At 40.6% G+C, this 72,089-nt stretch overlaps 3 protein-coding genes and 1 long non-coding RNA gene across 4 annotated transcripts in view; 3 read left to right on the top strand and 1 right to left on the bottom strand.

The window, feature by feature from the left end:
* Nucleotides 1–3,811, top strand: part of LOC134205355 (protein obstructor-E-like) — a 10,663-nt gene extending 6,852 nt beyond the window's left edge. Inside the window, exons 3-5 of the mRNA XM_062680536.1 lie at nt 2,938–3,144; nt 3,218–3,434; nt 3,601–3,811. Of these exons, the coding sequence (XP_062536520.1) occupies nt 2,938–3,144; nt 3,218–3,434; nt 3,601–3,646 (470 nt within the window). The 3' untranslated portion in view covers nt 3,647–3,811. The remainder of the gene's footprint in view (nt 1–2,937; nt 3,145–3,217; nt 3,435–3,600) is intronic.
* A 24,680-nt stretch (nt 3,812–28,491) lies between these two features.
* LOC134207724 (uncharacterized) lies at nt 28,492–35,664 on the bottom strand. The gene is made up of 2 exons (XM_062683571.1): nt 35,293–35,664; nt 28,492–29,319 (listed from the first exon to the last, which is right to left on the bottom strand). The coding sequence occupies exons 1-2, from the start codon at nt 35,630–35,632 to the stop codon at nt 29,267–29,269; spliced, it is 393 nt and encodes a 130-aa protein (XP_062539555.1). The 5' UTR covers nt 35,633–35,664; the 3' UTR covers nt 28,492–29,266.
* A 4,044-nt stretch (nt 35,665–39,708) lies between these two features.
* On the top strand, nt 39,709–67,258 carry LOC134207721 (protein obstructor-E). The gene is made up of 2 exons (XM_062683556.1): nt 39,709–40,043; nt 66,398–67,258. The coding sequence occupies exons 1-2, from the start codon at nt 39,995–39,997 to the stop codon at nt 67,027–67,029; spliced, it is 681 nt and encodes a 226-aa protein (XP_062539540.1). The 5' UTR covers nt 39,709–39,994; the 3' UTR covers nt 67,030–67,258.
* Nucleotides 67,259–70,205: 2,947 nt separating this feature from the next.
* On the top strand, nt 70,206–71,137 carry LOC134207716 (uncharacterized). The gene is made up of 3 exons (XR_009978413.1): nt 70,206–70,359; nt 70,465–70,583; nt 70,677–71,137. It is a non-coding gene; the product is annotated as an uncharacterized LOC134207716 (long non-coding RNA).
* Nucleotides 71,138–72,089: the final 952 nt, after the last annotated feature.

Below are 72,089 nucleotides of genomic sequence, written 5' to 3'. Positions count from 1 at the left end.
CTTGCTATTATCCAGTAACATTTTACCATTAGCCCTATCCTTTCACAGTGTGCGGATTAGGTTTACCTAAAATCACTTGTCATAAGTCGAGTTTGTACAATCCCATTTAATTCCACCACTTAGTTGTACCTTGACAGATACGTATTTCGACCTCAACAGTAAGGTCGTCTTCAGTGTCTCGTACTTGACTCGACAAGTCGAGACAAGTTTCTTCTTCCTTCTTCTATCTTCCTCTTTCCTTTTTTCTTCTTTCTTCTCCCTTTTTCTTTCTTGCCTTTTTTTCTTCTTCAATTTTCATTCTTCCTTTTTTCACCTTCCTCCTTTCTGCTTCCTTCTCCATTTTTCCTTCTTCCTCTTCCTTCTTCTGCTTCCTTCTTCCTTCTTTCTTCCTTCTTTCTTCTTCCTTCTTCCTAATTTCTTCTTCCGTCTTCCCTCTTCCTTATTCCTTATTCCTATTTCCTTATTCCTTCTTTCTTCTTCCTTCATCCTTATTCCTTATAGCTTCTTCCTTCTTTCTTCTTCCGTCTTCCTTCTTTCGCCTTCCTTCTTTCTTTTCTTATTCCTCATTCCTTCTTCCATATTCTTTCTTTCTTCCTAATTCATTCTTATTCCTTATTCCTTATTACTTCTTCCTTCTCCCTTCTTACTTCTTCTTTCTTCCTCTTTCTTCCTTCTTCCATCTTCCATCTTCCTTCTTCCTCCTTCCTTCTTCCTTCTTCCTCTTCCATCTTTCTTCTTCCTTCTTCTTTCTTCTTCTCCCTTCTTCCTTCTCCCTTCTTCCGTCTTCCTTCTTTGTTATTTCATCTTCCATCTTTCTTCTTTCTTATTCCTTCTTCTTTCTTCATTCTTCCTTCTTCCTTGCACGCAGCTTTGAAAAGACCCTAGGTGGGCATCGAGCCTAATCGTTAGAAAGACAATACGATTCAGCGGTTAATCATCGAGTGGCAGTCGAAAGCACCAGCAAAGCTCAAGTGAAAATTTCACGCATCATCCAGACTAATGCTTCCCGAGCAGGAGCGACGACCTCCTAACAGAAGTTGTTATGAACTTGGCTTGTATAAGAGGTAAAATACCAAAAATCAATATGCAAAATACTTTGGGCAGAACATGCTTAGGTATTTTAATATTAGACGAATAATAATTTGTTATCGTTTGATATTGTAATAACTGAGTATGTTATGCTTGAAGTACTTTGCATATTATTTTCTAGAATTATTCTTTTGGTATTCTACCTTTTTGCAACGTAATTATCCTACGCCATCTTTACGTAGGAAAGGGAGGGGCACTATGTCCTAGCTAAGCATAGACTGCTTTTATTCCTTAGATATATCAGTTTACATAGGTGTTTTTATCTCAAGCAAAAGTTAAACAATATAGCTAGCTGATGCCATATTAAAATTAGAAAAAAAAATCTCAATCATATTGATAATATCCACTGGCGGAGGCAGAGGTGGGGCACCACGCGATGCAATCACACCATTGTTCTCGAAGGCTATTGTTCTTGCGCTTAGTGGTGCCCCACCAAAAAACAATAGCTGGCTCCGCCAGTGATAATATCCAATTTTTTAAAAAGTGGGGATATTTCTTTGCCGGAAAACTCATGAGGCAAAACGCCTTTTAGAGCTCTTAGAGAACAACGCACCACGCGTCGGTGAATCAGCATCCTGGTATGGACAGTAGGTGGAGACGCGTAGTACTTTGTAGGTTAGTTCCACTAGGGCGTTTTGCCTCGCCGAAATGTTAGATGTTTAATCAAAATGTAGAAAATTTCGGTTTATCATACATTCCTTTGTATTATTTTGATACTTTTTTCGCCTAACTTGCAACTTGCTTTCACGTCTAGTTTTGCTAAGGCTATCTCAAACATGGTAAACATAAGTGAAAACCCAAAAGTCGTTATGCCCCGGGGGGCGTTTTGGCGCCTCTTCCACTACAACCCCATTGGGCAGCAGTTTTGAGTTTTTCTCGTACATACACCTATGCGTTGGACATCAACCAGTGCTTTGACCGGCGCTTACGCTTTTGTCGTACACGCGAAAAAAAGCGTTCATGAATTCGTGAACTAACGAGTTCACGGTGTATTTTTTCGTGAACAACAGTCACGGATTCGGGAATACAATCACGTTTTCTGGAACGTTCTGGAAATCGTGAATAATGTTCCCGAATCCATGAATTAAATCACGATGTATTTTTGCTGGTTCACGAATTCGAGAACGCTTTTTTTTGCGTGTACATATCGGACGAGCGCGTCCTCTTAACGTCGTTCCCTGGAAGTCATCACCAATCTTGCTACCGATATTCGCTTTCTCTAAAATTCCTTCTCACCCTTCCGTTTTCCGGCCATTATCTTTGTCATAAACTGGCGATTTGAGAGATAACCTTGGTAGGCAACCCTTGGCTGAGGAATCAATGTAACGTGTTTTATTTGTAATTTGTATTTCAACAATCTTACTAGTACTTTTATTCGATGATCTAAAACAAGAGTCGACCTTACTATTACTCTTTCTGGTCGCCTGCGATGGATCTGGCTTACCCCAACAGGAAGTTTCTAAGTGGTGGTAACAAGGATCTCACGTGTCCATGAGCCATTCAACAATTATTTTAATTGTACTCTACTCAGGTAATAAATCTATCTTACTCCGGCGGTGGGTCTATCCTGCAAGTTATTCCAAAGTGAATTCAGAAAGTCATAAAAATTCACATAAAACACTTACTTCCCGTAAAGTCCTTTCTGATTTCCACAAATTATAGAAGTCATAAAATCTTACCAAGATCCAAAGAAATCCTATGAACCTCTTGATACATGTCAAGTTTTATTACAGTGATACATTACTCAACACTTATTTCTAAAATTTAACTTTCAAATTTTATATGCCATAACTCTTTATGATTTCTTTATTTAAATTTAAAAAAATATTTTATTCGAAACATTTCCAGAGGATCCAAGACCGGTAGGAGCTTGCCCACGACAAAACGGATTTTTCGCTCACCCAGACCCTTCGATCTGCAACGTATTTTACAATTGCGTCAGTGGACGAGAGCTTGAGATGACCTGCGTAGCCGGTCTTCACTTCCACACGGAAACCGGTACCTGCGTATGGCCGGACATGGCCAATCGCCAAGGCTGTGGAAGCAATGCCAACAGTAATATACCGCCCAGTTCGCGCAGCTAATTTAATTATAGTTTACAAAGCGTTACTTTTCCTTCCCCAATTAGAAAAACTAGCGGACGGCTTCCAGTGCCCGAAAAACTACCCAAAGGCGGACAAAAACGGTCAAAGTATCACTCATCCAAACTTCCCCCACCCGGAGGACTGCACCAGGTTCTACATCTGCCTGAACGGTATTGAGCCCAGACAGGGCAGCTGTGACGCCGGTTTGGTTTACAACGAGGACCTCCAGCGGTGCGATGAACCCGAAAACGTTCCGGGATGGTAAGCGAAACCCCCATGCTTCACTAACAGCAGTTCGTGGCAGCTCGTAGGCTGCTTTATAACACACTAATCGCATGGCTTTTATCAAAACACAAACCCAAACAAACCAAACCAGCTGCCGCGAACTGTTGGCCGCTTAACTCACAATGATGCTCTTCTATTGCAGCGAGGAATGGTATGCCGGTGAAGCCGAAAAACCGACGGAAAATTAGACATGGTGTCTTCAATTTTGCGAAGATTAGTCTACATAAGAGATAACACGCTAGGATCATAAGTGCTAAGAAGTTTTATAAACTAATTAAATCAGTCATTCGTACCTTTTGCTTTGAACAGAGACTTATTTACAAATATATGTATTAGGAAATTTATTATAATAAGGAGAGTTTTTGTCTATGAATATGAAGCTATGAGAAATTTCCAATAAAGAGCATCGTTCCCAATAGTTTCTTTCGTCATTTTAGGCAACTTAGAGATATTATGGGTCATTATTTCATTACGTCTTTACGTCCCCAACCTCTTCTACGCAATTATGCTTTTACTTTAGCTTATTAAATTGTTGACCGATTTGTTTGAGACTTCCAGAAATGATTATGATGATAATGATAGTAATACCTTTTTTTGGCAGCAGAGCATAAAATATTCACCTTCATGAAGCAACTTCACGTAACGCAAGCAACTCAATGTAAATATTCAAAACATAGAATGACTTACTCGGTTTCCTTCTTAATGGGATGACACATAGAGACTCATACCTTCGAAAAAAAAGATAGGCCATAATTAAGGCTACTTTACACCTCGGAAAAATCAGGCGAAAAATTTTCCTGATGTGTGAAGCTACCTTCATATAAATTTTTTTTCGCTAAAAGTGCACCTCAATTGAACGTCGGAATCTTATCTATGTGGATAATTGTTCAAATCATTAAAAATGTGAATTGAATGGACGGGGATTAGGATTCGGGAATCAGTGAATCATCATAATCAAGGAATTTCAGCAGCTCATCCGGTCATTTGGCGTCGGGGACGATGTGGTGTGTCGTCGTGCTCGAAGAATGGTTCGAATGGGAGCATCTTCCGTACGGCCAGAGCTACGGCGCTCTACGGGACAGACAGACAGAGACAAAACAAAAAAAACTTTGAAGAAAAGAAAAAAACAAAAGTATTAGACTTTTTTGTCAGAGGAACAAAGAGAACTATAAATGGCTTGCATATAGACCACATCACGATCCCCCAAAACACCTCTTATCTCCTGGAAGGGTTGTTTACCTCGGGCCACTAGGGTATCCAATAATTGCTCTCTGGAGACGTCGTTTTCCGAGCAGAACCAAACTACGTGATCGATGTCATCATAACCGGCTCCGCACCTACATAAGTTGCTATCGACAAGGTTTATTCTGTACAGATGTGCGTTTAGTGAATAGTGATTAGACATAAGTCTCGACATCACGCGAATGAAGCCTCGACTTAAGTCCTCACCTCTGAACCACGCTCGTCCAGAAACTTTTGGAACTATAGAAAATAGCCACCGTCCAAGTTCGTTGTGTGTCCAATTTCTTTGCCAACTTTGAAGAGTACTCTGACGGACTAATGGGAAAAACTCGTTGCTCGAAAATTGTCTATCATAAACCTCACCTTCCCGTGCGCCCACCTTTGCCAGCGAGTCTGCCTTCTCATTGCCGTAGATTGAGCAGTGAGAAGGGACCCAAACAAAGGTAATCTTGAATAATCTTTCGACCAAAACACGCATCTGCTCTCTTATGTTTGTCAGAAAGTAAGATGCATGCTTAACAGGTTTCATCGACCGGAGTGCCTCGATAGAACTAAGACTATCCGAGAAGATGAAATAATGGTCTACGGGCTGATTGGAAATTATCCCCAAAGCGAAGTTTTGCTGCCAGCTCAGCAACATAAACCGAACACGGTTCCTGAAGTTTTCGGAAGGTGGTTGAAGTTACATTGAAAACACCGAAGCCAGTGGATCCGTTAATGCGAGAACCATCAGTGAAATATCTGTTGTTGCAATTGACATGTTCATATTTTTCAGAAAAAATGGAGGGAATAGAAAGATTTCGAAGATGATCTGGTATTCCTTGAATAGCATGTTTCATGGACAGATCGTATTCAATTGAGAAACTGTCATTGGTGAAGTCAACTCGAGAGGGAGTATAACATGGAAGACAAAGATCTGACTATATGTAGTTGAGATAAACTCTTAAGAATCTTGACAGATGAACCAGTTCAAGCATATTATCGAAGTTGTGTAAGACAAGTGTGTTACTTGTTCCACATTTGATTAGTATTCTTAATGAGAGCTCCCAGTAACGGTGCTTCAAAGGAGTGACTCCAGCAAGCACCTCCAGGCTCATGTTATGCGTTGAATGCATACAGCCAAGGGCAATACGCAAACAACGATATTGAATTCGTTCCAATTTAATTAGGTGGCAATCAGCTGCTGAGAGGATGCAGAAGGAGCCGTACTCTAAAACAGAGAGAATAGTCGTTCTATATAGTTTGATGAGGTCTTCCGGGTGAGCACCCCACCATGTTCCGGAGATAGAACGTAGAAAATGGATCCTTTTCCGGCATTTATCTATCAAATACTCAATATGAAGTCTCCAGGTGCATTTAGAATCAAACACGACCCCAAGGTATTTAGAAAATAAAGATTGGTTGATGTCATCATTCAACAGCTTTAGTTTCAGTTGAGCAGGGTACCGCTTCTTAGTAAACACAACCAACTGAGTTATTTGCGGTGAAAACTCGATCCCCAAATGTCTGGCCCAAACAGTCAGATTATCTAGGGTACTTTGCAATGGTCCTTGCAAGTCAGCTGCACTTGGACCTCTTAGAGAGACCACGGCATCATCTGCAAGTTGTCTGAGCGTGCATTGCCCTTCCATACAATTGTCAATATCTTTAACATAGAAATTATAAAGCAAGGGACTTAAACATGAACCTTGGGGAAGACCCATGTGTAGTATTCAGAGTAAGCGGCTAATGATTTTAGTTTGTATAAGTGATTCTAGACTATGAATTGATTCTGCTATTGCGGATAGTACATTAAACATAAGCAATCAAATATACCAATCGTGAAATCACATATTTCGCGTGCCCCAATTTACCAATATGGCCAGTTTTACATTAGACTTGATTCGAACTCTCAATTTTGTATATGCACCAATATTGATCTCTATGGGTATGGCAATGCTAGCGCATTGCTGCCACCGCAGTGTGAGATGGTGTTGGTAGCGCCATCGGGTTGAGTAGCAACGACGAAGATTGCACCGTCAGTTTGTTGTCGAATTTTAAAACGAACAGTCGCACCGCTCTTCAACGGCGGATTCCATTCAGCCGTTTTCGGCTGGAATACGACATGTCGCAGTCGGTAGTGTTTGGTTTTATATTTGTAACTAGCGCATGAAAATGGTGCTTGCCACATCCATTAATGCGCTAGTTACTAAATGGTAAGTATGCTCTCATGTTGTGGATTTCGGAGCGAGCAGGTCTCCGAAATCATAGAAAAAATACCGAAGCGAGCAGGTCTTCGAGTGTTTAAAAAACATGATCCCGGAGCGAGCAGGTCTCCCGAGGATAGTATAAAAGATACCGGAGCGAGCAGGTCTCCGAGGCATTTTTTTTGTTTATTCCGGAACGAGCAGGTTTCCGAGGCATTTTTTTTTTGTTTATTCCGGAGCGAGCAGGTCTCCGAGGCATTTTTTTTTTGTTTATTCCGGAGCGAGCAGGTCTCCGAGGCATTTTTTGTTTATTCCGGAACGAGCAGGTTTCCGAGGCATTTTTTTGTTTATTCCGGAGCGAGCAGGTCTCCGAGGCATTTTATTGTGTGAATGCGATTAGAACTCCGATGCATGTTGACGTCGAACTACGTCTGTGACCACTTTGCAAATGCGAAGCAGGATTCCAAGACATTTTGTTTTCATTCCGTAGACGTAGGACTACGGCTGTGTATTCTATAGAGGAGTACACTTTTCGTGTTTATTCCGGAGCGTGTAGGACTCCGAGGCATGTTGGAGTAGGGGTTCGTCTGTGTATGCAAAAGAAGAGTACACTTTGAAAATGCAAAGCAGGACTCCAAAGCATTTTGTGTTCATTCCGGAGCGAGTAAACATCAGAGACATTTTGACGTAGGACTGCATCTGGGTATTCTATAGAGGAGTACACTTTGCGAATGCAGACTCCGAGGCATTTTTTGTTGATTCCGGAGCGAGTGGAAATCCGAGGCATGTTTACGTAGGACTACGTCTGGGTTTTCTATAGAGGACCACACTTTGCGAATACAGAGCAGGTGTCCGAGACAATTTTTGTTCATTCCGGAGCGAGTAGAACTCCGAGGCATGTTGACGTAGGATTACGTCTGTAGAGTACATTTTGTGAATGCGAAGCAGACCTTCGAGGAATTTTCGTGTTTATTCCCGAGCGAGTAAAACTTCGATGCGTGTTGAAGTAGGGCTACGTCTGTGTATTCAACAAAAAAAAGTTTACTTTGAAAATGCAAAGCAGGACTCCGAGGCATTTTGTGTTCATTCCGGAGCGAGTAAACATCAGATGTCTCTGATTTTGACGTATGACTGCATCTGGGTATTCTATAGAGAAGTACACTTTGCGAATGCATTGCAAGATCCCGAGACATTTTTTGTTTCTTTTCGGAGCGAGTAGAACTTCGAGACATGTTGACGCTGGACTACGTCTGTGTATCATGTGGAGTACACTTTGTGAATGCATCAGGCATTTTCGTGTTTATTCTGAAGCGAGTAGAACGCCGAAGCATACTGACGTAGGACTATGTCTGTGTAGTCTATACAAGAGTACACTTTGTGAATGTGAAGCACTCCGAGGCATTTTTGTTTATTCCGGAGCGAGCAGAACTCCGAGGCATGTTGACGTAGGACTACGTCTGGGTATGCTATAGAGGACCACACTGCGAATACAGAGCACGACTCCGAGAAAATTTGTGTTTATTCCATTTTGTGTTCATTCCGAAGCGAGTAAAAAATCCGAGGCATTTTGACGTAGGAATACATCTGTGTATTCTATGGAAGAGTAAACTTTGCGAATGTGAAGGACTCCAAAGCATTTTTGGTTATTCTGGAGCGAGTAGAACTCCAAAGCATTTTGAGGTAGGACATCGTTTGTGTATTCTATAGAAGAGTATACTTTGCGAATGCAGAGCAGGACTCCGATGCAACTCCAAGACATGTTCGTCTGGGTATTCTATAGAAGACCACACGAATGCAGAGCAGGACTCCGAGATAATTTTGTTGGTTCCGGAGCGAGCAGAACTCCGAGACATGTTGACGTAGGATTACGTCTGTGGCTTCTATGAAGGAATACATTTCGCAAATGGATTCCGAGGCGTTTTTTTTTATTTATTCCAGAGTGAGTAAAACTCCAAAGAATGTTGACGTAGGACTACGTTTGCAAGTTCTATAGAGGATTGCTCTTTGCGAGCACCGAGCAGGACTCCGAGGCATTTTTAATGTATTACGAATTGTGCAGGAGCAAGTAGAATTCCGAAAAAAAATTAAAATGTGACCCACAATCATTATTAGTTTTTAGCAAAAATATGACGGTACTTAAAATATCAAGTTTGTTCTTCTTTGCATTAGATATTGATGGTACTAGAATATTAAGAATTGTTTTAATTTATTTTGAAGCAATTAGGGTATGATTTTTCTTTATAATGAAATATTTATTGAATTGAAATCATATTCTTACAAAGTTGAAAGAGTAGGGAAGGAGAAAGATGTAGTATTCAGAGTAAGCGGCTAATGATTTTAGTTTGTATAAGTGATTCTAGACTATGAATTGATTCTGCTATTGCGGATAGTACATTAAACATAAGCAATCAAATATACCAATCGTGAAATCACATATTTCGCGTGCCCCAATTTACCAATATGGCCAGTTTTACATTAGACTTGATTCGAACTCTCAATTTTGTATATGCACCAATATTGATCTCTATGGGTATGGCAATGCTAGCGCATTGCTGCCACCGCAGTGTGAGATGGTGTTGGTAGCGCCATCGGGTTGAGTAGCAACGACGAAGATTGCACCGTGAGTTTGTTGTCGAATTTTAAAACGAACAGTCGCACCGCTCTTCAACGGCGGATTCCATTCAGCCGTTTTCGGCTGGAATACGAGCTATTTCTGGAAGTTGTCAGAGTGCCGAGTGTAAAATTCATATGTTTTTCTGACAACAAATTATACAAGAAATTATTCAAAATAACGGGCAATCCATTACTGTGCAGATTGTCTGACAGCACTTCTGTGGAAACTGAATCAAAAGCGCCCTTAATATCCAAGAATACTGAAGTCAATTGCTCCTTGTGCGCAAAGGCCATCTGTATATCTGAAGAGAGCAACGCTAGACAATCATTTGTTCCTTTACCTTTACGAAATCCAAACTGAGTATTTGAGAGTAATGCATTTTGTTTAACCCAATGGTCGATTCTTGAAAGGATCATTTTTTCCAATAATTTTCTCATGCATGAAAGCATGGCAATCGGTCGGTAGGAATTGTAATCAGACGCTGGTTTCCCAGGCTTTTGAATAGCTATTACTTTGACCTGTCGCCATTCTGGTGGTACGATGTTGTACTCCATGAAACAATTGTACAGGTCAAGTAACCGTCTTTTTGCGATATCTGGGAGATTTTTAAGAAGATTGAATTTGATGTTATCGCATCCCGGAGCAGAGCTATTCGATGAAAGAAGAGACATAGAAAGTTCCAGCATTGAGAATGGCCCATCTAAAGAACCGGGATCAGTGACTGATTCTCGAAATAGCGGTTCTGCTGGTACGGAATCTGGACAGTCATGAAACGGCCATGAAACAGTCAATTGCTTCAGATAACTTTCTACTGTTGGAATAAAGATGTCAATGATTGGCCTCTATGAATCCGGAATATTGAAAAGATTCAAAAAGCGGTCCACGAGGTCCTTAAAGGATATCAATCCTCGCTTGGGCGAGATTCTCTTTTCGGAAGTGCGAGTAGCATTTTCCTTTTCATTGATAATCCTAGCCGGATGTTTCATAGGAACATCGGTTTTAGGCAATGGCGGGAATGTCTTAGAGCAGCAGGGATCTGCAGTGAAGACTGGTTTCTTCGGGATTTTAAATAATCCCCCATTACCTTCAGATTTTGCCAAGCCTTCATGGATGACTTTTGTTTTCTTTCGGCGCGATCCCGGGGAAGACGGTTGCTTCCTCTTTTCGGGCGCGTGTACCTCCGAAGAATCATCCATGTCGGCTGCGTCAGAGTCCGATTCATCAATGGAGATGGAATCATAATAGTCACTTACTTGAACGGCAGCTGAAAAACAGTCTTTGCGGTGGCAGTGGCGGATGTGTCTTGCACTTTAACCATTTCCGCATAAGACTGCTTGGAGCGCTGTACCAACGAGCGCTTCACTTTTTGGGTGCGTCTTTTGTACACCGGGCAATCTTGCAACCCCATGGGCAGGATCCAAACCACAATAAGCACATTTTGTGGCTTGTTGCTGGCAGGTATCCTCCCGATGTCTTTGGAAACATTTACCACAAAGTGGTTTGTTGTCACAAAACTCGGCAGTGTGACCTAATTGTTTGCAGTTGGTACAATTAAATACCATTGGTACAAACAAACGCACCGGAAACAACATATTCTCGATATCTAAATATTTTGGGAGCATCGAACCGGCGAACGTCACCCGAAGCGAGCCTGACTTAGCATATACCTTTTTACCGTCTACTGTGGTTGCTGAATGCAATTCCTTGCAGTCCAGGATATCCACGGTAGATTGCAGGGCATTCTTTAAGCGACCTTTTCCTGCAAGTACATCCTTGCAAGTTAAGCTCGCTGCGTTGATCACACCTTCAATTTCGACCTCCCGCGAGGGGACATAAACTAAATATTCAATATTGTACGCCCTGTCGCCAGCAATTTCATTCGCCACCTGGTATGTAGGTGCGGTGATGCGTAGCTTGTTTCTGTTGATTTGATTGAATTCAAGCTTCGTAAAACGACGAGTCAAGTCTCGAGTCAAGAAAAAATCTAGACTTTTCGCTTTCTGCCGAAAGTAAACAACCCAAGAGCCAGGCGAAGATGCCTGGTAAAACCGTGTGCGAACCTCCTTTGGTGGCTCATCACCTCCCACAGTCTCTACTCCCATTCTCACCCCGAGAGGTGGAAGGACAATTTTGTCTTATACTAACTTAAAACTATCAGCAAATCATAAAAAAAACTAATTCAATAATTGATTTCAATCAGTCCCGCTCCAAAAGGGAGAACAATAAAACAAAATCTGCCACTTATCTGCGCTGCTGCTGTAGGTAGCAGCAGAAACAATAGCCTGCTTCACTGGCGTCGCCAGAAGCAGCCACCTCGCTCGCCGACAATGATCGCCTTGGATCCGTAGGTAGGCACCACACAATAGACTCGCACTACCGAACAACGCCCGCGATGAGACACAGCACACGCGTCTGGCTCGTTCGAACTATCGGCACGGAATGATATTGTAAGCCTCTCGGCTGCTCAGAAGCACGGTATACAGAAAACAAGGTAGGCTCGTTAGAAAAATGACACTTCGAATGTGACGCATGTTTTATCGCCACATGTTGGAGTACAAAAGTAAGCATGCTGCGACCGTAGAGCATCGTCTCGGTCCAGCTTGTGCGAAGATAGCAGTGACGTCACATGTTTATATTCAAACTGACTGTTTACATACGTGATGAGCCTGCCTTGTTTTTTGTATGCCGTGCTCAGAAGGAATTGAGTGTGGGAAATTGTCGAGCACTGGGTCGTTTAATTGTATAGCACTGTTTTACCCACTCTTCACTTACCTTAAGCAGGAGCGATAAAAGTTGAAAACCTTGCGGAGAAGTGTCAGCCAACCGGTTCTATCGACCTAGGTAGACCAAAATCGAGGTAACGGAGTCTTATCCAGGTGAACTACCAAGACCTAGGCTTGAATACCATTCAGGTACGGAACGGAACAATACCATGCATATGCAATGAGGGAGTGCTGCTTATAAATGACCTGACTCAATACTTTGTCTTCACATTATGATTTTATTCGCCCCTTGGACATATTATATGGAGAGAGAGAAATGGTGTACTTGCGCTTTTACGGGTGTTGTCAGGCAGCGATGGTCTCGTCGGCAAGCATTGGGCCGGTGGCGATGGATGACCTCCAGCAGTATGCGAGGATTTCGTGAGCCTGATTGCTTCGGATCGTCTTGGAAGTAGATGGCTGGGCGGTGGAGAGTATGCGACGTGGTGAGCACCGGCGGCGGGTGCTAGAGATGGCCAGACGGTTTACAGTTGGATATCCTGGTCCACTTCCACTTCACGTGCTGGGGGGGGGGCGTGTTCGCCACTCGTTCTGTGGGCCTGTATCCCAAATGGCGCGATGGCGATTGCTGTTTCAGATGACGGCGGCCAGTCGATGTCGGTCGGAAAATGATTGCTGGTGACCAGCCAAGCGCGATGGCGACTTGAACAGAATAGCGTTCCCAGGGGTCGCGATGGCGGCTCGGACGGTGATTGATTCCGTTCCCTGATGCACTTTGCCTCACCGAAAACTGACACAAGCCAACGCCGTAGCAATTAGCACACCATATTATCACTCTCTCTAGCGCATTTAACACCACTCTCCCATATCAATTAAGCACATTGTATAATATGATTTACCTTTTCTTCTATACAAATTAACACCTATTGAAGGTGAACTGGCTTATAAAGAGATGCTATTATCTTTTTCACTCGCTACAATAGATCTAATAATTGGTCGCAGTGGCACACCCGAACAGGAAATAAAATCTTTTTCACTACTAACAAAAGATACAATTTTTACAATTAGCTTTAGAATTACACCGTACTATCACTTGTAACTAACCGTACTATTAGCTTTTAAGTCTCTCACAGGAACTTTTTAGCCTCTGTTTTCTTGTTTAGCACTAATTCACTTCATATGCATGCGATTTTTATTGAGTTTTATCCTTTTACCAAAGTTTTAAATGATCACAGCGGCGCGCACTACAACTGTCTTCGTAGTTCGACAGAAAAGAAGCCCCGACTCCCTCTCGACGGTCTATTTACCTGAGTTTTTTTTTAATCTTTCTTTTGGTCTTATTTCGTTGGTACTCGGTACTTATAGGTTGGTACTCGTATTCTGATGGGTGACGTGACCTTCAAGTGGCCTTGTTGTGTAGGGGTTATCACGTCTATCTAGAGAGTAGGAGGGTTCCAGTCCCTCCAAGACACGTGGATTCTTTTTCGCAAATTTCATATCAAACGTGACCTTTAAGTGGTCTTGTTGTATAGGGGTTATCACACCTATCTAGAAAGTAGGAGGTTAAGGGTTCGCAAATTTCTTTCTTTTTCGCAAATTTCATATCAATTTGTCGATTTCGAAACATGTGCTGTGCATATGCACAGCCAAGATATTTAATTAAAAAATTAAGACTTTGTTTTTAAGGAATAATCGTTAATTCATTCGCTATTATCTCCTTTCCTATGCTTTACTGCAGTTAAGTAACACTTTTCCGAAATGCTTTTGATCGTACGCCAAGGAGTGGAATTTTGGTCAGATGGTACCCAATAGCTTCAGCACGGACCGTTTGGCAATGATTTAGGCTACATTTCCAATCTTTTTTACAAAGTTAGAATGGGGTCCGCTTCCTTAATATGCTTTCACAAATGTGCCTTTGTCAAAGCACAAAAAGGTTTAATAGGAATTTCCGTTTCTTCTACGAATCCATCCCCTTGATTCGACTCTTTTCGCTTTGTACCAGATAACCGTATCCATCGCGTAATACACTAATGATATCAAAACCGGCCAAAACAGTTCTGGGTTGTGATGCTTTCAGATAATGGACAGCTACTGCCGTGAACGTACAAATCAACTGTTATTGTATCGATCGCTGCAAATGGATTCGAACATGTTTAAAACTTGTTGGCATAAAAAGCAATTAATCTCCAAAAGTAATGAAATTACAAAGTTGATTTCTCTGACAAAGTTTTTCAGGAGAACTTTTGCTACAACTCTCGCGAAGACTGATACCTTGCATGTTGTAAAATTTATTTGCCTTTTCAGTGCAATAGGCAGCAAAGGAATTTGTTGAGAGCTGATCTGCCCATGATTGCATATTTGTAACATTTGTATTTTGATTGATTTTGTAAATCGTTTGTCAATCATCCCGACAAACTCAATCATTTCCAGCTTACCACAGATAAGCAAGATAGTAAAGCCTATTTTACTGTAGTGGGGTTAGATGCAATAAATTGAGCTTTCTGAACGATTCACAGGCTTTTTACAAAATGAAAAAAATCTAGTGTTACAAATATGCGATCATGGGCAGTGATCTTCAAATTCTAACTCGCAACAAATCCAAATTTTTCATAATTGGTGACTTCAATGCCAAACACCGTTCATGGAATAATGCTCAAAGCAATTCCATTGGTAAAATTTTATTTGAAGATTGTTCTGCGGGATATTTCACTATTCAATATTCCAATGGACCAACTTGTTTTTCTTCCAATCGAAATCCTTCTACAATTGATTTAGTTCTGACGGATTCATGTCAGCTGTGTGGCCAATTGGTAACTCATGCTGACTTTGACTCTGATCACCTTCCTGTGACGTTTGAAATCTCACAGGAAGCCATTAACAATCCAATCAGCTCTACTTTTAATTATCATAGAGCTGATTGGGATTTATATAAAACGTATATCGATAGGAATTTTGATGTGAATTGTACAATTGAGGATCAGGTTACACGGAGCTTCGAAGACATTCTCAATCAAGAGAATGTTTTTGACCCTTCGTTGGGAACTAATTCGGATGAAGTGAGATCTATTACTAGAAAATTCAAAAATATGACAACCCCGGGTGATGATGGTATTTTCTACATACTTTGGCTCAACAAATCTGAAGGATATTCGACTGGAGTTGCTCTTCTTGATATAGAGAAAGCATTTGACAGGGTTTGGCATGAAGGTTTGATGAATTTTAATTTTCCTCTGTACATTATTAAACTGATCCAAAATTATTTATCAAATCGCTCACTTCAGGTAAACTATCAGAATTCTACATCTGATAGATTACCTGTAAGAGCTGGACAGCTGGTGTTCCCCAAGGCAGCATACTGGGGCCCATATTGTATAACATTTTTACTTCTGACTTACCTAATTTACCACCAGGGTGTCAAAAATCTTTGTTTGCAGATGACACGGGCCTTTCAGCCAAAGGGCGAAGCCTTCGTGCCATTTGTAGTAGATTGCAAAAAAGTTTGAATATTGTCTCCACTTACTTGCGAGAATGGAAAATTTCCCCGAATGCTTCCAAAACTCAGCTTATAATTTTCTCACATAAGCCGAAAACTTCCTATTTGAAACCTTCTAGCAGACATGTTGTCACTATGAATGGGGTTCCAATTAATTGGTTTAGCGAAGCTAAATATTTAGGACTTCTGCTAGATCAAAAATTAACTTTTAAAAGTCTCTAGTCTCGAGTAAGTCGAGTCAAGTACGAGACACTGAAGACGACCACACAGTTGTGGTTGAAATACGTATCTGCAAAAGATAACAAAACATAGTGGAATTAAATGGAGAGTACAAAACTCGTCTTAGACGGATAATTATGAGTTTAAAATATGATTTTTGAGTGGAATGTTTTTCATCTAACAAATTAACATAATATCCCACAAGAAACGACTCCCAATGAAATAAACCCGAATGTATTAATAATAAACATAAATCAATTATCAAGTGACCATCTGCATGTGCACCTGCCAAAGTACATTTTCGATCTTTACTACCTCATACATAGTTTACCATTCGTCACTACTTTCAACTGTAATTGGATAAACGAGATTACACTTGCCCTAGTCGTCCTTGCTTCCTCAACTTCATTCGTATAACATGTTTCCGCATCAACCCTTTCGATCCAGTTTCCTCGGGAACCTTCGCGTGATCCCAACTGGCTTCATTTCTCAACCGCTCACATGATGCTTGGCAACTAGGTACGTTCCAATATTTTCCTCGCTGCCATTATATACATAGCGGCAGAACCTTTTACCACAAGCAATTCTGAACGAAAGGGAAACCAATAACGTGCACTTAGCCAATTAAGTGCAATTCGAAACGAATCGTTTTTTCCCATCCTTCGTTTCGTTCGGTCAATGCGTCCAGTTCTTTTCGCGTGTTTGTTCTTTTCATCATTGGTTGCTAAATGTTATGCAACTCAATACCGTTACTCGTTTATTTTTCGATTGCTCTCAGTTGACCTCCTAATTGCTGCCATGTTGGGGCCTATACTCCGATACTCTGTTGAACTTGTTTTATTACGGATTTTGTTTCTTCTCGCCAACTCTTTTTTAATTGCAATCCTTAACTGGGCATCAATCAAAGCACTTACGGGGAGGTAGCTTCATTTCGAATACCTACATCATCTTCAGATTAGTCGTTTTTTCATTGGACTTAACTAGCGTATCGATGATGTGCATCGTTTTCCATTGAAGAGGAATAACGAGCTTGGGTAAGACTGCGGAAGCTTATTTCAGTTACGGTGAAACTTCATAGGTATTGCTTTGTTTACTTTCTTGAGATAATGTGCTTATTATCATTGGTATTTTTGTTAAAAGTAATTCATTTTGGACTCGAGTTTCTAAAATTATAATAATAATCTGTTTTGCTCATGCAAATGATGCATCATAAGCATAGACAACTGTTATAACTTGCGCCAAATAATTTTACTTGTTTCAACTCATTGTAGAGCATAATAGTTTAATAGGTATTTATATAGCATAATAGAGCATAATAGGTTAATAGGTATTTATATTGTAGAGCATAATAGGTGAATAGGTATTTATATTGCAGATATCTTTTATCAGTTCGTCTCGGAAGCTCTCGAGAAACTTATTAGTCTAGTCTAGTCAACACATACACAGCCAGTTCGTGAAAGAATCCTGGAAAGTGACAGATTCGACTACATCTATCACTTTTCTTGTCATTATTTATCTTTAATGCACATCATAAATGTATTTAAAAAAGCGGCCAGGCATACTGTGCAGCGTTGATTTAATATAACTGTGATAATCAATTTTAAACTTGATTTCACATTCAAACCATAAAACGGGGACATCTCGTACCAACCGTTCCGTTTATAATCCTAAGTGATGTTTAATAAATCGTTGGGAGTGACTTAGCTATAAGAATTAATGTACACTCCTTAGGTCCTCGACGTTTTGGGATGGGACACAGTTTTTAGTCTAGTGCCCAGTGTATAGATGGACAAAAGTATTCATATGAATTCATGCAGATTTTTATGAAAACATGACGAATACTTATATTCTCGCTTAACTTTTCAAAAGGACCTAACTAACATTTTTTTCATGAATTAATTTGAATAGCGCAATCAACAGAAGAACATGAAAGCTATTGGTTGCAGTATTCAAATTAATTCATGAAAAAAATGTTACTTTGGTCCTTTTAAAAAGTTAAGCAAGTATTCATCAGTGTAGATATAAGCCTAGGTTCAAGCGCCATTACTCGCCCTCTGAAACGAGAGAAAGAACAAAAGCGAAAAACGAGCAGAACAATAAATGTAATGTCTTGTAATAGTTGTCTAAAATATTGCCATATTTGTCACAACAAGAGTGTAATTGTTTTATAAATCCGGTGAATGACTGTAAAGTTTATGCTACGGAGGTGCTTGATCAACCTTCAAGGTGTGTTGGAGACGATTATGGACCATTGTTCCACTATTAAACCTAAAAGAGATACATTTCTATCTCATTGGTTCATTAGAATTGAATACGAACACAGAACATTTTAATCACATACATTAAAAACAATGTATCACGAGTTATTGAAGCTGAGCAGTAACGGCCGAAGCAGTTTGCATTGTGTATCACCAAGGGCCAATTATTTAGCCGAATTTCTTATAATTGCCAATAAAAGAAAGGTTTGTTTGGAAAAATCTCACCAATCTCCGCTTCCACGATGTGAATGTGTGTTGTTCCGTTACTGTCCATCCAACGAAATCGGAGCCATACTACCTATTAGTATCTATATCTATTTTCAAGACTTGATTATCAGATTTCAAACTTCACGCTAAAGTGAACAAACTGGAAAGCACACGATGAGACTGCTGGGTGTTCAATTGGCTTGAGTAGAGCTCGCCACGAAGGTTATGACCTTCGCGGAAGCTCTCGAGAAACTTATTATTCAGAAATTTGATGAGCCGAGAATTTAAAAAAATCTTTCTACAACCATTCTTGTGCGTACAGCCCAAGTTTACGTGAAGCTATACTACCCATGATTTCATTTCATTACCCGAAATTTCAGCGAATTTGACATTAAGTGACCAGCCCAAATAAGTCTGTCGAATTTTATACAATTTAACACTCCTCCGACCGAGATAGGTTTTTAATTACACGAACGACATCCAAGATTTGTCTGATACGATGAGACCTCCGATAGGACCTTTGGGGACCTCTCGGAACCTTAAAATGTCGGAGCAATTCGTGATTTCCATACAAATTGGGTGGTTGGTGCTCACCAGCTCGATGTTCATGTTGATTATTATTATTTATTCAGACTAAGGCCGAAGTGGCCTGTGCGGTATATAAGAGTCTTCTCCATTCGGCTCAGTCCATGGCTACACGTCGCCAACCACGCAGTCTACGGAGGGTCCGCAAGTCATCTTCCACCTGATCGATCCACCTTGCCCGCTGCGCACCTCGCCTTCTTGTGCCCGTCGGATCGTTGTCGAGAACCATTTTCACCGGGTTACTGTCCGACATTCTGGCTACGTGCCCGGCCCATCGCAGTCGTCCGATTTTCGCGGTGTGAACGATGGATGGTTCTCCCAACAGCTGATGCAATTCGTGGTTCATTCGCCTCCTCCACGTACCGTCCGCCATCTGCACCCCACCATAGATGGTACGCAGCACTTTCCTTTCGAAAACTGCAAGTGCGCGTTGGTCCTCCACGAGCATCGTCCAGGTCTCGTGTCCGTAGAGGACTAACGGTCTAATAAGCGTTTTCTAGATTGTCAGTTTGATACGGCGGCGAACTCTATTCGATCTTGCGTCTTGCAGAGTCCAAAATACGTACGATTTCCAGCCACTATGCGTCTCCGAATTTCTCTGCTGGTATCATTTTCGGCAGTCACCTCGATTTCGTCACCACCGATGCAAACTCGCGGTGGGTAGCTCCATTGTCTTCTCTTGACTTCATGTACTCTATCATGTACTTCGTCTTCGACGTGTTGATGACTAGTCCGATCCGCTTAGCTTCCCTCTTCAGTCTGATGTAGGCTTCCTCCATCTTCTCAAAGTTACGTGCCATAATATCTATGTCGTCGGCGAAACCAAATAGCTGGACGGACTTATTGAAAATTGTACCACTCGTGTTAATCCCTGCTCTTCGTATTACCCCTTCCAAAGCATGTTGAATAGCAAACACGAAAGACCATCACCTTGCCGTAACCCTCTGCGGGTTTCGAAGGGACTCGAGAATGCCCCTGAAACTCGAACTACGCACATCACTCGATCCATCGTCGCTTTGATCAACCGTGTCAGTTTATCCAGAAAACCGTGTTCGTGCATTAGCTGCCATAGCTGGTCCCGATCGATTGTATCATATGCGGCTTTGAAGTCGATGAATAGATGATGTGTGGGCACGTTGTATTCGCGGCATTTCTGCAGTACTTGGCGAATGGCGTACACCTGGTCCGTGGTGGAGCGTTCGCCCATAAAACCCGCCTGGTACTGCCCCACGAACTCCCTTGCAGTTGGTGCTAGTCGACGGCATAAAATTTGGGAGAGTACCTTGTAGGCGGAGTCCAGCAATGTGAGTGCGCGGCAGTGGCGACCATCCAGCTCATCGCCCTTTTTGTAGATGGGACACACGACACCTTCGATCCACTCCTGCGGCAAAACTTCCTCCTCCCAAATCTTGGTAATGACCCAGTGCAGCGCTCTAGCCAGTGCCTCACCACCGTGTTTAAATAGCTCTCCTGGTAGTTGGTCAACCCCAGGGGCTTTGTTGTTCTCCAGCCGGCCAATCTCCTCCTGGATTTCCTGGAGATCCGGAGCCGGTAGAATTATGTCCTGCGCGCGTTCTCCCAGGTCCACCACCATACCGCCATCTTCGTCTGCCACATCGCCATTCAGGTGTTCTTCGTAGTGCTGCCGCCACCTTTGGATCACCTCACGCTCGTTCGTAAGAAGGTTCCCGTTTATGTCCTTACACATATCAGGCTGTGGCACGTGGCCCTTACGTGAGCGGTTTAACTTCTCATAGAACTTTCGTGTGTTATTAGCGCGGTACAGTTGCTCCGTTTCTTCACGGTCTCGATCTTCCTGCTGGCGCTTTTTCCTCCGGAAAATCGAGTTTTGTCTGTTCCGCGCCTGTTTATATCGTGCCTCGTTCGCCCTCGTGCGGTGTTGCAGCAATCTTGCCCATGCTGCATTCTTCTCTTCCACTAACTGCTCACATTCGCCGTCATACCAGTCGTTTCTCTGATCCGGGGGCACCGTGCCAAGTGCAGCGGTTGCGGTGCTACCAACGGCAGATCGAATATCTCTCCAGCCATCTTCAAGAGATGCTGCGCCTAGCTGCTCTTCCGTTGGAAGTGCCACTTCCAGCTGCTGCGCGTATTCTTGGGCTAGTCTACCGTCTTGTAGCCGCCCAGTGTTAAGCCGCGGCGTCCGACTTCGACGCGTGTTGTACACCGTCGAGAGTTTTGAGCGCAGGCATACTGCAACGAGGTAGTGGTCGGATTCAATATTCGCACTGCGGTAAGTGCGGACGTTCGTGATGTCGGAGAAGAATTTACCGTCGATTAGAACGTGGTCGATTTGGTTTTCCGTTTCTTGGTTAGGTGATCTCCATGTGGCCTTGTGGATATTTTTGCGGGGAAAGAAGGTGCTTCGGACTACCATTCCGCGGGAGGCTGCGAAGTTTATGCATCGTTGGCCGTTGTCATTCGATACGGTGTGCTATCCGGTCCGATGACCGGTCTATACATTTCCTCCCTTCCTACCTGTGCGTTCATGTCACCGATGACGATTTTGACGTCCCGCAGTGGGCATCCATCGTATGTCTGCTCCAGCTGTGCGTAGAACGCTTCTTTCTCGTCGTCGGGTCTCCCTTTGTGTGGGCAGTGCACGTTTATGATGCTATAGTTGAAGAAACGGCCTTTAATCCTCAGCTTGCACATCCTTGCGTTGATTGGCTGCCACCCAATCACGCGTTGGCGCATCTTACCCAGCACTATAAAGCCGGTTCCCAGCTCATTGGTGGTGCCACAGCTTTGGTAGAAGGTAGCCGCTCGATGCCCGCTTTTCCACACTTTCTGTCCTGTCCAGCAAATCTCCTGCAGCGCCACGACGTCGAAGTTGCGGGGATGTAATTCATCGTAGATCATCCTGTCGCAACCTGTGAAACCTAGCGACTTGCAATTCCATGTTCCAAGCTTCCAATCGTGATCCTGTATTCGTCGCCTAGGTCTTTGCGAAATTCGCAAGCCAAATGGCGACTACACTTCTTCTGATGAAGAATCGTTAGAGCACTTATTTGATAGCGGGTTTGTGCATTACTAGGCCTTATTCGACCTAATGCAAAATGCTCTTCAGGTAGTTGAAAGTTGGTGTCGCCAATATGGCCTTTCGGTCAATCCGAATAAAACATCTTTTGTTCTTTTTACGGAAAAACGTAATCGTAATGGTATTCGTACATTACATCTTTTTGGTTCTGAAATCAATGTAACTGATCAAGTAAAGTATGTGGGTCTAATTATGGATTCAAAGCTTTCCGGGACTCCTAACATTGAGTTCAGAATCAAAAAGGCGTGTATGGCTTTCGACCAATGCCGACGAACCTTTGGTAAAACTTGGGGTCTTAAACCCAAATATATCAAATGGATTTACACAACAGTTGTACGACCAATTTTGGCTTATGGATGTCTTGTGTAGTGGCAAAAGGGGGAAGTGAGGAAAATTCAGTCTAAATTAGGCCATCTTCAAAGGATGTGCCTAATGGCAATGACTGGTGCGTTCTCTTCAACTCCCACGGCTGCTCTCGAAGTTCTCTTCGATGTGGTACCACTACACATACATCTCAAACAAGAAGCATTTTCTTGTACTTACCGACTATGGGTTCTCGGTTTTATGGAAGAGAATCCTGTAAACCGCAGTTCTACACACACTTCGTTGTTACCGCTTATGGTTAATTGGGTCAAAATTTTCCTTGCTCCACAAGTTAGTAGTTTTCCTTATAGGACATTTTCGACACAATTCCCCTCGCGGGATGAGTGGACATCTGGCTATTTGGAGAGAAGTATGTCGGACAGCATTGTTTGTTACACTGACGGCTCCCTCCTTGAAGGTAGAGCAGGTGCAGGCGTCTATTCGCGTGAGCTAGGATTGGAACAGTCACACTCACTGGGTACACACTGCACTGTCTTTCAAGCGGAAATATTTGCCATCATGTGTGGAGTGCAATCTGCACTGCAGCAACGCATTATGGGCAAAGTAATATACTTTTGTTCAGATAGCCAAGCAGCTATTAAAGCTCTCGCCTCGGCCAACTCAAGGTCGAAGTTAGTAATCGCATGTCGAACTCAAATTGAGGAACTGAATTCAGTAAATACTTTACACCTTATATGGGTACCTGGCCATTCTTCCATAGCTAGAAACGAATTGGCTGATGAGTTAGCTCGTAATGGAGCATCGCATGACTTTATGGTCCTGAGCCAGCTATTCCTATATCCAAGTGTTGGGTGAAGCTTTTGATCAACTCTTGGGCTGTCACTCAGCACAAATGGCATTGGAGTAGTTTGGATTCATGTCAAAAAACAAAATTGTACATCCGGGAGCAATCTCCGGTATTAGCCAGATATTTAGCTAATCTGTCTAAACAGAATTGTAGTGTTTTAGTCAAGGTCGTGATTGCCGACTGAACTATCATATGGCAAATATTCGACGCGTAGAATCTATTTGTGATAGTTGTGAATCCGATTATGGAATTTCTTATCATCTGATATGTAACTGCCCAGTCTATGCACAATTGCGCTTCCAAATATTTGGTAAACACTTACTTAGTGAAATTGACTTCAGAAACCTGAACCTTCAGAGTATTTTGTTGTTCATAACCCGTTGTGGTAAGGAGCTATAAGCTCTTGTACACTTATGCGTTGTATGCCCTCTTCAAGGGCCCTTTTCCAAACATTCCCTTTGTTCTCCCATCCACATTCCTTTCCTTTTTGTTCACTTCCTTTTCCGTCAGGTGTGTGATGAAAAAGGCTGTGAAGGCGATGGCACAAATCTCCCAAATTGAGGTGAACGTGCCCCTGGAGCCGACGTTCTGATACCTGATACCTGATACCTGTCCAGCAAATCTCCTGCAGCGCCACGACGTCGAAGTTGCGGGGATGTAATTCATCGTAGATCATCCTGTCGCAACCTGCGAAACCTAGCGACTTGCAATTCCATGTTCCAAGCTTCCAATCGTGATCCTGTATTCGTCGCCTAGGTCTTTGTCGATTATATCGAGTCGCATTATCTCTTATATTGTTCGTAATGATTGGTTTTCTAGGCGGCTTATTGAGCCTGCGCAAACCTCCTGTCTCGTCGGAGGGCCGTCGTGTCAGGGCTGTTTAGCGTCCCACCTAACACCAGGACTTGGGCTTGTGCGCTTTGAGCGGCACACGGTCGCTTTGGTGGGGCCTACTTGCGGATACATGCAGCTTTTTATAGAGGTTTAACAGGGCCTACTGTCGAACCCCACCACATCCTAGGCAAGCCCCACAACTCGCAGATGGCCTGGGGAGGGATCGTCAAGCCCTTGGACATAGTCCCTGCTGCCCGCATGTTCATGTTGATATAAGTATGATATTTTGGAATCCGTAAGATTCAGAAAGTTGCGGTCTTCCACAAATTTGTTCAAGAGTTCAAAACGGAATTGTCACAGATCAAATTATTTTGGAACTCATCCGCTTGGCGGCGCTATAGTATATGGGAGTACTCGTTGGGTTAGATATTGTGGAATTCGTAAGATTTAGAAAATGCCGTCTTCTACTAATTTGTTCAAGAGGTCAACACGAAATCCGGAACTCATCCGATTGACAGCGCTTCCTTCGGGTATTCCTCCAGAAGTTCATTCTGGAATTCCTCCCTAAGTTCCTTCGGGAATTCGTCCCGAAGTTCCTTCGGGAATTTGTCCCGAAGTTCCTTCGGGATTCCTCCACAAGTTCCTTCGGAAATTCCTCCGGAACTTCCCTCAGAAATACATTCGGAAGTTTTGTCGTAAATACCTCCGGGATTTCCTTCGAGAAATCCTGCAGAAGTTCTTTCGGGAAATCCTCCCGAAGTTCTTCTGAGAATTCCATCGAAAGTTCATTCGGAAATTCATCCGGAAGTTTTTTTGAGAATACTTCTGGAAAGTCCTTTTGAAATACCTCCGGAAGTTTTGTCGTGAATACCTCTGAAAGTTCCTTCAGGAATTCCTCCTGAAGTTCTTTTGGGAATACCTCCGAAAGTTCCTTTAGGAATGCTTCCAGAAGAATTGAGGAGGAATGTCTCCGGGAAGGACAATTTGTTAGTCGTCATCGAGAATCGGTAACACGCGCACCCCAAAACGCTACCGTTTGGGCTGCACCTTCGGTGAGTGACAAGGGCTTCGCGGAGGAGCTGGGAATCGAGCCCATAACCGTTCGCTTATAAGGCGAACGTGCATCCAACTACGCTACGGGACCCCTCTTACCAAGCTATTGTCATGCCTAGTTTTATAATTATTCGTATTAATTTGAAGTGTTTTATTGTTTGTTCTCCCCATTCGAATTTATTTGAAACGTTTAACTTTTTTATCCCTATTCTGTCATGATGTTTTCCATTTTTCTTCAAAGTTGCCATTAAAAGAGATGATCATTGTTCAATCCCAAATCTACACCATTGTACAGTAAAGCGACACATGCTTCTTAGTAATTATTGCCATCGAAACCGAATCCTTACCCTTGCCATGGATTTCGCATATGTAGGTACCTACCTACACTCGATTCAGCTAATACTCTACTTTTTTTGTTTGCATTGACTTCGACAGTGAATGACTGGTGAGAGTCAAAGTGGATACGGGAGTGAGAGACTCGATTAACAAAATAGCATCTACTTCAGTACATATAGAATAGGTAATATTTGAAATCCTCACATTATTTGGGAGTGTGTGAGTCTTCATGTTAATCATCAGTTGATTCAATGATTGTAGGCTAAAAATCTACCTAAAAGCTGGTGACTTCATGCTCTCGTAGAGGAAGAGATATTAAATTTCAAAAAGATGAATTGACATTACTTTTCAATCACTACAATCTTCACAATGAAATTATGAAATGGACCGGATTTCCTGCACTGTCGAATATGTTTATAAGTGTTGATATGTCATAACCGAACTTTTGTCTAGTAGGTGTAGTCTGTATAATCGTGTATAAAACCTTGGTGCTTACTCAATTTGCGTAAAAAGCATATAGAATTTTTAGAATTTTAGTATAAAAACTTGTACAAGAATCTAACATTTCTTTATATGCCAAGATTACGATTACGGGTTCTTTTATAAAATTCTAAAAAAAAACATACTCTCGCTGGTTGGATGTAGTAAAACCGCCATCTAGAGGTTATGGAGGCGCATTGTGCTCGATGCTCTCCCATACCTAAGCGATTTCATCCCCACGACGGCGACAACTAGTCGCCGCGATTATATCGTTGGGTCGCTGCAAGCAATGTTCCATTTACGCTTCCATACCAACGGTGACAGAATCGCCGTCGGGACAAGTTCTGCTATACTCTGGTTTACGAGGTGAACACGCTCCCCGGCATCGCGGAGTTGGCTTCCTACTAAGCGCTCAGGCACACTCTGCGCTTATTAAGTGGGAACCTATAAGTGAAAGGATAATCGTTGCCAGATTTAGAACACGGGTCCGAAACCTTACTATAATCCAATGTTATGCGCCAACCGATGCTGCCGATCTGCAAGACAAAGAGAACTTCTACAGTCAACTCAATGCCGTCGTAGATAGAATTCCGAAGGGTGATATCAAGATCTGTTCGGGCGACTTCAATGCGAAGATCGGATCCGACAACTCGAACCATGAGCGCATTATGGGACGCCATGGTCTCGGAGAAATGAGCGAAAACGGAGAGCTGTTCGCAGAATTTTGTGGTAATGACGACATGGTGATCGGGGGATCGCTCTTCCCTCATCGACCGGTTCACAAGGTCGCGTGGGTCTCCCGTGACGGCTTTACAGAAAATCAAATCGACCACATCTGCATCAGCCGAAAATGGAAACGGAGCCTTCTTGATGTACGGAATAAACGTAGTGCCGATATCGCGTCTGATCATCACCTCCTCATCGGCGAAATACGCCTGCGCATTGCGCGGATTCGTCGGCAGGAGGAAAGGGTTGGACGACAATTCAACACACGCCGACTGGAAGATGCCACGGTGAAACGGTCCTTCGTTGAAGAACTGGAGACGCGTGCTGCAGATATTCCGGAAGGTGGCAGCGTGGAAGACCAATGGACCGCCTTCAAGAATGCCTTCATCACCACCAGCGAAAACAATCTGGGCGAACTACGCACCCAGAGAAAACAATGGATCACCGATGAGACCTGGAGAAAGAAAGAGGAGCGAAGAGAAGCCAAAGCCGCGATAGAGCGATCGAAAACCAGAGGAGCCAAAGTCTTAGCCCGTCAACGATACTCGGCTCTTGAGAAGGAAGTAAAACGCTCATGTCGACGGGACAAGCGAGCGTGGGCAGTTTCTCTGGCCGACGAAGGAGAGAGAGCCGCTGCAACCGGGGACATTCGCCTCCTCTACGATATCTCATGACGCTTAAGCGGGGCGAAGATGAATGCAACGATGCCTGTGAAAGACGCGAATGATCAGTTATTGACCGACCCAACTGACCAGCTGAAACGCTGGTTCGAGCACTTCGAACAACTTTTTCAAGTGCCAGCCAGGCCACCACCACCTCGGCATGATCTGCCTAGGATCCGACGTATAACACGCGTATAACATATAACACGTATAACAATGCCGAAGCTCCATCACTGCTAGAGATTCAAACAGCCATCCAAAGCATGAAATCGAATAAAGCCCCAGGGGTCGACCGCATATCAGCCGAGATGCTCAAAGCTGACCCAATGACATCCGCTCAACTACTGCATCGTTTATTTCGTAATATCTGGGACACCGCAACTTTCCCGGTCGACTGGATGCAAGGTATCTTAGTGAAGGTGCCCAAAAAGGGTGACCTGACTGTATGCGATAACTGGCGAGGCATTATGTTGCTGTGTACCGTTCTCAAAGTTCTGTGCAAAATTATCCTAGCCCGGATTCAGGAGAAGATCGATGCGACTCTCCGGCGGCAGCAAGCCGGATTCCGTGCCGGAAGATCCTGTGTGGACCATATTGTCACGCTCCGCATCATTCTGGAGCAGGTCAACGAATTCCAAGAGTCCCTTTACTTGGTATTCATTGACTACGAAAAAGCTTTCGACCGTCTCAATCACGAGAATATGTGGGGCGCCCTGAGACGCAAGGGAGTTCCTGAGAAAATCATCGGCCCCACCGAGGCACAGTACGAGGCCTTCTCGTGTAGAGTGCTGCACAATGGGGTCTTGTCCGGACTCGTAGCTGGTGTGAGGCAAGGATTCTATCACCGTTACTGTTCCTCATCGTAATCGACGAGATTCTGGTAGATGCGATTGACCGTGAACCAAACCGCGGGCTGTTATGGCAGCCTATAACCATGGAGCACCTAAATGACTTCGAATTGGCGGATGATGTTGCACTCATCGCGCAACGGCGCTCTGATATGCAGAGTAAGCTCAACGACCTTGCCGAGCGCTCCTCTTCGGCAGGTTTAGTCATCAACGTCAACAAAACCAAATCGTTGGATGTAAACACGGTGACTCCTTCCAGTTTCACAGTAGCCGGGCAACCAGTGGAGAATGTTGAAAGCTTACAATATCTTGGTAGCTGAAATGACCGTGTTTAAATATACTTAACGATTTCGGATTACTAGGTAGAACAGGGAGATGTGTGTTCATGCACGCTCAAACTAAAACTGAGCTTTCGTATATTCTTGTATCGATAACAGCTTTACTGCGAACGCACACATTTTAAGTGCTGATATAACAGTTCTCTCTCCTTGAGATATTTCTTACATTATTTCAAAACTTTTCAACACTATTATTAATCTATGTACAATCACTAAAATTACAAATTCAATACATAGTAAATTATTCGAAATTACAATTCAATAGTAATAAAAATTATCATTTTTCTTTTGTCGTTTTATACGTCGAGATCGCCTTGGCTGTGATTCCGGAAGATGACCAGATGATTTCTGAAGATTCCCATGATTCGGTTGATCGATTGGCACACTTAAGCCCGATGAAACCTGAACACTAGATGAATCTTCGAACGCTCCATCTCCACTCGAACCTCTTCGCATACAATTATTAGCGCTCATCGGCTGAGAATCGCCGGATGATGGTAACAAACTACTGTTACTTGACGCACATTTAATTGCAGACAAACTATTGCCTGAAGCGTGGTTTGACAAACTATTGCCACCTATGGACGGATTCGACAAACTATTGCCGACCATATTCGTTGACTGCTGCTGTGGATCATAAATGAATGAATCTGAGGCAAAACCATAAAAATCGCTATCGTCAGAAACATTGTTGTCGACTTCATCATCTTCTCTCCTTCGTTTTCTAGTGGCAGGCTTCCACCCACACACCAATGTTCTAGGTGGTTTGGCTTTAAGTTTCAACTGGTCCCGATGTGCCGTATAAATCCGACCTCCAACCGAGACCTGGAATACATTTTTGGATATTTGTTTCAGGAACTTGGCATCCAACCACCTTTTAATATCAGTTGCTCTAAAGTTCTTAAAATAGATTTGTTCTCCTGGGCGCAAATGAGAAAACTTATCCGGTGATGAACATTTATCGTCCTTAGAACTATCAGTATTCTCACTGATGTGAGTTGTCAAATTCCTCTTGAAACTACTCCTTGGATCAACTAGATCAAGTATCGTTTTTGGTCGAAAGTTGAACAGCTTTTCAGATGGAAATTTTGAATCCTCTGAACACGTGTTCCGATAATTAAATAAAAAGTATGAAATTTGATCCTCTATACCTATGTCTTTCACGTCGGGATCTAGCAGAAACTTTTTCAAAACGTCCTTGACAACACGAACCATTCGTTCAGCTTGACCATTACTCGAGGGGTGATATGGTGGGCTTTTCATGACCTGAATACCTTGCTGATCAAAGAAATCTACAAGATATTTGGAGTTAAACGGAGGACCTCCATCCGTCACAATAACGTCTGGAAGACCAAACCTTGCAAAAAAGGCCATAAACTTACTTTTAACTTTGTTAGAATCAGTACCATATTTCATATACTCGACTTCCAACCACCTCGAAAAACTGTCAACTATAACAAGGAAAACTTTTTGTTGAAAATAGAAAAATCTGCATGAATCCGACTGAAAGGGCGACTGGTTGGAATCCAACTTGTAGTTTGCGTAGATTTCTTATGAACAACAGACATTTGATTACAAATCCTGCAATGTTTGACAAAACTTTCGATGTCACTGTTGATTCCAAACCAATACACGGATCTTCTTGCCAGTTGCTTAAATTTGCTAATCCCTGAATGATTCCTGTGAAGCAGTTTTAAAACGGAATCCTGAAGCTTCGCCGGAATGACTATTCGATCCTGGAATATCAAACACCCATCCAAAACTTCCAGGTCTTGATGGTGTGAGTAAACGTCTCTGAAGCTCCTATGCACTTTCTTTGGCCAGCCATGCTTCATAAACGACAAAACCTGCACCAAAAATTCATCCTTTTGCGTTTCTTTCGCAATGGTCGTATAGTTCGAATCTATGACAAAAGGTCGAGGGACAAAAGGTCGACAGACAAAAGGTCGAAGGACAAAAGGTCGAATGGACAAAAGGTCGAAGGGACAAAAGGTCGACGGGACAAAAGGTCGAATGGACAAAAGCTCGACGGGACAAAATGTCGAAAGGACAAAAAGTCGAAGGGACAAAAGGTCGAAATTACAAAATTGGTTAAAATTGAAAAGCCATAGTATTGAGAACAAAACAAATGAAAACTATGATGTGAGTACCGTCATCGGGGGTGACACTTGGCCAAATAAGGGTCATATTGGCCCATGTTTTCAACAAATTTCAGCACAAGGAAAATGTAATATAAGACCCTTTTCGAGCGATTCAGATAGCCGACCTACAGACTCTAATTTCTACACAAAACTCTACCACTAATATGCAATATGCATAGGCACATTCATTCATTTATTTAGCTTACATCTAAACAGAAACCACTGAATCAACAATTTGACGCCACAATACACGAGTTAATAATTCGAGAACACGGAGTTCTGTTTAAAAAAAAATTAAACGTCTCACTACCTTCACTGTACACAACCAACTGATTTATTATCCTTAACTTAACTACATTACAAGTATGCTAAGTCTGCACTGGCTCGGTAGGTACAGGTTTGATGATCGCCCTCGATATCGTTTGCTTGGTTCTGCTGATGCGCCTTGATGTTGTCAACTTCAAAATGCTGACACCGATGGGAACGTTGATGGAAATTCACAAAGTCCGGTCGGCAACGACGTTAACTCACGGTTCGATACCGCATCTCTCCAGCCTCGAATGCGCCCCACGCTCGCCAAGTCGTTTTACACTTGGTCTGCCCACCTCGCTCGCTGTGCTCCATACCGTCTCGTATCTTCCGGATCGGTAGCGAACACCATCTTTGCAGGGTAGTTGTACGGAATTCTTGCAACATGCCCTGCCCATCGTACCCCTTCTAGCTACCTTCTGGATATTGGGTTCGCCGTAGAGCTGGGCTTGCTCGTGGTTCATTGTTCGCTGCTACAAACCGTCTTTTTGTACACCGCCAAAGGTGGTCCTCAGCACCCGTTTCTCGAATACTCCGAGTGCTTGCATATGCACAATCATGATTTTATCCTGAAACACTAATGCAGGATCGTTCATGCTGTGTACCATGAGAGATTTTTCGTTAACGTTGTACAATATACAACATCACGCATGTTTGAGTGTTAAAATGATTCGTACGGTTGAACCACCGAATAATGTGCATAATGTAAACTGTTATGTACGGCTTAAGGCCAGTCTTTGTGTACATGATTCAGTGTTTATTTCTTATTTAAAATCAATAATAACGTCACGTTGAATTAAAACCAATAACATCCCCATCTAATACATGAGGATGAGTGGAAAATGAATTTGACACACATTTATACAAGAGACTTCTGATTCTCCATGATCGACATCGGAATGTAATGTATAGGAATGTATAGGAAGTTGCGTTGGTGAAATAATTAATTATACGACACTGAATCAAATATACCAACACCAACGTATTTCACTCAAACATGCACTCGAAGCGACACGTGTTACAAGAGCACGATCTAACAAGTTTTAATTTTTCAATTCTCGAACTAATCAAAATCATACAATGCTCGCCCTGGCTGTTGAATATTCACCGTAAATTGGTTAAAGAACTGCCCATGAAATAAAGAAGGAGAAATCTCGCTTAACTTTTCAAAAGGACCTAAGTAACATTTTTTTCATGAATTAATTTGAATAGCGCAATCAACAGAACAACATGAAAGCTTTTGATTGCAGTACTCAGATTAATTCATGAAAAAATGTTACTTAGGACCTTTTGAAAAGTTAAGCGAGAAATCTCTGGGAAATGTAACAAGCTAAATTTTTTTTCAGAAACATGTTTTCAAACTTGTCGTATATTTAGTATTTTTCATGTATACAGAAGTATAGATTTTTAAATTTTGTCCATTCGACTTTTTGTCCCTTCGACCTTTTGTCCCGTCGACGTTTTGTCCCGTCGACCTTTTGTCCCGTCGACTTTTTGTCCTTTCGACCTTTTGTCCCTTCGACCTTTTGTCCCATCGACCTTTTGTCTCTTCGACCTTTTGTCCGTCGACCTTTTGTCCTTCGACCTTTTGTCTTTCGACATTCTGTCCCAAAGCCTATAGTTCAGCGGAATTTCACCAGAAATGTTGATAGATTTTATATATTCTCTTTGTAAACTTCGTGGAACTTCTTGAGGCAAAGGAAAACGAGAGCAGTAATCGGCATTACCCATTTTTGATGACGGTCTGTATATTATGTCAAAATCATAAATTGAAAGTTCTAAGATGTACCTCTGTAAACGCGTCACAAAAATTGAATTTTTACCGTCCTTTCCAAAAATACCAATTAAGGGTTTGTGATCCGTATAGACAGTAAACTTTTTTCCGTACAGAAACTTATGAAACTTTATCGTACTAACCACTGCAAGTGCCTCTAAGTGTAATATTGGATACGATTTTTGGGCATCATTGAGTGAAAAAGAAGTAAAACTTATTGGCTTTTCTTCTCTTCCAACAACATGCGCAATGACCCCACCTAAACCGTATCCGCAGGCATCTGAAACAACGACAATTGGCTTGTCAGGATCGTAATATTCCAAAAGGTTAGGTTTGAGCATAATTTTCTTGCAGTCTTCAAAAACTTTGTTGCATTCCTTATTCCAAATGTATTTGGCATCTTTCTTCAGCAAACTATAAAGTGGACTAAGGCGGGAGGATAAATTGGGGATAAAACGACCGTAATAGTTGATTAACCCCAAAAATGCCTTCAACTCAGTGACGTTATTCGGAGACTTAGCTCTACGAATCGTCTCAACTTTTTCAGGACAAGGTAACAAACCATTTTCTGTTAAAATATGTCCCAAATAAGGCAAACTTGAAACAAAAATTTGCATTTTTTTAAATGAACCTTAATATTGAACTTAGCCAAACGCTCTAAGACCAAATAAAGCTTATTTTTACAATCCTCAAAATCCTCACCAGCTATTAGTACATCGTCAAGATAACAACAAACACAATCCAAACCTTTTAAAACTTGATCCATCACTTTTTGAAAAATTGAAGCACTGCTAGATGCTCCTTGAGGCAAACGGTTATACGAGTACAAACCCTTAACCTTTTGTCTGTGCTCTGGGGTCAATATGACCCCAGGCCACTTTGAGTGGCTGCCATTTTTTAGTTTTCAACCGATTCTCCTAATTTTTGGTAGTTTGGTAAAACTCGTCGAGATCTGTCTCCTAGGTGCAAATTCGCTTGAAAAATCTTGAAAATATGCGCTACAGTGTACTTTTTTCAAAAAACTTACGTTGTCTGTGCTCTGGGGTCAAATTGACCCCAAATTGAAATTGCTATAACTTTTTTAATGTTTGGCCAATTTCGGATTTTTAGGCAAGTTTCGCAAGATAATTTAATCTTCTTTCAGGTCGTTACCAAAAGATTGACTATAGGTGGGCGGGTACATCGCGGGGCGGGTTTTCGTAAAAGGGTACAAAAACGGTGATTTTCATGCTTATTTTACTTATATCTGAAAATCCTACCCATTTTGAACTGCACCTTTTCAAAAAGGTTATTTAGGAAGGCGTGTGTTTTGACATGAGGCGTTGATTAATTTAGAGCTTGGTCGCTAGGTGGCGGTATATTTGAATTCATTAATTTAGACTACTCCAGTAATTCCGATATATGGAATTTTCCTCATTGTAAATATTCTTATCACACAAATTTGAAACTTTGTAAAGATGACATCTTTAACAAAGTTCGTCTGGTGGGAATGGACTGTCATGTGACGGAATAAATAATTAGGAAATTTACAAATAGGCGGCGCTAGCGTACTTGCAATATTCTTGCATATATGAAATATTGCTTCAGCTTGAGATCCCTCATACCTACACCCAAGTTGTATTCGGCAACATTGTTTAGGATGTCTAGCACTACAACGCGGTGCTCAATATAATAAGCACTTTTTCCAATTTTTAAATTTGTGCGATAAGAATATTTACACTGAGGAGAATTCTATATATCGGAATATCTTAAGTAGTCTAAAATAATGAATTCAAATATACCACCACCTGGCGGCCGAGTTCTAAACTTATCAACGCCTCATGCCAAAGCACATGCCTTCCTGCATAACCTTTTTAAAAAAGGTGCAGTTCAAAATGGATAGGATTTTCGGATATAAGTAAAATAATCATGAAAAATCACTGTTTTTGTACCCTTGTTTACTAAAACCCCTCCCCGCGATGTACCCGCCCACATATAGTCAATATTTGGTAACGACCTGAAAGATGATTAAATTATCTTTCGAAACAGCCCTTGAAATCCAAAATTGGCCAAACATTAAAAAAGTTATAGCAGTTTCAATTTGGGGTCAATTTGACCCCAGAGCACAGACAACGTAAGTTTTTTTGAGCACAGACAGAAGGTTAATAGTGTTAATCACCATAAACTTTTTAGATTTTGTTGAAAGACGCAACTGAGTATAAGCTCCTGCCAAATCAAGGGAGCAAAAGACCCTTGACCCAGACAAAGAAGCAAACAAATCTTGAGGTACAGGCAACGGATACGTATTCGGTACAATGAGCTTATTCAATGAAACTTTGCAGTCAACTACCATTCTAATTCCCTTGTCTTTTTTTATAACAATAACCACAGGTGAGGCCCACTCACTGGCCTCAATTGGAGTGATCACACCGTCACGCTCCAATGAAAGAATATGTTTTACAACTTGATCACGCAAGCGATATGGAACCTCATAAGCTCGCTTGAAAATGGGTTTGTCTTCCTTAAGTACCAAATCTGCCTCAAAACCAGTAATAGGGACAGAAAAATCGTTGTCAAAGACAAATGGATACTTACTTTTAATGTCTTCCACAACCCTGTCTTCCTTCTTGATGTTGGTGTGGTTTATCATCAGTTGACCCCTAAACGAATCTCGCCACACTGGAAAGAAAATGTCCAGCCACTCTCTACCGAACAAAGGAATGATCTCTTTTGCACTTTCTAGCACGACTAGCGGCACTTTCATATGCCGTCCGTTCATCTGCACCGAAACCATTATCTGACCTGCGACGGACAGACGGGCACCATCGACGACTGCGAGCTTCAAATTACACTTGGACAACGGTTTATGTTTGAAGCGCTCACTGTATGTTTGCCTGCTTATTATAGAAACGGCAGATCCACTGTCCACTTCCATTTGAAGGAATGTATCGTCGACACCTGTTTCGATGAGACACGGACCGCTGGATCGTTGAGTAGAAGATATCATCAATACATCCATTTCCTCTTCAGAGTCCGATTGGGCCGCTCTTCTCAATCTCTCCGAAAGATCTGTTTTTTTTTGCTAAGACTGCAACTGACTTGATGGACGGCTTTTGATGTTTTAAATCGAAACAGTATTTACGCGTATGTCCTTTTCTACGGCAATAATTGCAGAAATAAACCTTTTGTCTTTTCTCGGAGTAGAAAGGCTCCTACTACGACTACGACTTCTAGTATCGCGATAGCTATGACGGTCACGACCTCTATAACGACCATGTGACCTTGTAGGTGTCGGCGATCGTTGAAATCCCACCTTTTGTCCCGAGACGCTCAACCACACTTATTCTGGCCGGCTCCTCGTTGATGAAGGTTGCACGTTCAACTGCTTGTTCGCGATTCACAATAATTTCTCCGCCTTCGCAAGAGTCAATTCCTCCTCATCCAGCAGCCGTTCTTGAAGTAGCTTACTGGATACACCGCACACCAATCTGTCCTGAATAGCCACGTCCTTGAACGTCCTGAAATTGCAGTATTCGGCCAGTTAGCTTAACCGAAAGCACAAAGTCTACCGCTTTCTCATTAGGTTTTTGACTACGGGAGTAGAACTTGACCCGCTGTACCAGATCACTTTCGCTTTTGTCATACCTTTTCTTAAGCGAATCCGTTAGATCTTTAAGTTCTATATCAGCAAGATCCCTACCAGGAAACAAAAGTTTCAGTTCCGAATAAACCTCGGTCCCACAAGATGCAAGAAAGGTTGCTTTGTGCTCATCAGCTGGAACTTTCTGGTGCAATAAGATCCAATTTAATTGTTCTAAGTACTGAGCGAACGGAATAGTACCAGGAACATATGGTTCAACACTATTCACCAACGGCATGTCTCTTGAAAAAATCGAACAAACAAAACACACAAACTATAAATATTCCAATAGTCAAACTTTGGTATTAAATAAGATCAAATTCAAAACTTTAATTGAGATTTACTATTCAATAAACTGGTTTCAAGGTTTACTATTCAATAAACTGCCAAATAATTTACAAACCTTAAACGAATGCATCTCAATTAAACATATTTTAATTATCGAAACAAACAAATCAACCAAAAACGATATAAAAATAAAACAGACGTACCTGATTGTAGTGCAACGTATCAACCAAACAGCGATAAACAAATTCCTCTAAACTCACCAAACACAGCAACAGACAAAGTATTTCACGCCACAGTACTCTCTGCTGACCTGAGCGTACCTCTGGGGTGATTTTCATTATCAATCGTCCTCACAAACTAAAATGCTTTTTCATAGAACAGCAAACGTGATGGCGGTTAACTTTCGCACTTTGTCCAAAAAGATTGTCACTAAATAGTCTCACGTGGTATATGCTATTTTATGCATTTGTTAACATAAATCGACACTACTTTACAACGCGTTTCAATATAATTTTGTAAACTTTTAGAGTGCAATTTAATAAAATTGGTTACTGCCAACTTATCAACCAAACTTGAGGTTGAGCTGGGCGTCTAACATTAAATTGCACTTTTGGCAAACTACTGCCACTATTCCGTTGCACTAAACCACGCAAATTGAAACTAGTGATATAAATCACGAAATTAACTTTTTTTAACGTTCACCTCGTCGCCACTGAAATGACCGTGTTTAAATCTCGGGTACTTATTCAAAAGGACGTATGTGATTTTGTAAACAAAGATTCAAACGTCGATTTGTCTAATCTGATAGCCCTCCCACGCAAACCATCACCACATACAGGTAGGGAAAGCCTTCGGCTACCTGTGGGTGGTGTTAGTTTGCGTGGGAGTGCCATCAGATTGGATAAATCGACGTTTCAATCTTTGTTTACAAAATCACATACGTCCTTTTGAATAAGTACCCGAGAAATATACTTAACGATTTCGGATTACTAGGTAGAACAGGGAGATGTGTGTTCATGCACGCTCAAACTAAAACTGAGCTTTCGTATATTCTTGTATCGATAACAGCTTTACTGCGAACGCACACATTTTAAGTGCTGATATAACAGTAGCCAAATGGCGTCAGACGTCGGTACCAAGATCGACATAGGCGCACGGATAAAGAAAGCAAGGGCTGCCTTTGCGAGTTTAAGAAATATCTGGAAAAACAGGCAGATAAGTGAACGCACCAAAATACGAATTTTCAACTCTAACGTGAAATCTGTGTTATTATACGCTAGCGAAACATGGTGTGTATCAGTGGAGAACACTCAACGGCTGCAGGTTCTCATTAATAGATGCCTGCGGTATATAATTCGGGCCTGGTGGCCTCACAACTGGATCTCAAACAACGAGCTCCATCGTCGTTGTCACCAGAGGCCGATAGCAACAGAAATTCGAGATCGGAAGTGGGGCTGGGTCGGCCACACTCTACGTAGGGGCGGAAACGAAATCTGTAAACAAGCATTAGACTGGAACCCAGCGGGACATCGCAGCAGAGGCAGACCCAGAGGCTCATGGCGGCGAAGCCTCAATAAAGAAATAAAAGAAGTCGACCAAAATCTTACCTGGCAACAGGTTAAAGCGATAGCCGGGCAACGCTCAGGATGGAGATCTTTCAAGTCGGCCCTTTGCACCACCGGAGGTGTACAGGATCCATAAGTAAAGTAAAAAAACAGTATGGATGACATACAACAAGCACAGAAACAAAATTGACAGTCCGTTCGCAATGGAATTCGATCACGTCTCTGGGTTTTGTTATAAAAATCACACAGAAATCAAAAATTTCATTTGGTACGGTCAAAACATGCAAAGAGTCACCCATGAAAACCTAATTTTACCGAAACTTGGATGGATTGGATCTGCAATGTGCGGAGACGAAGTCAAAATCACTTCTAGTTAACCATCAGATTAGCCTGGCTTCTCATCTCCCTTTCCTGAGTAGCTTCCTAGAAAACCGTACTATTAAAACGGTACCTTCTATGTTTAGCCATATACTCCAGGCAAAAACGGAAATGTCTCGATTACCGGGAATCATCTTGAACGCACCATCGTCGTTAGAAAACCGACATCTTCTACCTTTGGCACTTGATCCTGGCTTTGTATCGGCGGAACAACGTGATTGGAAAATGGTTTTCAAACATCTTCACAGCAGGGAACTTATGTCTAAGCAGATTCCTAACTGGTATATGGTCATGCATTCAAATATCAAACATCGGAAGCTGCTGTACTGACGAGGCGTTATCGATAACCCGTTCTGTGAAATATGTCCTGAAGAACCAGAACCTGTAGAACATAAACTATTTAGATGTCAAAGGGTGCGAGATATCTGGAGATTCCCGAAAAGACATCTGTAGCCCAAAGTACAAATTTTAATCAATTCAATCCTGTGCTCATAAACATAAACGGCACAGATAAAAATATGTTGTGATTTTAAATGTATTTTCATGCACATATTTGGAGCATGCAAATAAACGTAACATTAAATCGATCTTACTGCTCTCTTACATCGAAAAAGATTTAAACTGTGCTTGCTTGTAAAATTCAATCAAATTAAATTGAATATCGAATGTTAATTCGTTTGATGGGATTGGCTGCAATTTTACATGTCGTTGAATTTTAAAAACTATTTGCTGTGGGAAACTCGAAAAAGTGTATAATTACTACTCTTGGGAAATTCTACACTTACCTTCTAGAAACACAAAAAATGAATTAGGATTAGATTTTTTTAAATTTTATATGGACATTAGTAACTAAATAATTAGACGAAATACAAAAAAAAAATGAATCCGAAGTCACACCAAACACCGGTCGCAGCATACATTGAATTCGGCACATGTTCGATTTGTGTTTCGTCGTCAACCGAGAGTGGTCGGTGGGTCTAGCCAGGCCAGGCGGTCGGCACGGAACGCCAAGTCCCACAGACTGGTGAAAAAGCGAAACAGAAGAAAAAAAATTAAAAAGGTGAATTGCTGAAAACTGGTCAACAGACTTTGGCTATGGTTTTATTCGTAAACAGACATCGGACATCGCGGTAGTGATTTTGTGTAGAGCGCGCGCGCGTTTTCAGCAGGACTGCTACGACGACGACCGTTCACGCCCGCCCGCCCGCTTTATTATTCGTCAGACGGTGCAGTAGTCTTAGTAGGCTGCTAGTGGCAAGGCGTTTGCAAGGCTCGTTTGGTTTAATCATCGCAGTGTTCCATTAGTGATCCATAGAGCAAACCGACAGCAGCTGAGCTGATCAACGGCATTATTCAAAACGGTAGAGCACCGCAGGAAGTTAAATCCCTGTATTGAAGCAGTGTGACAATCATCCTAATCATAGGGATGAAGCAATTAGCTGGATTGATCCTGTGTCTGGGATTAGCAGCATTCTGTGAGTAATTACAGTAACTGATAAATGAATTACTATCCTTTTTTTAACCCAATTGTGTATGGCTGTTCTTGTGTCTGAACCGGATAACAGTGTGCTGAACGTGTTTGAATAATTTCGTAATCAAATTTAAATATTTGTGCATGTCTCCACTCTCACGCTGTTTCGCACATTGTGATAAATTGCCGTTGCCCATTCAAATCAAACGGTGCTCCCTCATACAACTCCGACGTGCGAAACGTTCCATTCCTGTCTCGATCGTATAGTGAACCGCAATAGGCTAAATAGGCGTCAAAAGTGCACACCTTCTTTCTGACACACCAGCACAGATTGCGTTTTAGCATTTGCGATCGTTACTCAGCGATAGAAGAGTAATTGAATTGCAATATCCCACCGTACCAATTAGCTAACAACGTGGCTTTGGTGTAGTACCTAGGATCGAAGGAATGATCATTTGAATATAAGATATACGTGCCGATGTGCTTCAGGCGAGTCTGGCCAAAGCGTTGCAAAAAAAAAACGGGTTCGTCACTTGCTGCCCCGTCGCATGCCTTGAAGTCTATTGATGGAGACGGGAGAGGTGGTTAATCGTGGCGTATGCTAATTATGTTGAAGCTTGATCTAAATTTGGAAATCCATCATGAGCGGCGTTCCTTTTTCTGAGTTTGGATGATTTGAAAGTGTTAATTCAATGGTGCGTGTGAATGTAGTGAAATGGTTAATTGAATGACCTTCTACATAAACTGATTTTTATGTGCAATTCTGTAATTGAACAGCGAACTATTTGATACTCTAATTGGCTGCAACAGAAACAGTGCTGCAAATCAAAACTAATGTACTTTGAACATACAAACTGTAGGACGTGTTAAATACAGACCTTTTCAGAAAATAATGAAAATTCTATACACATATGTTTTAATATAATTTATTAAAGTGATTTTCCAAGTTGTTAGAGTTCATCACTAAACATACATGTATGGTGATTATGACTGCATATCGTATATCGCCAATACTACTTCATGCCAACCAAATAGATGATAATTAAAAAGCAAATATCTGATATCTTTTATCAAGGATTATATTCTTTTTTATAATTAGCATTAGCATTGAGCGACTAAGGTGGCATCCCTACCTTTCGCTACATCAGAGAATAATTTATGAAAAATCACTATATTTAGATGGAAGTAACGCCAAGGCACGTCCTTGCGAAGGAACGTTAGTTGGGCACATCAATCTTGCTTATTGATAATCATGATTAATTATTGTTATTCGAATCTTTTGTGGTGCCAACTCGCGAAAAGCATTAAACAATCCACCTTATCTTGTGGAAGAGCCAATTGACGCCTTCCATACACTCCTCATGTACATTTTTTTCTGAACAAAGTCTTAATAATTTCTCAGCAAAGCATTCGCATTTTGTATACTCGAGCCCTGGATATGCTGTGTACTCGTGTAGCCAGCGTCTCTCACGCAACCAGCGGATAGCAGATTTCAATACAGTTCTGCAGAAGAACCTTACAGAAACTGTATAATAATTGAGCATATACAATTTCGGAAGATTTTAATACAATTGTTGTATTGAAATAATACAGATTTGTATTATTTTATTACAATATCTGTATAAAATGCTTATAGAATTGAATATACCCAGGTTTTATACAATAATTGTCAGATTTGTTTTTTTGGGTGTATTCGGTCTCTGTATTGTTTTCTTTAAACTTCCTTCTAACATTCGCACTGAGAGACCAGCCCACTGAATTGTGCCAAACGATTCACAATATTTTCTTTGATGAACACCTGATACAGCTCTTGCTTCATGTGACTGCGCCACACACCATTTTCGGCTTTCCCACCTTGTATTGTACGCTGCATTTTTCACTTGGAAACGCAGAAAACTTTCCGGTCAGTCTCCAGACGTTCACGCTTCATGTCCGTAAAGGGCCACTGGTAGAATCACAGTTTACAGTTTACAGATCAAATATCGTTTCCGTCACCATGATTCGGGAACAAAGCAGGTGACATAAGTTGCAGAAGACCCTTTTGCCTTCTTTAAAAGAACGCGTCTGCCCAATATAAGGCAAAGGGAGGTGTAACGCCTTCTTTAAAATGATTCATCTGTTCGGTATAAGGCAAAGGATTTGATGATCTTCATTTACATTACATCCCCCACTGGGACATTGCCACCTCGTTGCTTAGTGTTCATTAAGCACTTCCACAGTTATTAACTGCGAGATTTCTTAGTAAAATTACCATTTTTGCATTCGCATATCATGACGCTAACAAGATGATACTTTATGCCCAGGGAAGCGAGACAATTTCCGAGCCGAAAATTACCTAGACCGGTACCAGGGACCGAATCCAGCCACCCTCAGCATGGTCTTGTTTTGTAGCCGTGCATCTTACCGCATCTTTAAAAGAACGCGTCTTCCCGGTATAAAGCAAAGGGAAAAGATATTGCCTACTCTGAATAAATGCGTCTGCCCAGTATAATGCGAAATAAGTTGATAATGCTTTATTTGAAAGAACGCGTCTTCTCGGTATAAGGCGAATGTAGGGTTAATGCCATCTTTAAATGGATGCATCTGCCCGGTATAAGGCGAAAAGAGATGATAATGCCTTCTTTAAAAGAACGTGTCTGCCCGGTATAAGGCGAAGGGAGGTGTAACGCCTTCTTTAAATGGATGCATCTGTCCGGTATAAGTCAAAAGGAGTTGTTAATACCTTCTTCAAAAGAACGCGTCTGCCCGGTATAAGGCGAAGGGAAAGGTGATGCTTTCATTAATTTGATGCGTCTGTCCGGCATAACATAACGCAGAGGAAGAAGTAATGACATCTTTAAATGGTAGCGTCTGCCCATTATAAGGTAAAAGGAGGAGATAAAGCGTTCTTTAAAAGAACGCGTCTGCTCGAAATAAGGTGAAGGGAGGGGTAATGCCTTCTTTTAATGAATGCGTCTGTCCGGTATAAGGCGAAAGGAGTTGATCAAACGTTCTTTAAAAGAACGCATCTGCCAGGTATAAGGCCAAAGAAGGCGTAATGGTTCCTTTAAATGGTTGCCTCTGCCCGGTATGAAGCGAAGGGAGATATAAAAGATATTAAATGAATAGGTTTTCTCGGTATAAATCGAAAAGAAAACTTTAGGATTATTCATAAAAACGTCTATCCGTAACAAAGTTAAGAGAGCCTGCATTCCGAATACTTGATTACGAGGCATCAAGCTTTGCACGTAATAAAACTAAACAGTTTAGCTGGAAATTTATTGTTATTGAATCGTACGCTGACCTGAAATCAATAAACAGATAGTGAGTCTGCAAATTGCATTCCCGGTGTGTATGAAGGATCATTAGCGGGAGGAACATCTCCTCCGTGGATGATCGACGTTCACGAAAACCTTCTGTGTAATCGCTGACGAAGGACTCCTCAAGCGGTCTCCTTCATCCTCCCATATTTTCTGAATAATGTGGTGGATCGATTCATACAGCTGACATAACAGCTTTCCTGTTTTTCAGCTTACCTAGAGCCTTCTTTATTTCCAAAGACAGCTTCATTTTCCATAAATAATTGTGTGTCAGAAAAATTCTTTATCAGTCATTACACAAAGCGGGCACTGGTGCAGTCCTGTGCCGTGCACCACTGACAGTCGCGTAAAACCTTCGCATATAGTTTCGATCCCTGTTCTCCTGGCTTAAGCTGTCACACTTCCTTCGTGCAGCCTTTTCTTCCTGCGGTGGATTCGTTTCTCTTCTTGCTACACTGTACTGAGGTTGATGTGAGCCGCGACCGTGAGAACAGAAGCACGACATGATTTGCATTTACGGAGAGGAGTAAATCATGTCGCCCTCCACCAAACGCCACTTTCTACGCAGCATACGACCATAGATCCCACAGGGGCTGGTTCCCATATCTTCCTTAAGGTGGCTCGTAGCCTAGTCGGCACACCGGAGAGGTAGGAGGTAGGGATAGAAGTTACTGGGTAAGAGGCTAAAGACCACGAAATGGGATCTATTTTATTCCTTCAAGTATGAGAAGTACTATTATCATCTCTGTACCGCGAGAGACTTTTTTCGCAAGCTGTTATGATAGAGAACTGATTCGGGAGTCTATACCCCATGATAAATTTCTTTTAGAAAGCTCCAAATGCGGGGAGCACTGGCTCTGATGACTACTCAACTTGTTCCACACAGCTGTGCAGTAACCAACACGAAAGGAGCGAAAACAAAGCGAGAATCACCATTTTTCTGTGGAGGCTGCCTATCCGATTATGTTTTTTCGCACTTGTATAAAAGTTTGAAAAATTTGTTATCATGGCTAGTTATGATTCGGAACAGTTTTTGCCTCTCTTTTATTGTTGTTCGTTATCTATTGAGAGCGATTTCTGCAAACCCTGCCTATTGTTATTATTTGCTCAGACTAAGGCCGGAGTGGCCTGTGCAGTATATAAAAGTCTTCTCCATTCAGCTCGGTCCATAACTGCACGTCCCCAATCACGCAATCTACGGAGGCTCTGCAAATTGTGCTCCACCATAGATGGCAGACACCACTTTCCTTTCGAAAACTCCAAGTGCACGTTGGTCCTCCACGAGGTAATGAACGTTTTGCAGATAGTCAGTTTGGAGCGGTGACGAACTCTATACGATTGGAGCGTCTTGGGGAGTCCAAAGTATGTACGGTTTCCAGCTACGATGCGTCTCAGAATTTCTCTGCTGGTATCATTATCGAAGGTCACCAGTGAGCCTAAGTACACGAATTCTTCAACCACCTCGATTTCGTCACCACCGATACAAACTCGTAGTGAGTGGTTCACGTTGTCTTCTCTTGAACCTTTTCCTATAATGTACTTCATCTTCGACGTGTTAATGACTAGTCCAAACCGGTTAGCTTCGTTCTTCAGTCTGATGTAGGTTTCTTCCATCTTCTCAATGCTTCTTCTTCTTCTTATTGGCATTACATCCCCACACTGGGACAGAGCCGCCTCACAGCTTAGTGTTCATTAAGCACTTCCACAGTTATTAACTGCGAGGTTTCTAAGCCAAGTTACCATTTTTGCATTCGTATATCATGAGGCTAACACGATGATACTTTTATGCCCAGGGAAGTTGAGACAATTTCCAATCCGAAAATTGTCTAGACCGGCACCGGGAATCGAACCCAGCCACCCTCAGCATGGTCTTGCTTTGTAGCCGCGCGTCTTACCGCACGGCTAAGGAGGGCCCCTCTTCTCAAAGCTACCTGTCGTAATATCTATATCGTCGGCGAAACCAAATGACTGGACGGACTGGGGGGAGTCCAAGTTTCATCATAGTAAATCGAAGATAAAAAGCAGACACGCGTTTAGCAAAGCATGCAGCAGCCTGACGATTAGCCAGACAGAAACTGGAGTTCCGTGCAAGCGTTAATCGGACAGATGGTTTTGGGGCAGGCGCTTCACCGACTGGCGTTTTAATGCACAGGGCCGACGGTAAAGGAGCCGGCGGTTAGCAGACTGATAGATAAATCCAATATAGCGGGTCCCTTGGTTGACGGATGTCCCACGTGCTCACAATCGGGACTGTGACACATCGTATATTGTGCACTAACAAGGAGGGCGTACCCTCCAAAACTACGGTCACGGTATCTCAAAGCGTGTGGCGCGATAGCCATCAGCACGCGGCTCGCCAATCTTCGTCCTGCCTCTGGCCGTTTCCAATCAAGCTTCTACTTTTCGCGGACAGATTGTTCGCAATTGCACAATTCACGTCCGGTCCTCAGCGCACTTATTAATCCGGCTTTCGGAACGGTTGAATTTGTTTTCTCTTGTTATGCAACCTTTCGAAATCTTCCAACTTTCCTCATCTCGTCCACATTCTCCTCTCCCCCCTGGAACATTCACAAGGGTACCACCATGTCAGATAGTTGGCGATGATGTAGAGATGTGAATAGTGTCGGTCAAGGTCCAGTAAGAAAAGCGTGTTATTCTATTGAACAAAAGAATTATTTGTTTGTAGTTTTTCTTATTATACTGATAGATAATAAGTTGCATATTTAGTCTCCACGAGGGGGGCTAATTTATTGTCAAACAAAACACTACATCTCACCTAATCAACATGGATTTCATCCTAGAAAATCCACCGCGACGAACCTGGCTCAGTTCGTTTCGTTTTATATACGCCATCTGCCCAACTGTTGAAAATAAGCTTCTTCAGCTAGAAAACTAGCTTGTTCAGTTTAAATTGTTTGTTCGGTGGACTCCGGATCGCAATTTAATGCTGTGTATACAGATCCTAAAGTACCCTTCGATCGCCTAGATCACGGAATACTGCGTGCTCGTCTGAAAAAACTTGTAGTTTGACATAATCTCGTTAGCTGGTTAAGATTATACCTCACGGAGCGTCGCCTGGTAGTAATAACTGAGCTGGTTTCTTCTAAGTCTCGCAGGAATGTCTCAAGGAAGCTACCTAGGACTTCTTCTATTTTCAATATTCATCAACGAACTTTAGTAATAACGAGCGGTGTATGTAGATATTGGAAGATGAAATTGAGTATGAAAGGCTCCGCCTCTTTTAGAATATTTCCCAATGCAAGGTGATTTTTTCGATGCAAGCGAACAAGATTGTTAAAAGAGACAGCTTTCTAAATAAATGGGATTTTTATTACCATTGAGTACAAGACTTGGGCTTCTAATTATATACACAAAACTCGACGCGAGATTGGGCACAACACTTATGATTCTTACAAACGAAAGAAGGTTTTCTTTAATTACCTTTTTATCGACCGGTTTCGGGCTCGATTCTGTCCATCTACAGGAGCAGGAGGTGATAGGCAGCATCGAGCCCGAAACCGGTCGACAAAAAGGTAATTTTGAAAAAAATCATTCTTCCTTTTGTAAGAAACATAAGTGTTGTGTCCAGTCTCGCGTCGCGTTTCATGTATGTGATATAGTTCTTACGTAAGCACAATCTCTTTAAGAAAATATCTTCTGATTATATTATTTATTTAATTTTATCTTCCAATATCTACACACACCGTTTGTTATCACTACACGAACTACTCAGCAAGTTACTTTCCGGTTGCCGTGCATAGCTGAAATAAATCCGCTGAAGAATTTCATGATTTATTTTGTCTACGATCGTTATACTGTGCTATATGTAGTAAGATCGATACTGGAATCAAACGTGGTTGTATGGTGCATCAAACTATATGGACCTCTAGGGTCAAAGCAATTCAAATTAAATTTGTGCGAAACTATGTTCGAAGTTCCCTTGGAAATGATCCGATCACCTTACCACTGTATGAAGAACTTTGCAGATTATCGGACACCGAAACACAGCACACAGAAGAGATAACTTCCATGGTGTATTCGTGGCGAAAATTCTTGTCAGTGAAATTTTAGGCTGCAACAATTAAATATGCATTTTCCAATGAGAGAACTGCGTCAAAGTGGTTTCCAAATGCACGTAATACAGGCTACGGTTTACAAGATCCGGCTTTATGTCTTCAGCATTCAACGAGCTGTTTGGTTTTAAAACCTTTTCTGTCAGATTTAAGCGAGAACGAAACCGCTAAGGACAACTATACGTTTGTTTTTTTTTGCAAAAAATGTGCCTTTTTAAACAACCTTAAAAATATGGGCAGTTCATAAAGGCTGTTCGCAGTTAGGCTTCATTTAGGCTCGATGCCAGATTAAGTGAGATAATAAAAAAATAAATAAATTCAACTAGTAAAATATTAAGCGTAATAATTCTCGTATGTACAGAGACTTGGACATACAAACGACTGACCATTGGTTACTATTTTTTTCTGGAAATTCAGACATACTTCAATAATTTAATTTCGAGAGAAAACTATTTGAATGAAGAAACTATCATTGAAAAGGCTTTTTGTGCTTCGTTTGTGTTCGTTCGGAACCCCACTATTGGTCTCGTGTTCGTGGTCGTGTATAGAAACTTAAGATCAATTATTGATTTGAGTTGTCTGATGTGATCAAACTACAAATGCTTTTTAGTATTCATGTCAGCTCACCGTAGGAACTATAATGTCATCGTCAACGCCGGCATAACATCGGGTTACATGAAACTAATTGAAATGCGATTCAGATCGATAGGTTTTAGTAGTTTACATGTCAAAAGCACTCCACCATTACGACACGATCAGCAGCTCTTTGAATTGCAGCCACCTCAAATAACAAACAAAGCACCCAGAAGCCGGTTTTGCTTGCGTATCAAGCTACTGCCGCTAGGAAGTCATTTACTTCTGCAAATGGAGTTTCAAACAACAAGATGATGGCATTTGAAACAAACCAGCTGAATTGGTACCAATCCAGCCGCATGGCGTTGATATTTACCATCACGCAAAGCAAACGAGTTGTATGCGTGGTAAAGCTGACGACTTCCATCATTTCCAAATGGCATCATCATCACACGTTCGTTTTCACATGCGCCTGCTCGTCGGTGAAAATTTGAACCATAAATGCCGGTTGAAGGTTGCACTCCATGCAACTACAGCAACCCTCGCCGCCGACGACTATGACGATGCACCAGTCTATCGAACGACGACTGTTTTTTACTAATGATGGGCAGTAGGTTAATTTGATGCTCAATGAATCGGACCGTGCCGCGATATTGGCTCTTTTCACAATTCGTCGATCGCGAAGGAACCATGTTTTTACGCAAGGCTGATCTTCGGCACTGTTTGCAAGCATTAATTCAAGCATTATTTATTACTAATTGATTGGATAATTTCGTTCAGTATGGTATTGGCTCAGCAATCAGCTACCGTAAGCTGTTGTTAGTTGAGACTACCTCCAATATTAACTTTATGTTTGCTTTTACAACTGAAATCGACGTTACAATTTCTACCATTATCGAGAAGATAGAATGAGAAGAAACATATTCACAATATTATATTGATGTACTACCTGTTTAAATGGTACTATCAGTACTTTATTATCGGCAATTAACTATCACTGCAGCTTCGACATAATCAGTTTAGCTGCTGTGTTCACCGCATTTCAAATATCATCGTCCCAGCAGATTATCTCAATGAGGTTGTCCGGAGTCAAATCCATGCCGCTGACAAGCAACATGTCACTTCGCCCAATATCGAATCGCGGGCACGCAAACATCACATGTTCCGCCGATTCCACCGCGCCTACGCAATCAATCCGGGCATTCCGCAGATTCTGCGACCCAGCCATGTTCAGACACCACGTGTGTAAGGTGGAAGTTGATCTGACCATGCTTTCATGAATTAGCCTGTGGGTCCTTTGACAGCGATATCCCATGCTCTTTGCCATTTGAGCAACGAGGCTGCTCTCTTGACACGTCGTCCTCCAGAAGATTTGAACAGCTGTTCAAAGCAGGTTCTTTTACTACGTTTGATCTCGAAGTTTCGCTGTCTTGAATACCTGGAGTCTTTCGATACTGACCACTTCGGTTTTAGCACGTCGCAATCTTCTTTTGGTTCTAAGACAGGTGCTTCTTTTTCTGTTATGACTCTACATTCCAACTGGAACTTGGCCTGCTTTTCAACTTAGTGTTCTTAGCATTTCCACAGTTATTAATTGAAAGCTTTCTATGCCCGCCAATACATGAGTTGAGTATGTATCTTGTGTGGCAAGGACAATGGCAATCCTACGCCTTTGCATGCAAAGCTAACTGGAGACAGGTGCTGTAAGCCTCAATATTGACAAGAACAGTTATTGGGCGTCATCTAACTCAATGATTTTCCAGGGTGCTTTCTTTGTACTGGCTGCGATTTGATTAGATTAGATTAGAAGGCAGGTGGACGACAGGACGACAGGTGGAAGACAGGACGAAGATCAGCAATCGTGTTATGTACAGGGGTTGGGCGAAATGATCGGGACAGGCAAAACCGATTTCTTTGGTTCTGTCACTGTTTTCCGAGAAAATTATTATAGTTTTGGTCACGGTATACAGAAAACAAGGTAGGCTCGTTAGAAAAATGACACTTCGAATGTGACGCATGTTTTATCGCCACATGTTGGAGTACAAAAGTAAGCATGCTGCGACCGTAGAGCAACGTCTCGGTCCAGCTTTTGCGAAGATAGCAGTGACGTCACATGTTTACATTCAAACTGAATGTTTGCATACGTGATGAGCATGCCTTGTTTTTTGTATGCCGTGAGTTTTGGTAAACTGGGTCAAATTTATTCTTAGACAGCCGCATACCACAGTTATCTCGGAATGTCTGAGGACATGTCAAAATGCTATTTAATGTTCACTTGAATCTGATTGATATGTCACTCTGAGATGATTGATATGTTGCTGTAATATATCAATTAACAAACACCTGACTTCTGGCCGTTTCTGTGAAATCCGTGGTGGCAGGAGTCAGAATTCATTTAAATGAACTTTTGGGAATTCTGCTCTAATTTACTAGAAAGAGCTTCTATACGTTCACGAAGAAGTCTTCATATTTTTTTCAATAAATTCTACAGAAGCGTATTCTCAAAAATGTTTTACAAGTTTACTGAGAAACTCTTCTAAATTTCACCTAAAACATATTTCCCATTTCCATGGTGAATTAATTATTTAATTATTTACATCAAAGAAATAGGTACTTTTTTATTACCACGGAATTATAGTCTATACTTCCACAGAAGATTTCTATACTTCCACAGAAGATTTTTTTTGAAATATTTTTCTAGTTTTTTATAGAAAATTCTCCCTAATTCACACCACAAAATGTTCCTAATATTAATGGTGAAATTTCCAGAATTTCTAATGAAATTTCCTGAACATTCGATGACAATGAATTCTGAATTCCCTAAGTGAATACTTCTGAATTTGCAAAGGAAATTCATATACAACACCCAAGGAAAATTTTCTGAACATTCATGAATGTCAAAAAAAAATGTAATAGAAATTTCTATGGAATTTCGGAAAAAAAATTCATTGATTTTCAGAAGAATTTTCTTTGGGTGGATAGAAGAACAGCAAGAACAGATTTTTCGTTTTTATAACTTGATCTTCTTCTTCTTCGATGGCTCTACATTCCAACTGGAACTTGGCCTGCTTTTCAGCTTAGCATTTCCTCAGTTATTAATTGAAAGCTTTTCTATGCCCGCCATTACATGAGTATGTATCTTGTGTGGCAAGTACAATGGCACTAATACACTATGCCCAGGGTGTCGAGAGAGTTTCCAATCCGAAAAGATTCTAGACCGGATCGAGAATCGAACTCGCCATCTCCGGATTGGCAATCCTACGCCTTTGCTTGCAAGGCAACTGGAGACGCCCCCGCTTTATAACTTGATACTAGGGTAAAATGCCCAATAGTAGACCCCCTAGTAGCGGAATTTTGCTCTTCCTGTCATAAGGAGTAGAAATTTTCAACATATTAATTCTGCTTGATATTTTTACCGACTTCGCGTTACTAATGGTAATGACTACTAGATAGAATATTAATTGAATTATGTGGCAGCAAACGCTAGATTCAATAAAGTTTAATTTGTACACTTGTTGAACTAATGTAAGCATCCCCAGTTGAACAAAAAAGTCTTTTTGCACTACTTTCTTACGCACACTGTAATACGATAGTTTGCGATGAGAGAAGGGAGAGAGAAATGAGAGGCGACAGATTAGGATGTTAATGAGAGAATAGGTGGAAAGAATATCTTCTTCTTCTTCTTCTTGGCATTACATCCCCACACTGGGACAGAGCCGCCTCGCAGCTTAGTGTTCACTAAGCACTTCCACAGTTATTAACTGCGAGGTTTCTAAGCCAGGTTACCATTTTTGCATTCGTATATCATGAGGCTAGCACGATGATACTTTTATGCCCAGGGAAGTCGAGACAATTTCCAATCCGAAAATTGCCTAGACTGGCACCGGGAATCGAACCCAGCCACCCTCAGCATGGTCTTGCTTTGTAGCCGCGCGTCTTACCGCACGGCTAAGGAGGGCACCTGGAAAGAAGATAGCTTCGGCGATATACGGTGAGTAGCTTGAGATCCGTGGAGCCGGAAAGACGTTGCTCCGTATGAACGCTGTAGAGTTGTTGCACGCTCTGGAGGATTGTGATCCGTAAAAGTGTGCCCGGACATATACGTCTCCTTACGTCACGACGTTACCCCATCTACCAGCTCCACCAGCATTCAAGAGATTCGAGAGTGACTACTACTATCCGGATCGTGTAAATAGTTTAAACGAACGGTGGCGAGCCCCGTGCTGGTGGCCAACAAGCTCCATTTCGTCATTGTTGAGCCACACGTGGCGGGTGAGTAGTATCCACAGTTAGGGCGGTGAGGGGCCTGGAGAGGACCGCTGGGCTTGCCCCGCTCTATTGGCCCAATATCCTATGCGATACTACCCCGTCGACGAGCACGCGGGACGTCATCTAGCTCCCAGAAGCCCGATAAAGTGCCAATGAACGTCACTCACACCCATGAAGTGCGAAAGACGCCCTCTTGTATCCACGTACCCTAGACATGTTCAATAAGGAAGTCATCAGTCGCAAGGAAACTAACTGAACCACCTCACCCCGCTGTCCGAAAACGCGGGTTGTTAATCGGCGCCAATACGATCTGTCGCTCTCGCCCATCAAGCGGCAAGTAATATGTAAAACATCTCTCATTCTCGTTCAATGTGGTTTAATGAACCCTCTTTATAATTATGTAATAAATATTGTATAAGTCTATCTCTTGTGTTTGTCACAACATAACGAAAGATCTCGTAATTTTGTCTTTATGTATTCTTCCCTTGGTACGTTCTTGTTGGTAAAGGTAAGTTACTCTCAGTAAGTTGACGCCGTCCCTGAGAGGCAGATAACGACGGAGCTAGCCGTTAGTCATAATATCTAATAACAAGTTGCGCATCTCCTCTTCACGATACATACATAAAACACTCAAATACTCGACGTTATTAGTTGAAATTAACATTTTAAAGTCTGACTGAATTCGCCCTATAGTAGACCCCCTGGGGGTCCATAATAGGAAATTGCTTCCCTATAGTCGACACTTCATTTGATTTTCATGTTTCGTTTCGGGACGTGCTTCTTCCCTATTATAGATCCCTCAAAATATTCCTATAATGGACACTCTTGAGTTTATTTTTTATAGAATTGTAAAAAATCATCTAGGTTTACTTTCTATAGCATTTCCAATGCATGTAATCAAATCATAGGACTGTAAGGAAGGTTCTCCCGATGGAATTTCATAGCAAAATGTATGCATTGTGCTGTAATAATGCAAAAATGGCTGAAGGGTCCACTATTGCCTGGGGGTCTACTATTGGGCACATTACCCTAAATAGGTTATGCCAAATTGAAATGGAAACATACGCTCCGAAATGTAGTCCGCTGGAATATTTTCCCTCATGGGTGCAATTTAAGACCATTCTTTCCTGATCTAAAAAAAATGCGTTATTATGGCTCTTAAACATGAAGTTTGATACCCATAGAGTAGAAAGGGGCAAGAGTGCGCATGGGGTAAGAGTACGATTCCATTTTTTGAAGTATTAAAAAAGATAAACTAGCAGCACTCCATCAGTTTGACAAGCATTCTGACCAGCTATTGTCATGTGTAATTGTAAACGAGTTGAATAAACAACAAGGGAGATATGGAGTTGAATAATTTTTGGGATGGGTTGCGAGATGTATGAAGATCCATAATTTTTTTTAGAGGATTCATACAAAAAGGATAAGATAGGGAGAGGGGTGATGAAATGGCCAAATTTTACGTTACGTAATTGGTGGACTTTCTTTAAGGAAAATTCCTTTGTTTACGCCACGCAAAACCTGGTATATCTTTACCTCTGTAATTTTTGGTTTTTCGTAGGAAAGTTCACAATTCTAGGACCCTCTCCCTCTTTTCAGAGTTACGTAATCTTGAAATATTCCCTAATATACCTTCAATAAACATCAATCAAATATTATCAATTCTTATTTGTGTTAATATATACTTAAAGCAGACGATTGGAAAAATGCGTACTCTTACCCCACCCAAGAGTGCGTTTTTCACGTGTTGCAATAAGAGTTCTACAAAAACGAATATCAATAATTTCAATATTTTTTCTCCTGGGTAACATATATGAAGAGTATATGAATCATCAACATTGATTTGATATGCAGAAGCTTGCTTCATAAGGGCCACTTGATCGATTGAAAACTAAGTGCGTACTCTTGCCCCACTCTACACTATCGGTATATTTAAAAAATGCATAACTGTGGTCCCTTTTCTCAGAGCCGGTTTCACGGATTAGCGGAAACGGCCATAACTCAGGTGTTTGTCGACCGATCTGTGACATCAATATATCAATCAACTCGACATCAATATATCAAAAAGCTCTAGTTTCTATGAAAAATATAAAAAGGGCCAATTTTAGTAAAGCTTTGCCTGTCCCGGTAATTTGGTCCAACTCCGCGGTATAATCTTTACAATCTGAATCCCCTACTCAAAAGCAAGGTACCCTGAAGATCGCTTTATTGACCATACAAATCTTCAAAATCTGAGCTCAAGAGTAATTTGGAGTACAGGTGATATCCTGGGAATACTGTGACATGTGATGAGAGGAAGTCCAAAATAGCCCTGACCTCGTAGAGCGTTTGTTGATTATACAGGTGACCAAGATCAGAACTCAAGGATAATTTGGAGTGCTCATTGACATTGATGTTCTGGGAAAACTGACATTTGTTAACAATCATGTTATTTCGTCCCAAGCAGCTGTTCCCACTCCAAATTGATGCCAAGACCTCAAAAATGTTCTCCTGTTTCCATTCTGACTGCTGGCCAACTTTTTCAGGACAAGACAAGACAAGTCAATCGGTATATATATCACTATGTGTTTCCGGACCTTCTATAAAAGTTCGATTTTGGAGTGATGCTATAGTCTTTCGGTATAACTTTTGACAAATCGGAGGCTACTTTGGACATTTTGAATCAAGAATTATAACGTAAATTACTATATAATTGCCATTATCACCATACGTGTGTCTTGTTGATAGTTGGATGGCAACTTTCTTTTTCAAATTTGGTATTTCTCTCGTTTTTTTTTCAGTAAATCAAAAATTTAAAGTAGACCCCGGAATCAAAAGAAGCCCCTCACGACGGTATCTGATGTTTGTACCGTCAGTACCATAATTGTAGTAGAAGTAAATAGAAGATGAAATTGTTATCTAATAATTGTAAGCTACACTGAGCGAAGTGGAAAAGGAAAAGTCGATAGTTCATGTTTAAATTATTGTAAAACCCGTTTGTATGATCTAAATGAAATTATTCATTAATGGACATCAAAAACAGTCAATTTTGTACCAGCTGTGTGGTAACTCATACCATTTTGGTCGCTTGAAATTTATGGAAATAGATTTGAAAATTAGGAGTTGTTTTTCCACTTATCCCAGTGGAATGGGGTAAGTGGAAAACCCAAGTTATCAATTGTGATGAGTAGTGACATGTAATTGAAATCAAAACGGTAATTGCTCTCAGTATCTTTTGTTGGATTAACATAATAGGTCCTAAGGAATGCTTGTAATAGCTAGGGGAGGGCTGATTTTGCCTTCTCGAATACTGAGTGTATGTAAAGTCTAAATATTCGCCCCAAAGACGAACTATTTAGAGGAAGAATTGGACTTACAATGTTATAAACTTATTGACTCGGTATAACGAATTGAGATAATGTTTGTGTGTGAGTGTTTATATGTATGTGTGCGCAAAACACTTACAAAATTATCACCTATTTGCATGCACTTGTCCCTAACCGATTTGTTCGCAAACAATTTCATTCTACGGCGAAACTTTTTATGAATATAAATGAATGTGTATAATGGAATTTATTCACCTATCAGTTCTATTTTTTATCTTTCTTATACGTTTTTAGTATATCTAAAATACGAGAAAGGTATCAATGCCGATAGGTGGATTAATCAGGAGTTTTCTTTAATATTAGTCCAATCACAACTGAAAACATCATGCTAACAAAGAACAAACATATTAAGATTAACAGATGTTTAAATAAACCCTGAAGATAACATTTGCGTGATCAGAACATTACCCACTTGCCCCGCAATTTTTTATACCATGGTTAAGTGTAAAATCTTTCAATTATTTGCTATCATGGTACAGCCAAATTGAATGTAATTAGTTTAATTGTATTATAATGGTCACCTCTGACATAAATTCACTGGAAAAAGGTAAAATTTGTGTAAATAAGAATTGATTTTATTAATGCAAATATTCTCGAAACCCCAAATAACAGCTCCAACTGTGTTAGTGTATGTATGTTAACTGTGTTAGTGTATGTATAACACAAATTTTAACATAGTATTAGTGAGAACAGAAAAGTATATTTTTGCACAATGTTATGGTGTGCTAAAAACTGTAAAATATGTACAATTCCAATTTTTCGAGTCGACTTTTATACTTACCCCCTTTTTCCACTTCCCCCAGTGTACAGTATCTAATTTTTGGCTAAGGCGCTCATATAAAAAATATCCTAGAACACACCGTGAATTAATATTATCATTGACAATCCTTCGGCTTTGCTAACTATGTACAAACTATGTTACTATGTTACTTGAAATATACGAAGTATGTTGCAGCAATATCGTATTGCTCAATGATTCTCTGTGTTAGGTTACCAGTATCCAGTATGAATCATAAGTCATGATTTTTGTATTTTTTTGCAAGCTTTTTGCTAAAAGGTTGATTAGTTCAAACTGAGAGACTGTCTATAAATGGCATATGATTAATTACGGTTCTCGTTCCGATAGCCATAAGTGCCAAATAATGACACATGACGATGCGATTATACCTTTGGGTCTGCAGCTGTCTGGCCCCAACCCTGTGACTATAACAGACCGAGCCACAAAAAGTCGCTCTCCAAGTACTAATATTCTACAATTGCGCATTTGGCCGCAACTATGTAGCTCATAATACTATCGAAAGCCAAAGTCAAAAGTGTTGGCCGCACTTTCAAATTACGGGCGTGTGCCAACTTGGTTGGCTGGCTAACCTTCAAACAATGCGCTATGTGGATATGGGGTTTCAGGCGAAAAAAAAAACACTAGTGGAACCCTTCTAAATAACGCTACGAGGAGACCTTGTAGAAGTATATGGTTATTATAACTATAGAAAAAACCAGTATGCTTTTCCACTCTCCCTTTCTCTTGTCACGTCGCGTCGTTTGGGTTATGGACCAGTTTGCGCGAAAACTACACAGAAGCGGTTCTACGAACATAAGCAGGACAAATGTTATGAAGTCCTCTTCCTGAAGTAGGTAGACGCTTTGAGAACTGCAAGGAAACCCGGTTGTTGAATGATCACTCTACCAAATATTGCAAATATTCGGAAATCTAAGATGGTGACATTGGTTAGTATCAATCATTGTAGGGTTATTGTTATTTTGTGCGACCAAAGTCTGAATGGATCTGCCGGTAACGTAGGTGCGTTATAGAATATAGTACTTCGTAATCGAAAGTGTCCCTCCGGGTGGTACATTTACAATAAAAATGAATTCACTTGCGACCACCGACCACTGTGTGCCAATTTAAATTGATTGAGCTACTTCTCGTTCTGGTTATCACCTGTCTGATGTGGTGGGTCTGTAGTGTAAGTAGTTTACGATTTCATCATAGCGGCTTTTATTTACATCATTATGCTGTAATAAACAAAGATATGTTTTTTGCATAGACTTCCACACCTAAATAGAAATGGAAATTGTTTCTCGAAAAAGAAAGAAATCAAGACAAAATTTTCAAAACGACTTATCTGCTTTTGTAAACAAAGATTCAAACGACGATTTTACGAATCTGATAGAACATCCACGCAAACCAACACCATCAATAGGTAGGTGAAGGTTTCCGCTACCTGTTGATGGTGTTGGTTTGCGTGGGCGAGCTATCAGATTCGTCAAACCGTCGTTTGAATCTTTGTTTACAAAAGCAGATAAGTCGTTTTGAAAATTTTGTCTTGAAATTTGCTTCTAGACCATGTTAGATACGTATCAGAATAAAAAAAAACAAAGCAACACATTGAGTGATTCAGAGTTGTACTATCTTCCTCGTATTTATTCAATTCATTTGTTTTTATCTAAATCAGCGTACACTTTGCGTTTGCGAAAATCGAATAGCGTCACGTTAATATCTTACCTGTGTCACGATGTAATTTATATTGATTTTCAAATATTTATCAACGATAATAATTAAAAACTTTAAGAATAAGTAAACCTATGAGTCGAATGCCAAATGCCGACTAACCAAATAGTTGGAAAATGTCTTCAGATTGCGAGAATCGCGAAGTGAAAAGATAGACACTCACTTCTCACTATACATAAGAAAAAAAGAAAGCGAGAAGTGAGAATTGAAAAGTAAGAAGTCCTTCTTCCTCCTTCATATTTTCTTCCTTTTTCTCTCTTCACTCTTACTTCTTCCTTCTTCCTTGCTGCTTCCTCCTGTATCCTTCGTCCTTTCATCTCCTTTCTTCTTTTCTTATCTATCATTCTTTTTTTATGTTTTCCTTCTTCTTCCTTATTTTCTTCCTTCTTCCCTCTTCCTTTTTCCTTTTCCTTCTTCTAATTCCCATTTCATTCTTCCTTCTTTCTTCCTCCTCCTGCTAATGTCCTTCTATTTTTTCCGTCTTCCTTTCACTTTCTTCTTTTGTTCCTTCTTTCTTCTGTTTTCTTCACGGCTGAGATGGCCCAAGACAACAGGCTGACGTGATCTCACTGGTTATATTCAGTTTAAGCCGGGTGGAGCTGCACACATGGATTTTTTTAGAGCAATGTTGCCTTTGTGAGGGCCTCGTGAAACTCTAGGGATGGGTCAATCCCAAGTAGCAAAATTAATTTTAAGATGCACTTGAAGCACACTTCTAGACTTCTGCCTTAAAACCACATTTAAAGCCAATTGTCCTACAAGATTGCTCCAAGACAGCCATAAAACCACTATAAGACGAAAGAGGCCCACTCTTGAGAAGGTGTTCAAGACCATTTTCCAAGGTTCGCTTAAAACTTGTTAGTTTTATCAAAGTGAGCTTATGATGGCATGAAAGATCAGCATAAAACCCTGTTAGGATTACTAAGGAATTTGACAGCATGTGTTTTCGTTATCTAGATCCGCTGATGTTTATACTTGTTTATATTGAATTTTGTCTGAACCAAATCGAACAGTATCTCATAATGATAAAAATTATTATGGATACGTTGATAACTTGAAACTTAATTGCATTGTGATCGTGTAATTCCACATGCCACAACCACTTTGTCGATGCGTTTCCGAATAAATGTAACAAATATTGAATGCGCCTTATTTATATTGCAAGATATAATATTATTTTGAAAAACTATTTTTATTTAAAAAATTGTACACACCCAAAAAAATAAATTTTGCTCTACTTTTTATTTCGCAGATGTAACAACATTTGTTTTATGCCCCAATCTATGAAATGACTCATGCATGTAAAATTAAAACGAATAGTTTTCATCGTTCATATAGAAATGGCTTCCATCCAGAAATTTGAAGCAGACGATAATCCACCATGATTTCAATAGTTGTATCGAAAACCATCATAAGATTGGATTAAAACCACTTTATCTCATACAAAACCTGTTAGATTTATGCAGGAGCATGATAAATTGAACTAGATTTATCGCAATCTTGACGAAGCTTAGTTTGTCTTGAATAAAACTAACTAGTACTGGTCAAAACTAAGAAGTTTTATTGAAGAGCGTTATAAGTTTGGTGCTTTCATTATAACATGTTGTTTACATATCCAACGAAAACAAGTCGTTCATTTGGAAAGAGTTCGCCGTTAAATATTTACTAAACTAAATATCTGCACAAAATGCTGAATTAAATTAAAACTCAATAGGGTTACTGCTCCTCGGGTTCATAATACCTATCTATCTATATCAATAACAATCGAGAACAAATAATTGGAGCGCAAAATGTTTTGATTTCCATGTTTGTGATGGTTTTCAGTAGTGGGCACGCATGATTGCAATAAAAAAACGACACAGATGTTGCGTAGCTCAACCGTTCGTTGAAAACTGGAGAAATTCGCCTGTGTATTGTTCCCAGTTGGTTATGATTACGAACGCCCAAAAAATCGAGAAAATGTATTTTAAAGAAAATTGATCGATCATATGATAAATGGGAGGAAATGAAATCTGGCTGGTATTGGAAGATCAAGACAGCTGAAGCAACTGGTGGTAAATTTGATCCGATAGAAAGAAAACACCGATAGAAAAAAAAACAGATGCTTGCGCAAATGGAGTTTGCATATATGGGATAAATTTACATTATTTTTGCCTTTAATCCACTTGTTTTTAATTTATACACTTGTTTGCGTCCAATTTGACATTATGTTTTGTTTGTTTTGATGTATTCTTCAACAAGAGCACTTTCTCCCACTCAAAACCACATAGTCTTAAGGAAGTTTTATAATGGCATTTTCAAGATCGTTCTTTCTTAATGAAGAGTACCATAAAACTTTCTCAAAACTATTTGGTTCCAATTGGGATATAGTGCTCTTGCTGCATAATTTATCAAAATAAACAGCTTAAGATGGACCTGGAGCATATCATAAAACTATTATAAGAGAATTTAGCTTTGAGGTAACTTGGACTAGATGAAAACTATGATAAAACTCTACAGTTTATGCGAATCCTTGATAAAACTGCAATAAAACTTGAATAAATCCAAATAGAATTCAAAATGTTATTTGGGTTACCATACGCTTAATTTACCCGGATTTGGTCTCAGTAGGTTGAACATGTCGAACGTTTCGAATATCGCCTCCGAACGGAATTAAGGTCCGAGGATATGATGGTGTAGAATGTCATGAACTCGTAGAGGAACGAGTCCTGTACAATTAGTTGGACGGATTGGGTTGGGCAGCACTTGCGCGTGCTTTTCAGGGATTCCTAGTGGGTTCAGTACTTGAAACCCCTCTTGAACTATCAATAAACGACCAAGCTAGCCACAAACCGAATCGTTCTGCCCGGAAGATACAAAACAGAGTATCAGCGCCCTCACTTCCCGAATCATCATCCGCTCCTCGGTTCAAAACTTATAGTACGTTCAGATTATGAGCTATATCACTTGATATAACGAATCTTGACATGAGATGCCATATGCATTATTTCCAGTGAAAACTAGATGTACAAACACTGATGTCAAGATGCTCTATATCAAGTGATATAGCTCATAATCTGAACGTAGTTTTTTTTTCTCTTTGCTCCGGATCTAGCAGTGACTAATCCAACCGCGTGTTTTTGTTATAAATAAAGTTTGAATGAACTTTTATAATGGATTCTACGAAAATCCACATTTTTTTTTTTTTTTTGTTATTTTTAAACATTTTTCTATTCGAACGGATGGATAATAAAATTGTAATTTCTTTTCTTCTTCTTTATCTTTTTCCTCTTCTCCTTCTTCTTCTTTTTCCTCTTCTTCTTCTTCTTCTCTACATTCCAACTGGAACTTGGACAGCCTTTTAAACTTAGTATTCTATTAGCATTTCCTCAAAGCTTTTCTATGGCCGCCATTGCATCAGTATGTATCTTGTGAGGCAATGGATGGATAGACCGACCGATAATCGAATTCGCCATCTCCGGATTGGTAATTTTCCTACGCCTTTACTCACAAGGCTAACTGAAGTCATTTATCATCGTGGGTTAATAGGGCGACCCGTACCGAGAGAACGCTTGGCCTTAAGGGTGAATCATTTCCCCTTGAATCGAATTCGCCATCTCCGGATTGGCAATTATCGTACGCCTTTACTTGCAAGGTTAACTGGAGTCATTACCCGTACCGAGAGTACGCTTGGCCTTGAGGGTGAATCAATTTCCCAGGTCTTTAACGGATCCTGTGGGCTCCCACAGACTGAGTGACTGCATTAGCAGCAAGGTGACCGCAGACCTGCTTTGCAAGGGGGGGGTATCTTTGCCCAGGTAAATGCTTCTGCGGCAGGATGACAATGGATGGTATCAACAAATCCATTTGGCACAAATTTACATCGTTCATTGATTTACTGGTCAATTCAAATAATCATTAGTTGGCCAATCGATCACTCGTAGCGCGCGCATCGTTTTTGCTCGAGTTTGACGTTTGCTCATTACCGCCATCTGGTTCGTGATTTGCCCAACTAACTGAAATCAACAGATGTCGTTAGTGTTTGAACGACGATGAATTTGATGAGTAATAGTACGTTCAGATTATGAGCTATATCACTTGATATAGAGCATCTTGACATCAGTGTTTGTACATCTAGTTTTCACTGGAAATAATGCATATGGCATCTCATGTCAAGATTCGCTATATCAAGTGATATAGCTCATAATCTGAACGTACTATAATAGTACGTTCAGATTATGAGCTATATCACTTGATATAGAGCATCTTGACATCAGTGTTTGTACATCTAGTTTTTACTGGAAATAATGCATATGGCATCTCATGTCAAGATTCGCTATATCAAGTGATATAGCTCATAATCTGATGTGCCGTCCAGACTATGAGCTATATCACTTGATATAGAGTAGCTTGGCATCAAAGTTCACATATCTTATTTTCACCGCAAATAATGCATATAACATCTCATGTCAAGATTCTCTATATCAAATAGCTATATCACCAATCTGAACGTAGTCTGAACGTACTATAAATGTGCAATGTGTTATCACAGACAAACAGACATAACACATTTAACATTCACTCATCAAATTCATCGTCATTCAAACACTAACGCCATCTGTTGACATCAGTTAGTTGGGCAAATCACGAACCAGATGGCGGTAGTGAGCAAACGTCAGACTCGAGTAAATCCGATGCGAGCGCCACGAGTGATTGATTGGCCAACTAAAGATTATTTGAATCGACCAGTATATCATTGAACGATGGAAATTTGACGAGTGTTATGTCTGTTTGTCTGTACACCATGTCTGTTTGTCTGTGCATTTGGTATATGAGGAGTGTCCTTGCTTTGGTAAACAGAAAAAAAAATTCGAGGTAAAAATTACTATTTCGTAGATGACGCTCTGTTTTAAAAACTACTATTCCAGTATAATTAACCATGATTTCAAATAATTTCACCACTGTTTCAGTCCTCATGACAACATTCCACAAGGACCACCGTTGATTTTTACTGCGCTAGAAAATTTGAAAATTGAATTCCAAAATATTAAATTTTTATATAAAACAAACATATTTCCACATTCCTCATTGCATTGCATGTCTTCTTTGATCAATTTTTCGGCAAAGTATCGAACTTGTTGTTGCAAAAAGTCAAGTCCAAGTAACATAAATTTTACAGATTTTTATTGCCAATCACTTTCATTGCCATTAATTAATTAAGTGTTTGCAAAGCGTGATAACATCCTGGTTTATTAATAAAACCAAGTTGAAAAACAAAATTGTTTGAAAAAATATACAAAATGTGCGCAAATATAAGTATTTCTTAACTAATTGTTTTCATTTGGTAGGCTCAGTCATATATAACACTTTGCGGAGCCGCAATTCTTTAGCATGAAAATAATAGGATTATAGAACTCTCACAATGATTGAGAATGCATTTATTTTTTTATGAACCGCACAATATCAACAAATCATCTTAGTTTCTACTTTTATTAAATATGTTTTTTTTATTTATATGAACGATGTTGAGCTTAATCTAGAAATATAGTAGCACAGTAATAAAGATAAAAAACTGATCAAAAAACTTCATAGCTGATTTAGAAAACTTTGTGCATGATTCATAAAAATACAATTAAATACGCTCAAACCAGATATGATTAGAGGACATCGCGAATAAGAATCCTCAGTCTATACGCGACAGCCGCCATTCGATTCCTAATAGGGTAAAGTGCCCAATAGTGGACCCCCAACCAATAGTAGACCCTCCAGCCATTTTTACATTATTACAGCACAATGTAAACATTTTGTTACGAAATTCCATCGGAAGAACCTACCTTACAGTCCTATGATTTGATTACATGCATGGGAAATGCTATGGAAAGTAAAATTAGAAAAAAAAAATTACAATTCTATAAAAAATAAACACAAGAGTGTCCATTATAGGAATATTTTGGGGGGTCCAAAATAGCCCTCTCCATCCCCATCAGTGTTGGTGCTGTGTTTACAAAATTTTCCTATGTTTGCTGTTAGAACTGTCATATTTTTTTTGTTTGCTGTTAGAAAACAACAAACAATGCATGGAAACACTAAGAAAAATATCGCAAATTTGAACTAGACATCAGGTGAAAATGATCATTTTCATTTTGATTCAGTGTGCAGCAAAAAAAAAATTCACTCTGTGATAGTGTTGGTAAAATCTGCTTGGAGACCTCAATAGGGAAGAAGAACGTCCCGAAACGCAACATAAAATCCAATGAAGTGTCGACTATAGGGGAGCAATTTACTATTATGGACCTCCAGGGGGTCTACTATAGGGCGAATTCAGTCAGACTTTAAAATGTTAATTTCAACGAATAACGTCGAGTATTTGAGTGTTTTATGTATGTATCGTGAAGAGGAGATGCAGAGTTTGATATTAGATATCACGCAAAATGAATATTTTGAAAATTTCCACTCCTTATGCCAGGAAGAGCAAAATTTCGCTACTAGGGGGTCCACTATTGGGCATTTTACCCTAATTTTACGCTCCTGGACAAATTAAAAAAATCGTTGGTGAGATGTTCGAGTTATGCCGTTTTTAAGTTTTTCGCTTAAAAATCCATAGCACAACGTAATAATTTGAAAACGAGTTTTGTTATGCAAAATCAATTAAATCACTACTTACCCGTACGCAAGATGGTCGTACACTCCGTGTTGTCCGGAGCAAAACCGAATGTAATGTCTTGTTCAAGCTCACTCCTTCTTGGGCCGCAAGTCTCCTTGCAAGTCGGCCGCACGCGTATCTTCCTCGATTGTACACAGCCAGCGAGTGCGGGATCTACCCCGGAGCTGACGTCCTATTCCAGGCTCTCTGCGCTAAGCATGATTTTTGCTGGTCTCGCTTCCGTCATTCGCATTACATGTCCAGCCCACTGTAATCTTCCGTGTTTTATCAGCCTGCCTATATCTGCATTTTTGTACACTTGAAACAAATCGTGATTCAAGCGTCTACGCCATTCACCATTTCCATCTACACCACCAAGTAATGCGCGCAGTGTTTTCCGCTCAAACACTCCGAGAATTCGATAGACTGCATCTTTTAACCTCCATGCTTCACGGCCGTACAGGGTGACTGGATGGGTACGAAGCTAGTTTTATCCGTGTTTATTAGGCTGCGAGACTTTAGCTGGCTACGCAAACCGTAGAAAGTCCTACGTGCAGCCGCAGCACGTCTTTTCATCTCGTGACCAACGTCATTGTCACATGTAACGAGTGGTCCAAAATATATGCATTCGTCGACAACCTAAAATCGCATCCCGTCCATTTTCACCTTTTGGCCAACACCGTTTGGGCTGCTACGTTCTATGCCAGCCACCAGTTACTTAGTTTTCATAGAGTTTATGATCAGTCCTATTCTCTCAGTCTCCCATTTAAAAGACATGAAAGCCTCCTCCAATGATGTCGATGTCATACGCAAAACCAAGGCCATGTAAGACTTGTTGATGATGGTTCCGTCTCTTTGCACACCCGATTTTCGAATTGCACCTTCCAGAGCTATGTACAGTTGTTCTACTATTGGTACAGGCGAGTTAATTTTATTGAAAAAAAAATCATTGTTTTCAATGACTTTTAAAGCTAGATTTTAGGATAAATTGTATTTAACATCATATTTGTACCATGAAGCATCAACTGAAAGTATCGTTTTCAGCATAACATTCTGTATTAAGTTCTTCAAGATATGAATGAGTATCATAGTTCTTCATCGTAAATTGTGTCATCTAACTGCAAATCACTGTTTTTGGATCTTTCTGCATACATTGATGCATATAAACTTTCAACGAGTTTAGCACCGCCTAAACGTTGACCGAATTGGCTGAAAATTCGTCCAGAGCATCAGGACACCAAATAGAACGGAATAAGAGGGCGGGTCATCTAAAAAAATGAAAAAAGGTTTTTCCATACTAATTTGAGTCACCCTAAAATGTATATATATAAAACAAAGTTGCCATTTGTACGACCGCGCATCACTCAAGGATAGACAGCATAATTCGTTTTCTTCATCTATTTACTGGGCAAAATGTTATTATAAAACTGTAATACTTTAAAAATCAAAAACCAATCTTTCAGATGAAAGTGTATCAAAATATTGATCGATTTTTGGCGAGACAAAGTTCGCCGAGGCAGCTAGTTGTACATGTTTAATCTTAATTTCAAAACCCCTCTTCGACATCCCAGACATGCAGACAGCATCATGTACTCAACTTTGGTGTGTTACGAATAATCAAAATATTAATTCCCCAATCTTTTCACAGGCAATGCCTTGGGTGATCCACAATGTCCCGAACCAATCGGCGAGCAAGCCTACCTGCACCCGGAACATTGTGACCAGTTCTTCCTCTGCACGAATGGCACTTTAACTCTGGAGACCTGCGAGAACGGACTTTTGTTCGACGGAAAGGGCGCCGTTCACAATCACTGCAACTACAATTGGGCCGTAGACTGTGGAAACCGCAAGTTTGTCACTGATCAAAACCCAATCTCTACACCCGGTTGTGAATACTTGTTCGGAATCTACCCGGACAGCAACTCATGCTCAACCACTTACAACAAGTGTGCCTACGGTGAACCACACCCGGAACACTGCGAAGCTGGACTAGTGTACGATCACCGAATCCACGGATGCCAATGGCCCGACCAGTTGCTGGAAGCTTGCAACCCCGAAGCAGTCATAGGTTTCAAGTGCCCAGACTCAGTCCCGTCCAATTCCATCAACCACCGATTCTGGCCCTACCCGAGATTCCCAGTGCCCGGCGATTGCCACCGTCTGATCACTTGCGTTGACGGCCACCCACGATTGATCACCTGCGGTGATGGAAAGGTCTTTAATGAGGAGTCGCTGACTTGTGAAGATCCAGAAGATGCTCCATATGCTTGCCGTCATTAGATTCACATTCTTTCTGTTCTGTCTCTCAAACATTTTCCAGATATTTATTGATGTTGTAAAAAGTAATGTTTATAGCCTTCATTTCTCTTCATATTCTAATTTCTTGCCCAATTCCGTTTGTATGTCCTTACTATCACAGCATGGGCGTGTTACCACAACGAAAGTTCCATAATCGTTCTCAATGGATGAAAAACATTTAGTTGGATTGAAAATAAAGCACAAATTTTAACTACTGTATTAAAAATCTGTATCTAAGATGACATGATGAACCATTTAGTTGAATCGAACCTAAGCCGCAAATACTTCACTTGTTAGTACTACTATCCCATTTTATTCTACCACATGATTCCAACTTTACAGATATGTATTCCGATCTCAACAATAAGACCGTCTCCAGTGTCCCTTACGTGAATCGAAGGCATCACACTACCCTAACAAGCCCACCGTACAATGTCGTATTTTTTGGTATTCTCACTGATTTTGTCTTCGAAAATCTGACTCTCACCGTTGTACATGTACAACACCTATTAAGCGAAGCCTGCTGTTTACGGGCCTGTGCCCACGTAGCGATTTTTCAACATTGCGTGCACGTGGCGTTGAAAAAACGCAGGTGTGCATCGGTGCGGCGACGCTGCGTTACCGCTTTTTCCCGATGCACACATGCGTCCTTTTAACGCTGTGTGCACACAGCGTTGAAAAGACGCTACGTGGGCATCGGGCCTACATCATAATGCAACCGATGCTGCATGAGTGATCCAGGAGCAAGCAAGCCCCAGTAGGTTTAATTGCTAGTGATTAGCACATTCGATTTTATAAATGCGCTATATAGCCATCAAGTCGTCTTGCTCATTATGTGCCTCTTTTCTGATACCAGAAAAACCGAAAAACTGTCATTTTATCATTGTGGTATATATGATTGGTATCCTTCCTCCGAAACGCTTTGAGCCGACCGGACCCGAATGAAACCGAAGGTTTTCGTTCAAATATTTCGTGAAGTTCCGCTCCTCATTGTTTTGTTCATTATCATCTATCATTGACCAAGTTAATGATTCATTCAATCAAAAACACACATAAAGCAAACGAATCAGAATAAAATCAATTTAACTTTCATAAGTATCTAAATGCACAAACTAGCATTGAAATGCATTTGGCTAAACTGTAGAAACAATATAGAAATATTACGATCTGGAGGAAGGATACCAATCATATATACCACAATCATTTTACCCGACTTTCTGCTGCATCCCCGTATGGATAATAAGCAACCATTTTATTTCAAAGAGTCTTATTGTTTAGCATTGACGCGAATTTGTCTAGCGATTAATATCAGAACACTGTTGGCTTTTCCAGTTTCATGATGTGTCAATTGTATAACGAACCTTTTGATTCCAGCATGTTTGCCAACAGTTCAACAGTAATGGTAAGAGTTTGGTAACATGTAACCGTAAGGCTCTCGAGAAGGCATTGAAAAAATCAGATCATGAGAAAAAATCGGGTATATCTAAACCATCTCGATGCTCTGCGCGGGGCAACTTATGAGGTTCCTAAGATGTTTGAAATTGGATGTTCGATGATTAACCGTTTAATGATCTTCAACGCTCACCAATGGAAGCCTATTGAATGAAGCAAATCACTTGGTAACACAACAATGAGCGTCGTTACGGTCAAGCATTCTAAAAATGAAGACCTCTATGAGTCTGGAACTCTAGCACACTGAATGGGAGGCGTAAGTGAATGAAAATTTGCTTATCTTTGCCACCTAAAACATTTGGTACAAAAGTAATCTAATGGAAAACAAGACAACAGCCAAATAAACTGTAAATCGGCTTTTGTCTTGTTTTCATATCTAACATTATAATACCTTTCTTGTTGCAAAAATAAAGTCCGACATGCAACCAATCTCCATCCATGATCTGAAAATACTAATAATCAGAAATAACATGAAAAGTGTTTCTACATTCCTCAAATTAGTTTCTTTAGACAGTAGAAAACATAATAGGTCCCACTTACCCCGTTTGAAGGGGCAAGTGGGTCCTGAAGGTAACACTTCAACAATGGAAGCATATAATGATGTATCAGTGATTATTGTTTTGAAATAACTTGTTTTCTAAGTATGCGTTAACAATTTTGCTGAACTAGCGTTTTTTTAGGTCCCACTTGCCCCGGGGTACCTTACTTAATACAGAGGCATGCTTTACGATTCTGGCGCTAAACCAGTACGGAGTATTGGCAGTTCCAGCGCTTTGCGGGATCTCGTCGGGAATTTGGAGTTGGAACAATTCCTTTGGGGCTTTATTATACACTGATTTCAGTACTTCCCAAGCCTTGGAAAATTCGTTCAAGAATGAACGAATGCTTCGTTTTTAGCCCAGAGCACGGTGGCTAAAATCGTGTTTTTAGCGCGTTTGTTTAATAGTACATTTATTATGCAATTTGGCGTAACGGTGTCTTCGAGACGTTTTATCAGTAAGTTAATGCGCTTCTTTGGAGGTATTCAGCCTTATGATCAATCCCCCTAAAAGTGAGATGAAAAATTTATTTTTTTCCAATTTACAACATGCAAGGTATATGCCTTCGCGAGAGTTGTAGCAAAAGTTCTCCTGAAAAACTTTGTCGAAGACACCAAGTTCGTAATTTCATTACTTTTGGAGATTTATTGCTTTTTATGTCAACAAGCTTTGTACATGTTCGACGCATAAGCACACAAGCATATGGAGACGCATGGTGCGCTGATTTATGAACTCCTTGTGATTTTGCTTTGCATAGTAGGAAATGTTTTTTGTTGAAACATTCCTTACATTCGCTTACAACTCTACAGTTCAGGCACAGACAAACAGACGTAACACTGATGAAATTCCCATCGTCCATGCTCTGACCGATCGTTTTAAATTACACTGATTACTTGTTTCACACCTAGAGGCGCACCCATCGTTTACCTTTCGATTTGACATTCATACTAGCGCCGTCTGTTGACATTGTCGTACACAGAAAAAACAAACATGGTTTTATTAAATATTTTGCCTTCTTCATTTAAAAAGCGTTTAATTTTCTCTAAAATAAAAGTAGAATCGATTACTGTAAAAGTTATGTGTTAGTTTTGAAAGTGTTTTTCGCCTACTTAGAGTGTATATTTAAAAGTTTTTCTTTTCAACACAAACATTGTAAAATTGTCAAACCACCAAATACTTTTTTTCTGTTCTGTCAGTGACAGTTGTTGTTCATGATCGCTTGCCGGAGGATGATAGGTCTGCTTTTATTTTTTTCAATAATAATAAATTAAACAAAATCTTAAGTTTTCCGATGGCACCGTGGTAAATTTTAACGACACAGGTAAGTAGTTAAAATATTACACTGCGAGTTACACTGTATGATGAATTGCTTGCATAAGCTCCGGCGATTTATTATTATTGATTTCACGCCATTCTTCTTTTCTAGAGTCTAAGATCTTTCATCATCCGAAAAAAAATGCTATTTTGGCGAGAAACATCAAATTTTTTACATAATGTTGTTGCAGAAAATAACTATAGGTATACATACCTACTTGGAACCGAAAGGTACGTAATATATTTTTAAACTGCGTGCCGTGCACCGCTAGTATGACGACGATGACAACACATACGGAACTATATTTTTTCTCATCTTTACAGGAAAAAACCCTTAGCGCAATCTGTGAACCCCAACGAGTGGCTGAATGTTTGGATCATTTTAAAACTTCATGGAATTTTTAAGAGCTGTATTGGGTGCATTTTTTCATGTTTGCTTCATGAGTAAAATTTGAAAATTAAAAGCTAAACCAATAACCTACAATTCAGTTGAATTTGAAATAGAAAGATAAATGGAGGGTAAGGGATAGATATGGTTTTGTTTCAGGAAAATAAAGCAACATTTCTAAATGAAATTCAATTTCTCTTTTCATTTAACAGTTCTATAACTTTATTTCGAAAGTTTAAACTTTTAATTTTAAAGCGGCACACTATTTTTTAACACTGGGCGAAACAAAAGTTTGCATACTTTTATTTTGAACATACGCAACTCTCTACGAAAAAGAACCAACGCAACTTTTTATTTTTACCAACGATATTTTTAATTTTAATAATGATTTTTCTTTCTGTGTACTAAACATCATTTCGTGCAACATGCACGCGAGATGGTGATAAAGTAACTGACGATGAATTATTCAGGAAATTGTTCTAGCTGTTACGTCTGTTTGTCTGTGGTTCAGGTATTAATTTAAAGTTTATTACTTGTACTTTGTTATGTGTATGAGATTGACTGCCACAATTTTCCTCTTGTCAAGTGGCAATTAAATCAAATATGACTAAAATATACAGTAAAACTGTTATACCTTTTTTTTCAAGTTTTTAATTTGCAATAGCCAACAAATGGCGTATTTTAATATTATCTGAATTTTTTTAGAACATGCAAAAAATGTGGAAATGGAAATGAAAAAGATATGATGAAAAACCCATTTTTAAGGAGTTGTCAGCATAAAACGTGAAAAATCTCCAAAATTAACGGAATTACGAACTTGGTGTCTTCGACAAAGTTTTTCAGGAGAACTTTTGTTACAACTTTCATGAAGAATCAAACCTCATATGTTGTGAAGTGGAAAAATATTTTTTTTATCTTTTATTTTTTTTAACTTTTAGAAGGATTTATCAGTAAGCTGAATACCTCTAAAGAAGCGCATTAACTTACTGATAAAATGTCTCAAAGACACCGTCACGCTAAATTGCATAATAAATGTACTATTAAATAAATGCGCAAACACGATTTTCGCCACTGTGCACAGTGAGGATATGATTTCGGTGCACCGATTGATATTCGTTCCACAGACAAACAGACGTAACACTAGAGAAATTACCATCGACCATGACTTTAACGATCAATTTGAATTTGATTGATTGTGCGTTTCACAACTAGAGGCGCTAGCGTCGTAATCCTTCGGGTTTGACATTTCACTCTAGCGCCTTCTGGTGACAGTGTCATACGAAACATTGTTTCGTGGAACATGCTCGCAAGATGGTGGTAGAGGAGTTGAACGATGGATTTTTCAGAAA

This window comes from Armigeres subalbatus, chromosome 1 (assembly GCF_024139115.2).
Source record: "Armigeres subalbatus isolate Guangzhou_Male chromosome 1, GZ_Asu_2, whole genome shotgun sequence".
Classification (NCBI taxonomy): Eukaryota; Metazoa; Arthropoda; class Insecta; order Diptera; family Culicidae; genus Armigeres; species Armigeres subalbatus.
The sequence above is the reverse complement of the archived record's forward strand: the minus strand, read 5'-3'. Positions and strand labels throughout refer to the sequence as shown.

Bases quoted from the DNA above. Each gene is read 5' to 3' on its own strand.
- LOC134207724 (XM_062683571.1), bottom strand. From the start codon at position 35,632: ATGGAAGTGGACAGTGGATCTGCCGTTTCTATAATAAGCAGGCAAACA. The intron at 29,320-35,292 runs GTAAGTATCCAT...AATGTATTCCAG, and splicing joins GGTTGTGGAAGACATTAAAA to GTCTCGGTTGGAGGTCGGAT.
- LOC134207721 (XM_062683556.1), top strand. From the start codon at position 39,995: ATGAAGCAATTAGCTGGATTGATCCTGTGTCTGGGATTAGCAGCATTC. The intron at 40,044-66,397 runs GTGAGTAATTAC...ATCTTTTCACAG, and splicing joins TCTGGGATTAGCAGCATTCT to GCAATGCCTTGGGTGATCCA.